This window comes from Eurytemora carolleeae, unplaced genomic scaffold (assembly GCF_000591075.1).
Source record: "Eurytemora carolleeae unplaced genomic scaffold, Eaff_2.0 scaffold270, whole genome shotgun sequence".
Taxonomy (NCBI): domain Eukaryota; kingdom Metazoa; phylum Arthropoda; class Copepoda; order Calanoida; family Temoridae; genus Eurytemora; species Eurytemora carolleeae.
The window spans coordinates 91,329-163,004 of NW_019396168.1; the positions used below are offsets into that span (position 1 = coordinate 91,329).

General features: G+C 33.8%; 6 protein-coding genes across 6 annotated transcripts in view; 2 read left to right on the top strand and 4 right to left on the bottom strand.

The window, feature by feature from the left end:
* The first annotated feature begins 27,011 nt into the window (after nt 1–27,011).
* Nucleotides 27,012–38,088, top strand: LOC111697029 (nascent polypeptide-associated complex subunit alpha, muscle-specific form). The gene is made up of 9 exons (XM_023466895.1): nt 27,012–27,015; nt 27,054–27,532; nt 28,492–28,599; nt 29,991–30,064; nt 33,347–33,421; nt 34,024–34,096; nt 34,420–34,641; nt 34,826–36,718; nt 37,476–38,088. Exons 1-9 carry the CDS (start codon nt 27,012–27,014, stop codon nt 37,548–37,550), a joined length of 3,003 nt encoding a protein of 1,000 aa, XP_023322663.1. The 3' UTR covers nt 37,551–38,088.
* Nucleotides 38,089–41,773: 3,685 nt separating this feature from the next.
* Nucleotides 41,774–49,068, top strand: LOC111697038 (uncharacterized). Its single transcript, XM_023466905.1, has 8 exons — nt 41,774–41,842; nt 42,463–42,511; nt 42,749–42,807; nt 43,813–43,866; nt 45,035–45,091; nt 45,393–45,487; nt 46,894–46,971; nt 48,972–49,068. The coding sequence occupies exons 1-8, from the start codon at nt 41,792–41,794 to the stop codon at nt 49,042–49,044; spliced, it is 516 nt and encodes a 171-aa protein (XP_023322673.1). The 5' UTR covers nt 41,774–41,791; the 3' UTR covers nt 49,045–49,068.
* Nucleotides 49,069–49,318: 250 nt separating this feature from the next.
* LOC111697037 (mono [ADP-ribose] polymerase PARP16) lies at nt 49,319–56,001 on the bottom strand. Its single transcript, XM_023466904.1, has 8 exons — nt 55,685–56,001; nt 55,166–55,246; nt 54,220–54,317; nt 53,524–53,779; nt 52,837–52,938; nt 51,318–51,477; nt 50,466–50,569; nt 49,319–50,135 (listed from the first exon to the last, which is right to left on the bottom strand). Exons 1-8 carry the CDS (start codon nt 55,840–55,842, stop codon nt 49,940–49,942), a joined length of 1,155 nt encoding a protein of 384 aa, XP_023322672.1. The 5' UTR covers nt 55,843–56,001; the 3' UTR covers nt 49,319–49,939.
* Nucleotides 56,002–56,413: 412 nt separating this feature from the next.
* Nucleotides 56,414–66,613, bottom strand: LOC111697036 (vesicle-fusing ATPase 1). The gene is made up of 13 exons (XM_023466903.1): nt 66,112–66,613; nt 65,649–65,743; nt 64,790–64,903; nt 64,624–64,690; nt 63,256–63,332; nt 62,650–62,759; nt 62,194–62,355; nt 60,801–61,075; nt 60,231–60,358; nt 59,762–59,889; nt 58,870–59,135; nt 57,963–58,150; nt 56,414–56,778 (listed from the first exon to the last, which is right to left on the bottom strand). Exons 1-13 carry the CDS (start codon nt 66,595–66,597, stop codon nt 56,643–56,645), a joined length of 2,232 nt encoding a protein of 743 aa, XP_023322671.1. The 5' UTR covers nt 66,598–66,613; the 3' UTR covers nt 56,414–56,642.
* Nucleotides 66,609–67,919, bottom strand: LOC111697039 (V-type proton ATPase subunit e 1). Its single transcript, XM_023466906.1, has 3 exons — nt 67,791–67,919; nt 67,402–67,464; nt 66,609–66,876 (listed from the first exon to the last, which is right to left on the bottom strand). The coding sequence occupies exons 1-3, from the start codon at nt 67,896–67,898 to the stop codon at nt 66,808–66,810; spliced, it is 240 nt and encodes a 79-aa protein (XP_023322674.1). The 5' UTR covers nt 67,899–67,919; the 3' UTR covers nt 66,609–66,807.
* Nucleotides 67,907–71,676, bottom strand: part of LOC111697030 (V-type proton ATPase catalytic subunit A) — a 14,351-nt gene continuing 10,581 nt past the window's right edge. Inside the window, exons 12-14 of the mRNA XM_023466896.1 lie at nt 70,913–71,067; nt 69,515–69,686; nt 67,907–68,541 (exon numbers count right to left, since the gene is read on the bottom strand). Of these exons, the coding sequence (XP_023322664.1) occupies nt 68,449–68,541; nt 69,515–69,686; nt 70,913–71,067 (420 nt within the window). The 3' untranslated portion in view covers nt 67,907–68,448. The remainder of the gene's footprint in view (nt 68,542–69,514; nt 69,687–70,912; nt 71,068–71,676) is intronic.

Genomic DNA, 71,676 nt, shown 5'->3' on the forward strand with positions numbered 1-71,676 from the left:
GTACTTAAAAATGGCAATGAAAACCTAACTTATAGTGAAAAACAAAATCAAAAATCAATTTGAGATAAAAATTCACTGTATATGGAAACAAAAAAAAATCAAAGAGATTGAAAATAAGATTAAAAAAATAAATGTTTTAACCTTGTTTTACTTTTTCCTATTTTTAAACCTGTCTTTGCATAATGATTAGCTCTGAGAGACTCATAATGGGAGTACACGGGGGCCTTTATGGAAACTATTTAATCTAGTCTGACCTATTGTATTTGAGAAATTATCGGAACCAAAAACGCACAGGATGTCACAAAGTTACACGTCGATATCAACGTTTCCGCCCATAATGGGTTTTAACTAAATTTAGAATTATGTCGCAGTCCATTAAAAACGGACTGTTATGACTGTACATTGCACAATGCACAACAGGTAGAGGATTTGTAAGGTCTGTGGCATGGATATATAATAGAATGGATATATCATAGTCAAGGTTTTATGTAATTCTATGGCTGGGGTGTTATGCAGTACGTTAGACAGTGGACCCTGGACTTATAAACTTATTTTTTGTTTTCGTGAAGTTAATTGTTGTCAAAGAAATAAAGAAAAACATTGCAAGTCTTTTCAACTTGGTAAAATTTAGCCTCCTTCTTTGTATCATAAAAGTTGTCGGAGATACTTAACCTTGGTTTTATTTAATACTTTGAATTTTAAACAAATTTCTCAATATCTTAGTTAATTCTTAAGGTACAAAAACCGCAGACCACATTTTGGAAATTTTGGAATAGGAGGCAATGTTATACTTGCAAAATTTTAGCTACGGAATATCATTTCTGCTTACTCCTTACTTTTTTAAAAGAACAAATCATTTTAAAAGAACAAATCATTTTAATAGAATAAACAGTATTGGTATAGAATAAACAATATTTTTATAGAATAAACAATATTTGTATAGAATAAACATTTTTTTTATAGAATAAGCATTATTTTTATAGAATAAACAATATTTTTATAGAATAAACAATTGCCAGAATGAAAATTTGTTAGAATCAAACTTTATGTACACCAAGCAGAGGTTTAAAAGTTTCCACTCAAATATAACAGCTGTAAAGCACACCCACAAAATTACATGTACGCTGGCCCAGAATAGTATAGATCGTTAGATAGAAGCATATCTATGAGCGGGCCGTGGTCTGTGGTTCTAATTCTCTTAACGGGTAAATACAGAAGAACCCATAAAACTGTTCAATAATCTAAGCTTAAAATAGCAAAGTTTTACACCATCAGGTTTCAAAGATATTTGAGTTTTTGGCGAAGACTCAAAATTCCTTTAAGTGTTGAATTTTTTTTTATTTTGCAATTGAGTATCGAGGTTTGAAGTTTTAATGAATATATATAGTATTTTCAGCTTTTTCAGTTCAAATAAACATTTTAGATGTTTAAATATAAAATCAAAAAGAATTTACTTACTTAAAGGACATAAATTAATGACAAGTTAATTCTTCCCACAAACTCTTGATGTTCGAATCTAATGAGTTCTGAAATCATGAATATAAGATTTTGATTAGATATAAATGTACAATATAATTAATTAATATTCTTTGTCATATATTTATTTTTAAGAATACATATATTCAATGTTTGATTATATGTATTTATACAAGATATATAAATATTTAATTAGCCATTTACGGGTCTCAGAACATGTGGAATACGAAACCTCGCAGACCGAAAGAAATCTGTTTTATTCTGTTGACCTGAGCCCGCGATTTAAAAAAAAAACTCGGAGAAATACGACTCAGGTCTAAGCTGTCGTTGGACCTTATATACGACTTGAGCTTTCGAATTCAAGCTGAATCTTATTTTCCACCGTGTTGAATTCAAAAAACCGGTTAAATATTCTATTTGGCGGATTTTCATGGTAGGAAATGACGCATTCCCAGTTTTTAAGAGAACCTAACTCACCATTGAACCTTATTCTCTACTAAAACCAACCAAGGTCGGTTTTATTTTCATTGGGCTTAACTACTTAAGTCGAGCTCAAGATCTTGCCGCTGTCAATCACGTGACCCAAGCTGTCGCCAGAGTTGGGTCTTAAAGTTGGGTTTAAGGAATTACGGTTCGATTCGAAGTTTCTAAATTGCGGGCTCGGATCACTGTGAAAACGATAACTTTTAAGTTAATCAATAATGCGTAAAACATGTATTAATATGTTAATCATTTGTACTTACTTTGATGAAGATATATATTAATTGAATATTATTTAGTATTAAGTATAGTTCTAGTCGAACACCATAAATTGCATGTATTGTAACCTTGAACAGTATAAAATAAACACTATGCTGAAAACAGTAGATGATTAATTCACATACATGTGTACAGTGCAAGTACATAGAATTTATCAATAGTACAGCAGAGAGTTTTCTGTACACAGTACACAAAATATATCTAATTAAATTGCGTACAGTGTACACTGTAGAGTGTACTGCATAGTACATGAAATATTATCATACTATATGTGCAGTAGATAATTAATTCATACACCGTAAAATAAATGAACTTTATTTTTTGTACAGTAGAAAATGGAACTTTTCAGCCATCAACACGAAAACATAATGAACACAATTAATAATAACAACAATAGTATTGAAAAAACAGCTATTTAAAATATAAAGTATTGAAAAACTAATTTATATTTATGTTATTGGTAAAATTTGACCGATTTCAATTGATCAAATGTAACTGTTTTATAAAACCTAAACACCCCTTAGGGATTCCAAACCACGTAGACATCGCTGGAACGACTTTGTGACCCCGTAGCTCCTCTAATTTTGATTTCACGCTACGCACAAGTATGAGTTATGCTAATCTATTCGGTTCCCTTACATACAGATTTTAAAGCAGTTCTTTTGTATAGCTCTTCAATCAGGGTAGTTATGATTGAAAACATATAAGAGACAATTTACCTTAGTTTGACGCGTGTGAGCCACGCAAATCTGCCCCTTTGGTAAAGTAAATTCAACTTACATGAAGCGTAAAGTCTGACCGCGTCAACCTTGTTGCAGCGGCAAGTCTGTCCAGTGTCCATAGAGCTAGGTACAGTACAAACTGGACCGGAAAGGTAACCCGGCTCGGAAATTCAAATGTACTACGGCTGCCCGAGAAGCATGGTTCAACCAGGGAGTAAGGAACATAAGGGAGATATAACTCAATTTTCTTTGACCAGTTTCGCCAATACATATTTTTCCTGTGGGGCCCTACTAAAGAAATCAAACAGCTCGATATAAAATGGAGTACCGTCTGCAAAGCATGTATAATCATATGGTAGGGCGAACCGCGTCAGTTGTATCTCCCTTCTATTCCTTACTCCCTGGTCCAACTCCTAAATTGAACAGAGTAGACGGATTTATCTTAATTAATGCTTATGAAGACTAAAAACAACAGAGCTTTAAAAACAACCAAGTTCCAATTATATAAAACAAATGTATTAAAGAGATGTTTTTGTTTTCTCTACACAGAGATTAAATGATTATTTATCCAGGATCTAATGTTTGATTAGTGCTTCAGTATTTTTTTAACACAGAGAGAGACTTCTGTTTCTTGCCAATCCGGCGACTTATAAATCGACATAAAGAACAGCAAAGAACATTGTAATATAAAGAGTATAGGCATTAGGATGTATACGCAAAACCAGACGTACGCATCAATCAAATCCAATTAGAAGTCTCAAAAACTCTGCTCTCGGCCAATAAAAGATCGAAAAAAGAAGAGTCGGCCTTTTTGATGGATAACACACTTCATCGCACGATTCAAACTTTAGTTAAGATTTTTTAAGGTCGAAATTTATAGATGAAATAAAAACTTCTTAAAAATTAGAAATATAATTATCATGTTTTTATCGAAACTTTTTAAAACAATTCGGAAACCAAGTGCAAAAACTTATAAAAACAATTTCATACAAAATGGCGCATTTCTATTAATTTCATTCATTGATGATTTCGAGGGTTTGTAGGAATTATATTTTCTATTTAGTTTTTCAAGAAATTAAAAGTTTTAGCTGGATATTTAATCTAAATAGAGCTAAAATATAATCTTACAAAATATAATAATTCAATTTTACCAGGAGACAACAAACCTAATTTTTCCCCTGGCATGTTTATGATCAGGGGCGGATACAGGATTTAAGTGAGGGGGGGGGGGCAAGATTTTTTAGGAACAAAAAAATTTCATAGTTAGGAACAAAAAATCGTATCGCAGGCGAAATTTTTTTTTGACTTAAAAGACTCAAAAAGAGTCAAAATTAATGACTAAAGACTAAAAAACTAGATTTCAACTTTTCACTCATTAAGACAAATATTTTTCCTGTTTTGCACTAGGGTTTTTTTCCCTTAAGCATGCTATTGAGAAGCTATTCTGAAAATAGGAACAAAAGATTCCAAATTCAGGGGGGGGGGTTGTGAATGTCCCCCAGCCCCCCCCCTGTATCCGCCCCTGTTTATGATCCTTATCATAAGATATGAAGGTACAAAACATTTCAATACCATAATTTCCTGCAATAATTCAATCAAAAAGAATTTACTTACTTAAAGGACATAAATTAATGACAAGTTAATTCTTCCCACAAACTCTTGATGTTCGAATCTAATGAGTTCTGAAATCATGAGCTATGTAAAATCACATAATCTAATCATGAACTATGTAAAATCACATAATCTAATCATGAACTATGTAAAATCACATAATCTAATCATGAACTATGTAAAATCTAAGTTTGAAATATAAAAGGTTTATACCAACAGGTTGCAAAGAAAAATTAGAACATTTTACTAAGTTCAGAAAACTTTTATTATTACAAATATTTTTTGTTGTTGAAAACAATTGAGTTTTTGCCCTATATCTTTAGAACCTGAAAAACTTTCTACATTTCAAACTTAGATTATTTGATCTAACATAATTCATAGTTTGAAATATCTAAAGTAGATGACATTGCGTTGCAAAGATAAAATAGAAAATCAGAGTTTGTGGCAAAGACTCACTGAAAGGAGGGCAGAGGGGGCGAAAATAATACCTCTCCCCCCCCCCCCCTGTTTGAAAATACATGTACGTACATATTATTTATTAACAGTCTAACCAATATTTGATAAAAGAATTTTCAATTTCTAATCCATTAAAACATGTTACATGAAAGAAATGCTAATATGATATATTCATATGAAGTTGAATAACTCGTTAGTAAAAAATGAAAATACTCAATATCTACTTTTTCATTAATTTCTCAGAAATATGAATATTGTATAAACGAAATGAAAAAATGGGGTTAGCAAATATTTTTTTATGTTTTTTTATGATTTTCTTTTGCAAAGATTTGCTGGATTTTATTTGAGTAAATGAATTTTGGCCTATAACTTTTCAACTTTAAATCTGCAGAAAATAATCACTAATCAATAGTTAAATCATTTTATTCGATAGATTAAAAACTCTACAAATCTCTTTTACCCAGGGATTCGATAAGGAAACTTGGGAGTTTCGTTCAACGATACTCTTTTAAATTTTGGGCTCAGGAGTTTCACGATGTGTACACTTACATACATAGAGAATAGAATATATATTAGAGGGGAATTTACTAGAAAAAAGTGTTAAACGGCCATTTTGTTGTACTGTTTTCATACTGCAGGAGTACTTCACATATTTATGCTATATATCATTTTGGGCCCTGGAATATCATTGTATAGAAAATCTAAAATTATTATTAAAAGAAACCCAAATTATGAAATAGGCTGGTTTCATAATTGACAAATGATCATTTCACATAGACTCTATGCCTTCCACTTTACAAACGATGATTTTCCGTTATAACTATAAATCAAATGATATTTTTTATTCACCTAATTCATTTTAAAGTTTATTTAACAGCTTTAAAAAAATGAAAATTGAAATGAATAGTCTATGGAACATACGGTATTAATGTACTCTACTGCATATAATTTGTGAACATTTACATGATTTGCACACTTTGAACTCCCTTTCAGGCTAAAAGGGACTGAAAAAATTCATACAGAGAGATTCTTTAAATTCCCCTATAATATATATTCTATTCTCTATGCTTACATATATACAAAACGTCATGCTGTACAGTGTACAATGTACAATTTTTATCATTGATACACAGACTGCTTATCTCCTTTCACAGAGTGTCATCTCACGGCCACTTGTTGAACATAATACCCAGTAAGGGGTTAACTATTACAACGTTTAAAGAAATACCCCAATTTTAAGCATGAAACATAACATTTTTGAATTCAGTCGTTTTTTTTGAAGATTTTGTGTTTCCTAATCAAAGGATCCTTAAATATCCCTGAATACCGATGTTTGCTGATTTGTCGTGTACAGTACTTGTACACAATAGAACATGCTGTGGAAAATATCGCATATTTTAGCTGATAATCGATCTAGCTGTAATTCTCTTATCTCTGCATTGATATTACAGGTGAATTAATTTTAATTGGTTTGAATTGATTTGAGTTAGTTTGAATTGGTTTGAATTGGGTTGAGTTAGTTTGAATGATTTATATTCGCAATTTTGAAACTGTTGATTAAAACTTCTGCAAGCTCAATATTGTTCAAGTATTATAAAAATATATTTCTCCACAACTTTATAAATTCCTCTTTTTTAGTAGCAAAAAAAGGAATGAACTGTTTAAAGTTTCCATAACTTCCTTAATTCTATTTCTGCAAACTTCTGGAAATGAGATTTCGAAAATGTTTGTTCAAAAATGTAAAAATCGAATTATCGTCGGAACTCCTTGTTCCTAAAAGAGCGTTTTATGATACTTCCTTTATATATATAGAATAGATCGAGAGATGTATTGCAGAGATCTATTTTTCTAATCCTCTAAGGCTTGCCATTATTTCCTTTAACGATAGTACTCTTCTCCGAAAAGGTTTAGGAAAATAGAGAACAAATGCACAGGGTTACCCACAAAGAATAATATTTTGATGACGATCAAAAACTCTTTTAATATCTATATAAGATAATTAAACTTTTTTAGGTTTATTGGACGTTTTCAAAAAAATGCAAAAAAATCATTTCTGACACCCCTAGGCTTAGTACGTCAATATAATTCACCAAAACCATACTGCAGTCCTTCAATTATCATACAGAGAAATTTTCATCTTTCTAAACATCCCAACGAATGATTTGACAGGTTCTTTAGTTTCCCGGTAAAATCGTTGAATTGCGGGTAAACGGATGAAATTGAAATAACTTTTAGTAATCTAGGCAGCGTCGGGTTCCCAATCTATTAGAAATATAAAGATGAACTTGGAGTATGGTGTTTTCATAATAATTACGGATTTTGCAAAGAATAAATCAAGGTTTTAGCTGTAGTTGGTCTGTAAATGTAATATAAAGCCAAAAAATGAATTCTGTATAGTTGTCTCTATTAAAGTTCTATATCCAATATGGGTAACCCTGTTCTACAGGGTGTCCCAAAAAACATGGGAATTCAGTGACGAATTCGATATTGTCTTTGTTATGAATTAGCATTGTAATACCTAATTTCAAAAGCCATTATTATTATGTCTACTAGAGTTTATTTAATGAAAAGGGTAAAAGACTGCAAAGATGTGTCTATAATGTCTCCCAAGATGAACAGTGAATTCGGACAAGTTTACTCTGTTTGTATACTGTAATTTTCTTGTTTTACTAAGTACAACCGGTTGCAGTCAAAACATAAACAAACAAAATGTAAACATAGCAGACGAAACTCTTACAGATTACAGCTTTCTCAGTAGGTATCACTATACTAAATCAAAGAATTATCTGAAAAGACGATATCGAATTCGTCACTGAATTCCCATGTTTTTGGGACACCCTGTAGTATTAGTCTATATAAAGGTTGTATATTAAGATTGCTTACTCTCGATGCGCTTCAATGTATGGGAAATTTCGTTTGCGACTTGTGATCGAGTACAAAGCGAGACTGGCGCGAGCATCCGTAAAATGTCTCCCTAAAGAGGGGGGGAGTGCAGTAGTCCTCAATTAGTAATCACCGCCACACAAACGTGTTTTGCGGCATGCGCGCTCCTCAATTGATAATCTCTATCACCTCAATTGGTAATCACCGTAAAATCTTGTTTTCTGAGATTTGAATTTAATGCATCTGGATTTCATGGCAGGCATCTGTATTGACTTAAACTAAATTTTAAATATGTTTTCAGATTGGTTTGGTCATCAAAAACTGAGAAACAAGGCATAGTTTATTTTAGCCAATCTTAGATCTGATTCGCTGATTTAATGACTGCATTTCATGAATTGGAGTCAAGAAACTAAAAGATCAAGCTGCCTGTTTGCTTAAAATTATCTCACCCGAGCAAAGTAATAACTATCTCCATTTAAAAGATATTTTCAAAAAACTTTTACAGTGTTTAGATTTTTGTATTCGCCTACTTGTGTTTAACATCTACAACAAAACTAATTACATGGATAGAGCGAACATAAAATTTTGAAAAATCAGTCTTATCCCGCCCACTAGTAAAATGAAGCATTAAGTCCACTAATAATTGGTTAAAGTTTCATCTCAAAATTGGTAACAGCAAACACAGGTTGGGCTGAATTGGACTGATCCAGGGGGGGGCTTAGTCTCATAGCCCCCCCTGTAAGTTTTTCTAATACTAGGAACATGAGTCGTACATTTCAAACTACCATAATTTATAGTTATTATTTATGTTATTCATTAAAGATGTGATATATGTCGCAAACATTCTTAAAAGGGAACTTGAAATTAAAAAATGTAATTTTATTTCAGCGCTTCATGTGGCATATTTATAGATTTATTTTCGAAACTGAGGAGCAATAAAGAAAGCTTTCACAATATTGTACACCATAGGGCCATTACCAATAACTCAATATTGTCTTATTTCTGAGAAATTTAATGTTAAGGGTTTTTTTTGTCTGATTACCAATTGAGGTGGTGGAGATTACTAATTGAGGAGCGCGTATGCTGAAAAATACGTTTGAGTGGCGGTGATTACTAATTGAGGACTTCTGCACTCCCCCCCCCCCTGCCCTAAACTGTGTATTGCTTTGAAGACGACATTTCCCGTACATTGGAGCGCATCAAAAGTAAGCAACCATACTATACAACCTTGGTCTATATATACTCTCTAGTCAATTGTGTGTTGTACTTCTTTCTCTTTTATTCTAACAAAAGGAAGAACTGCATCTTCAAACCATATCTTGACGGAAATGAAGAAATGCGGGTACAAGTGAGAAATATATTTTTCTATTTTCTCCCTCTATTTCCTATATTTCTTTGTTCTTCTATTCTGAACTTTGCTTTTTATTGGTTTATATTTTTCATATTTTTTTCTTTCATATTTTTCTTTTCCTTATAATTTTGTCAAATCTTTTTTCTCTTTACCTACATTTAATATTTACCCTTTTCCTTCCTTCTTTTGTTCTGCATTCTTTCACACTTTTTTTTTCTTTCCTTTTTTAATTCTTTTATACTTACTTATTCTCTCCTTATTCTTTCATCCTGTGTTTCCTTTCCTTTTTGTATTTCCTTTCTAATCTTTCATACTTCCTTCCCTCCATATTCTTTAATTATTCTTTCATCTCCTTTTTCTAATTTTAGCTTTTTCTCTTTTTTTTCTTTATTATTGTTCTTGGATTTGGCTTTTCCATTCTTTCCTTCTCCTTATACTTCTTTTGTTCTTATTTTCTACCTTCCTTAATAGTCCATTATGTCTTTTTTACCTTCTCCTTCCTCTCTTGCTTTAGTCTACTTTCTCCCTACCTTCCTGTTCATCTTTGGTATTCTTCCTTCTTTACATTTTCGCTGTTTCTTCTATTTCTCATTCACGTTTTTCTTCTTTTTTCCTTTTTACTTACTTTTTATCATCATAAGCCCCCCCCCCCCACTGCCCCCTATCTAATTGTAACTTTTATCCCTCTGAAAGCACAAAAAAGCAATGTAATATTATACTTGCAGATTATACATATATGTATTAATGTATTCTGTTTTATATATTGTAGAACAAGGATATATCATTATCATCCATCTGAATTCAGTCAAGAGTAGACATCAGTATGCCATTAAAAAACTATAGAACAAAACCTTGGGGCAGAATAGCAAGGGCTCAGCTGTCTGTATCATATCAGAGATTAGTATAAGTAAAAAAGTATAAAATTCTATCAGAATACTCCTCTAAACTAGATTTAAAAACAAGGGTGTTTCCACTTTAAAATCCTCATATCAAGATCTACTAAAGCATATTTGAGTTGGTATTGTCATACGAAAGGTTTTGACACTGTTTTATACATGGTTAAAACCTGGCGACCCATTAAAGTCAGTCAATAATATAATATATAGATATATATTTGTATATTTGATACCTTTGATCATTCCAAAAAATGTGAACAATCCCATTAATATCTTCATTTTGTTAAAGGAGTTAAAGTTTACAACTTTTTTTAACATAATATATCAATATAGTTCGTTTAAAAACTGTCCAACACCTTCTTATTGATGATATTCAGTATAATTGAAAAGTATAAATTCTTGAAAATAATATATTTCTCCCCTGCTCCTGTCAGAGCAATATTAAACAGCGAGAACCAGAAAACTATGGAAGAGGAAGAAGACTATTAGACTCTAACTATGATTTTATATATTCCAAGTAACATGAGACACAACAATTTTATATTGTAAAAACCCCCATTTAACTTTAAAGTGATTTAATAGGTTTATTAAAACTATTTGCTAGCTTTGTAACAACATCAAATTCACATCATTATAATTACTTTAATGTTGTCTTCCCATTCCCATTAAACATTTTGTAGCCCTAGACATTTACGTTTTATTGAACTATTGTAGTAAATGCCCTACTCCATAAGAGGATCTCAAACCCGTATCTATCCAGATACAATTCATCAGCTATCAATAAATGTCAACAAGGACACAAGCTCATGCTATCAATGTCGAAACGGACACAAACTCTTAATCTATCAAGGCAAAACCAATGAGCAAGATCTTGTAAGCTATCGATATCAATCGGAAGCTCGTACCTATCAATGCTAAACCAATGGGAACAATCTCAGCTTGTATGTTTCAACAAGGACCAGCTATCAATGTCAACAGGGACACAAACGGCGCTACGACATCTGCTCTATTTCCATTTGCTCTATGGCCATTTTCTCTAGTTCCATTTGATCTATCAAGTCATTTGCTCTATACGTTATTTGCTCTATATTCAATCTGCTCTATACCTCATTTTCTCTATGACTAAACACGTCATTTGCTCTATAACCTAAAAATACATTATGAAATAGTTTTTATTGGAATTCCTGAGCGTAACTTGACTATAAAATGCGGGAAATTTTTTTTGGAAAATTCGCAAATTGCAGTTATCATCAGTTCTTCAAAGTTCATCCTGACAGAGAGACTACTCAATAATAATAGGGGTAAAAAAACCTATATGTGGTGAAAACTATATTTATTCTAATCTAAACAAACAGGGTGTCTATCAGTACTAGAGATGTCTTGAATATAGAAGGCAGAATGTTAATGTTAATATTTAACTTGGCCTCACAATATGCACAAATACCAGACAAATAAAACTATCTCCAGGAAGTTGGCGGAATAATAAAACTGTAGGAAGAATTGTAAAGTGTAAAATTGTAAAAATATAGTTTTAATATGATAATATATTTGTAAAATATGTTTATAGAGCAAATGACGTGCTTACTCTTAGAGCAAATGTTGAATAGAGCAATTGGACCATCACAGTCATAAAAATGTTTATAGAGAAAATGACGTGTTATGTCATAGATCAATTGACATATAGAGCAGATGACAATATAGAGCAAACGTCGTGATCTATGAGCTATAGAGCAAATGGTTAATAGATCAAATGTAACTAGAGCAAATGGCCATAGAGCAAATGGAATTAGAGCAGATGTCGTAGCGCCGACACAAACTTTTAATCTATCTTTCAACAGGGACACAAACTCTTAATCTATCAATGCAAAACAAATGAGCAAGATCTTGTAAGCTATCGATATCAATAGGAAGCTTGTGACTATCAATGCCAAACCAATGGGCACAATCTCAGCTCGTATGTTTCAACAAGCACCAGCTATAACAGGGACACAAGCTTTTAATCTATCTTTCAACAGGGACACAAACTCTTAATCTATCAATGCCAAACCAATGGGCACAATCTCAGCTCGTATGTTTCAACAAGGACCAGCTATCAATATCAACAGAGACACAAACTTTAAATATATCTTTCAACAGGGACAAAAACTCTGAATCTATCAATGCCAAACCAATGAGCAAGATCTTGTAAGCTATCGATATCAATAGGAAGCTTGTGACTTTCAATGCCAAACCAATGGGCACAATCTCAGCTCGTATGATTCAACAAGGACCAGCTATCAATATCAACAGAGACACAAACTTTAAATCTATCTTTCAACAGGGACACAAGCTCTTAATCTATCAATGCCAAACCAATGGCACGATCTTGTAAGCTAACGATATCAATCGGAAGCTCATAACTATCAATGCCAAACCAATGGGAATGATCCTCAACCTGTTTATCAAAACAGGGAACGATTACTCTCTCGCAGTAAACAGTACGGAGTCTCTTTATCAACTAATGTATTTGAGGTTTATATGTCACAAGTTAAAGTTAACAGACGTAATTACAATTTCTACGTCGTTATCTATATCACATGATTAAGATAATCATGTTACGTATTTACAGCACAGTTGAAATAGGCGCAATTAAGATGTACGTCATTATAAATCACATGATTAAGCTAATCATGCTACATATTCATTTGAAGCTCAGTTCAAATGAATATGGGGTTTACGGTAGTTAAGTTTACAAACGTAGATAGTTAATAATGTACAACGTAGTTCAGGTTTACAGAATATTGTGTTAAAAGAAATTTATTACACTATAAAGTTCATATTGCTAGCTTTAGTTCAAATGAAGTAATTGGCAAAATTCTTTTTGAGCTTGCAATATTTAAATCAATGTGAAACGTATCTTTTGTATAGTAAATTATTCGCCACTAGCCTGATTTCCTTATCTCTATATCTTTTCAAGCTGATGTCGTCTATCTTTAATATTTTATCCATGAATTCCACTAACTCAGCTTAAGTTTGAAAATCAATTACTTACACCATGAGGTCGCAAAAATATAGGAATATCAAAGTACAGTTTGTTGTGAGTAATTAGTTCCTTTAAACTTTAATTTCTTTTTACCATTAGTTGGATATAAAATAGTGAAGTGCTAATATAGAGGTTGAAACTTTAAGAGAATGTAAGCGTAATCTCAAGTAACCCTATTTGCAAAATGGTTTTCCCCGATTCACAATGGTACCCTTAAAAGCTGTGTCTGATCAAGTATGATTTTAATGTCATTGTTTATAATTTTTAAACCCTATTATTTTCATCTAGGGTTTCCCTAAAAAATAGCTTGCGCATTTCAACTGCGGGAAAGCATGTAGGAGTTATCAGAATTAAACATCTTTAAACCAAGAAAAACGACAAAATCTTCCACATTATTGAGCAGATAAGGTTTCAATAGAACCGCTGTGAATTTTACATTTAGATATTTGCATGGAGGGGCACCTTAAAGTACGCTTACAGTCCCTTTAATAAAATGATATATTAGTGTGACGTATAGTTGAGAAATACTCTATTTAATAATTGAAAAGTTTGAACTGTATATTTGTCATTATGTCACCAGCACACTTGTATTACTCTACCCCAACATCAAGAATCTCACACTGGAAAATAATTTTCATTTAATGACGGCGCAGGGACGAATATTTTCCTTTAAATCCCCCCCCCCTTCAAAATTATTTTTCTCTTATTTGTGTTTTCTCATAAATAATTTTGGGGAAAATATGATTCTTGGAAGTAGAAGTTCTTGAATATATTGACCCCTGCCAGAGTCTGAATTTAAAGAATTTGAGCCGCGTCTCAAAACCACCAAAAATCGGTTTAATTTGAACGCCGGTGGAACCACCCATATTAGAGCCGCGTCAAAAATTTAAGCCGTGGCTCTAATTCTTTAAATTCGGCCGCTGGAATTATAAATTAGATGGAGGTTACAGAGCACAGTTTAAGTCTGCTTAAAGAGATTGTTCCCTTATTTGAAAATAAAACATGAGTGTCCGGGAAGAAATCATTATCAACCCCAAATCTATTCGTTGAAGACCCCCCCCCCCAGCACTCCAATGAAATGCGAGGGGTCTCTAATAAAAAGATCAGGGTCTCCGACGATAAACTTGGGTTCTCTGATGAAAAGCTTTGGGCCTCCAATGAAATGGCAGTGGGGGGTCTCCGATGAAAGAGGGTCTGCTGATTTATTCCCAGACTCAAAAAACATTTGATATTTTGGAAACTCAAGGAACATGGCTTATATTTACATTCTGAAACACTGGCTCAAATTTTTCTAATGAAAATAATGCTTAAATAGTATAGAGTTAAAACTTAAATACTAAGGTACAGAAATATTGAGGACGTCTTTGTAAATTATAGATTTACACATCGACTTAAGTCATTCTTTACTCTTTAAACATTATCAGAATTTTTTTTTTTCAATGGCATGGAGAAATATATTGATAAATATTGACATAATTTTAGTGAAAAAGTAAGGTTTAAAAAACTGAATTCTTGCCAATAACTCAAATTTTCCGATTTATATTTCGACACATTAAAGATCTACTACTGCAGGTTGCAAAGATATAGGGATTGGGAAATTTTTAGGAGGAATTTCTTCAGGCAAACCGTTGGATGTGTTTCTACCTTATCACTGGACTACTATACACAATTCAAATCATTGGAATTGGAAAATTTTTAATAGCTTTTTCTGATAACAATTTATTCTTAATTTTATTATTAACGTTTCATAGCTAATGTAATCCTATTTGTATACTCGGTTTGTAACCACCAAAACTTAAGAATGATCATTTTTAGGTAATTTTTTCAAAGTTAGTTTAAAACGAGGCAATTTCTTATCATTTCAATGAAACATAATTTGCCAGCTTCTTTATTCAAATTAAGAACTGGGAGTGAATGTATGGTAGTATCCCGTCTACGGACCAATGATGATAAATACGTCTAAGGTCGATCTATCCATTTAATATGGTAGTGTACTTTACTTTTCATAAGTAATGTACTAATCAATTCAATTGTAGCAAGAACTCAGTTGGACATTTTTGAATGCATAGAAACAAACTAACGCGGGACAGAAGTTTATAAAAAAAAAGATTTGCAACCTTAAACCTTTCATAATTTGACTGTTAGATCTGTAATCCTCCGGTAAAGGAACTGAGTTTTTGCCACAAACTTAAATATTCTTATTCCTATATCTTAGCAACCCAATGTCGTAGACCTTAGATATTTCAAACTATTAATTCTGTTAGATCAAATAATCTAAGTTTGAAATATCAAAGGTTTATACCCCCTAGTTCCAGAGATATAGAAATTAGAAAATTTGAGGTTGTGGCAAAAACTCAATTCCTTTTAATTTAAGAGGTCTTAGAAAATTTGAGTTTGAGGCAAATGTCCGGTTTTCTAGAAAAGCCCAAACAAAATGTTTCAGCAACGAACAGAGAAAAGACTATATTTTCTAGAAGGGGATGATTGATTTGGGGTACTACCCGTTTTACTGTCTACATGCTATGTGTATACTGTACAACGTGTTCAAGCTGACTAAAAACTTAAATTTGAAAGGGAAACTAAACTGAATAGAAGTCTAATATTCTAACAGAAAGATAATTATAAAACTTATTTGCTTAATTACAAAAGTTTCTGTAATGAAAAATGCGCTAGAACACAAAAAGGCAATTATTGTTTGTTTATTTGTTTTCTAGTTTAGCCTTTCAGGTCTCGTTTCTTGTACTTTACTGTAATACTTTAACAGAGAGAACTAAAATTAACTGCTTAAGGAAGAACGATCGGAGTCCAACATAATATTCTTGGATATCATAGGAGATCCATAGAAAATCTAAAATATTTTACGTTTTAGCAATTTATTTTGTAATTCTTTGGTTCTTATACATTTGTGAAACCTGTTTTTCATCTTTTCGTAAATTGTAGTTGGTATTTATCAGGAAGTATCGTATTGGAAAAGGATGAATGCAAGAAAGTATTCTTGTTAGTGAAGATTTATGCATTTTATTCTTCAATGTCCCTTTCAAACTAATATAGTATAGTAAGGAGTAGAACCTAGAGTAGAGAGTAGAACCTGGAGCAGGGGGTAGAACCAGGAGCAGAGATTAGAACGTGGAGCAAGGCGTATAACCTAGAGTAGGGACTAGAAAATAGGGAAGGGAGTAGAACCTGGAGCAGGGAGTAGAACCTGAGGAGGAAGTAGAACTGGGAGCAGGAAATAGAACCGGAAGCAGGAAGTAGAACATAGAGCAGGGAGTAGAACCTAGAGCAGAGAGTAGAACCTGAAGCAGGGAGTAGAACCTTGAGCATGGAGTAGAACCTGGATCAGGGAGTAGAACCTTGAGCATGGAGTAGAACCTGGAGCAGGGTGTAGAACCTCGAGTAGGGAGAAGAATCTAGAACGGGAATAGAATCTGGAGCAACTAGTAGAGTTTGGAACAGGAAGTAGAACCCAGAGCATGGAGTAGAACCTGGAGTAGGGAGTAGAACCTGGAACAGAGAATAGAATCTTGAGTAAGGAGTAGAACCTGGAGTAGAGAGTAGAATCCAGTGTAGAGAGTAGAACCTAGAGTAAGGAGTAGAGCCTAGAGCAGGTGTAGAACCTGGAATAGGGAGTAGAACCTGGAGCAGAGGGAGCAGGGACTAGAACCTTGAGAAAGGAGTAGAACCTGGAGTAGGGAGTAGTACCTGGAGCAGGGAATAGAACATAGAGCAGGGACTAGAACCTAGAGCAGGGAGTAGAACCTGAAGCAAGAAGTAGAACCTTGAGTAAGGAGTAGAACCTGGAGCAGGGAGTAGAACCTGGAGTAGGGAGTAGAACCTAGAACAGGAATAGAATCTGGAGTAAGGAGTAGAGTCTGGAACAGGAAGTAGAACCCGGAGCAGGGAGTAGAACCTAGAGTAGGGTGTAGAACCTGGAGTAGGGTCTAGAACCTACAGTAGAGAATAGAGCCAGTGTAGATAGTAGAACCTAGAGCAGGAAATAGATCCTGGAGTAGGGAGTAGAACCTGGAACAGAGAATAGAACCTTGAGTAAGGAGTAGAACCTGGAGTAGAGAGAAGAACCCAGTGTAGAGAGTAAAACCTAGAGTAGGGAGTATAACCTAGAGCAGGGAGTAGAACCTGGAGAGTAGAACCTGGAGCAGAGAGTAGAACCTAGAGTAGAGAGTATAACCCAGTGTAGAGAGACAACCTAGAGCAGGGAGTAGAACCTGGAACCAGGAGTATAATCTGGAGTAAGGAGTAGAACCTGGATCAGGAAGTTAAACCTGATGCAGTGAGTAGAACCAGGAGTAGGGAGTAGAACCGAAGTATGGAGTAGAACCTGGAACAGGGAGTAGAATCTGGAGCAAGGAGTAGAATCTGTATCAGGAAGTTGAACCCGGACTAGTGAGTAGGACCTGGAGAAGGAAGTTGAACCTGGAACAGGGAGTGGAACATGGAGAAAGGAGTAGAACCTGGATTAGGGAGTAGAACCTAGAGCAGGAGTAGGGAGTAGAACCTGGAACAGGGAGTAGAATCTGGAGAAAGGATGCAGAATCTGGAGAAAGGAGCAGAACCTGGAACAGGGAGTAGAACCTGGAACACTGAGAACTTGGACAAGGGAGTAGAACCTAGAGCAGGGAGTAGAACCTGGAGCAGGGAGTAGAACCTGGAACAAGGAGTGGAACCTGGAGCATGGAATAGAACCTTGAGTAAAGAGTAGAACCTGGAGTAGGGAATAGTACCTGGAGCAGGGAGTAGAACATAGAGCAGGGATTATAACCTAGAGCAGGAAGTAGAACCTGCAGGAGGGAGTAGAATCTGGAGCAGGGAGTAGAACTTGGAGCAGGGAATAGAACCTGGAGTAGGGAGTAAAACCTAGAGCATGGACTATAGAACCTTGAGCAGGGAATAGAACCTGGAGAAGGGAGTAAAATCTAGAGCATGAACTATAAGAACCTAGAGCAGGGAGTAGAATCTGGATTTTCAAGCTTTTTCCATTTTTAATTTCTCTTAGTATCAAGACGACATTGTGTTAACTATCCAAATCCACATCAATGATTTTATAAGGAAAATTTTCTTTCATCCTTAGAAAGGGAATATTTATATATTTGCAATTTGTTCTCAGCCTAGTTTAAGATGCTTGCTTTTGAATTAATTCAAAAATTCCATATTGATTTAAATTCGTCTGAGACAAAAGGATACATTTATTGTTATTTTGCTAACTTTTGTGATTGTAAATGATATACTTTTAACGAATAACAAGTTACAACGCTATACAAGTTATCCACAAGATTTCAACTTCATAGATGATTCGGCTGAGAATTAATTCATATTTTGTTTTCATACTCTAGGCTCCCTGCAGCTTAATTTTTTTATAATCATTTAATAGATCATTTAAAATTCTTATTTAACGGCCGTATTAACCTTAAAATTGTGTTATTAGATGAGTTTTAACTCGTTTAATGTCTCACGCTACGATATACATTACAGCAAATGTCGTCTTTCTAAAATTGTGATTTGTAAGTTGCTGAGTCTGTCAGGGAACAGTATTTGAAAGGAAATGTTTTATATGAATTTTTACCGCTTTTGACCAACATTAACGACACATATGATTCCCCCAACAGAGGGACAATTAAGTATAATAACGACCTGCTCTACGAAGTTTTCGTGAAAAAATTCCCGCATTGACCTCCCAGTAAAGTATCAAAATTGTAAGATTGCTCTCATCATTAAAGGCTCACACAAATAAAATACTGAAAGGGACTGTATCTAGATTTGACACTTGATTCAAAAAGCGAATCATGCTCGAATCACAAAGGTACCCTTTAAGTCTTCCTTTAAGTCTTTATAGAGTTTAAAATTGGAAAGTTATATTATCGTTTTTCTGTTTAAAGGGGAGTGTAATTTATGGTGGTTGAACTGAGATTGCAGTATTGAATACATATTTTAGGATTCATTTGAGACATACATGTAAAACGTTTTAAAGATCTATAATTACTGAGTTTGAACACAAAGTCGACGTTCAAAATCATCAATTTGGGTTGGTAAGTTTTGGGAATCATTTTTTTAAATTATTAAATAACAACGACAAAAAATATGGTAAAAATTCCATAGTAAACTAATTAAATGTTTATGAACGTTTCTCAAAAGAAATTTGTCAATAAGTCAATATTAAAATCAATTATTTCGTTCTCATCATTATATCGAATTTTTTATTATTTTATGAATTTGTTCACAGATTTTCATAAATTCTTCAAATGTCGTCTTTTTAATAAAAATTCCAGAAAATCTACATATTCGATGATAAGAGTAAATTTTTAATTTTCAACCTGTTAATCAACTAATTAGTTTAATTTAGAATTGTTGTTACATATTTTGTCGTCGTTATTTAATAATTAAAAAAAATCTCCAAACGTACCCACCCAAATTGATGATTTTGAACGTGGACTTTGCGCTCAAACTCAGTAATTATAGACCTTGAAAACGTTTTATATGTCTCAAATTAATCCTAAAAAATTCTCTACAATGCTGCAATCTTCGTTCAACCATCATACATTGCAGGTCACTCCCTTTAAATATATTTAAATTCTCTAAATTCCCTTCTTTTTCTCTGTTCCAAAAACACGCAAGTCATATTTTAGAGAAACTTCTAATTGAATTGAATTTTAAGTCAGACTTCTATGTTGTGAATCTTGGGATCAATCTCTCAGATTATAGATTATATCTATAGTCTAAAATTGATCTCCAACCTATGCAGATCTACGGGTTAATCTAATCTCTCTTCGATATCCTGTAATCACCCTGCAAGGATAACTTTAATTCAGGTCTCAACTCTCAATCATTGGTTCTAAAATATTTGTCTTGAATTTCATAATTAGCACCGTCTTTAAATACTGGAAACGTTCCCCTTTAGTTCTGAGAAGGAGACCTTGGCATAATATTTTGCTATTTCTAAACTATGAATCTCGTTAATATGATATCAGACATGGAATTCCTGACCTAGGATAAAAAACAGGAATTCGTTTAACAATTCGACAAACAAACACATCGCACACACATTCACAAACTTGTTGCATACGCTATTAAACTCCCCCCCTCTTCTACCAAAAATCTATTTACATATACAGGGTTACCAACAAAGGCGAGACTTAAGATTTTTTAATACTACGATATATAAAGTTTGAATGTCGACTTATTTTCTTAGTGATGTTGTCAAAGGGAATTGATATTAACGAATATGTAGTTGCAGGCAGATTACCGGAAATTTGAAGAAAAAACTAAATAAATTCCGTACCCTGTACCCTGTACGTACAGTTCATACAAACTTGGGAATAGTAAGACGACTAGTAGACTCAAATACTTAGGAACATGAAACATGCAGTGTACAAACAAATATGCATAATGTGGAATTTCCTGTTGGATTTTTACCACAAGGTCTTCAAGACCTTGCATTACATTTATAAAAGGGTCTGTAGCTAGACAGAAATTTAGATAACCATGAATTTAAAGAGTTACATGGCCGATTCACAACGGTAACCGTTGAAACGTTTTAATTATCATTGTGTATCTATGAAAATTATTTAAAAATTGACAAAAAATCTTTCTTTGGATTAAAAACCGCTAAATCTTCCACATTGTGTATTCAAATCATGGTTGAAAAGGTACTGTTGTGAATTGGCCAAATAAAGTCGTATAACGTCAGATCATTCCCTTTAAATACAATAAACAAATAAATATGCTTTTTTAGATCTAGATAAAATGATGATAATAGAACCAGTAAAACAGAGCTGGAAACTTTAGAATAGGATATCCTTAATCTCAATCGGATAATTAATCTGGAGATTAATATGAAGAGGAGAAAAGCAATATTTAATCTGGAGATTAAGAAAAAGAGTGGATCAAGCATTAATCCCGATATTCACCATTCAAAACTTTTATGTTGTAAATCTCAAGGTCAAGCAATAATCTCCATTAAATGCAGATCTCCGGATTAATCTAATTCCTCTTTGATATCTCATGTTAATCTCACCCTATAGGGATTACTTAAATTGAGGCTCAAGTATTAATTTTCAAATTTAAAAGTGTACACTATGGATATCGAGATTAATCAAAACAAATGCTACGTTCAGTGCACATTGTTGAATGTGTACTGGGCAGGATGCCATTTTTTTTATAGTCAAGGACTTTTTAAGTGGTAACCCCCCCCCCTCCCTCTCCCTAACCTTATTCAGATAAAAAATAAGGGGGGGGGGGTAGTATCCATCCCCCCTCCCATTTTTGAGCCCCTTCCGAAGGTCAATAGTAATGAAAGCTAAGGTCAGGAGCAACTGTGGATCAACTCTGAAGATTAAACTGATAACAAGGTTGGATTAACAATTACGATAAACTGTCAGTTAAGATGGTGTCCTCATTAACTACTCTTCAATCTACCAATTAAAGGGACTGTTGGTGGGATTTTAAATGACCTTCCATTTTAAAAAAGAGGGTCACTCCTGATTCACGAATGTACAATTTTTATCTTTTTCTTATATGGTTGTTTTTCTTGATTAAAAAGTGATAAAATCTAACATTTCCTCCATTATAACTCCAGCATAAATCTGGAGATAACTCAATTCAAAAATAATCAGTTTGCAGTTATCAATTCATCATTGACCAAGGAAAGATTTAAAGGGCCGGTGAAGGCTGTGAATCATCTGAAATTACCTCTGCAGTCCCTTTAATGCGGAAATAAATTTTAAAAATAAATTAAAAGTTTTAAACAAATTCCTGAAATAGTACAAATCTTATGATGCTAAAAGCCTATTAAAAAGTTGGAAATGCACTAATTCAAGCGTATTTAACAACATTTTTAAGAAACCCCAGACGTCTTAAAGAAACTGTCATCGTATTTTTAATTGATCCTTCATTTAAAGATTGACAAAGGTATCCTAGAAACCTTAATCTAATAATGTTGAAGATAATTTCGCTTAGCTGGCTTGACGTTTTTAATTCGGATAATTTCTCCAAGAAAGAAATCACTTTTGTAAAGAAACAACACAAAAAAACGTTTTCACAAATAAAAACATTGATATGCAAAACATACTTGATCAGACAAACAAAAGGTTACTATTGTAAATCGGACATTCCACTTTCCATTTTAAGATGACTTGAAATTATGTTTACAAAGGCCGAATTTAAAGAATTTGAGCCACGGCTTAAATTTGAGACGCGGCTCAAATATGGTTGGTTCCACTTTAAATTGTATTCAACGTTTCAAGATTTAAGCCGGCGCTCAATTGGAACCGGTTTTTGGTGGATTTGAAACGAGGCTCAAATTCATTAAATTCTGACACAATCCCCTTAATACTTTATTTATTGGTTTTATTTTCCTGTGTTTCCTGTCATATCCATTAAATAATGTTGATTTGATAAAGCTTCACTATAAGATTAAATAATAACGAAACACCCTTTCCGAAATTTTTAGAAATCACATAACAACATTGAAGATAATTTTAGCAATCATAACAACATTGGAGATAATTTTAGCAATCATAACAACATTAAAGATGATTTTTAGCAATCACTTAACAACATTGGAGATAATTTTGGCAATCATAACAACATTGAAGATATTTTTTAGCAATCACTTAACAACATTAAAGATAATTTTTAGCAATCACGTAACAACATTTGAGATAATTTTAGCAATCATAACAACATTGGAGATAATTTTATTAACACTTTTCTAAACATTAATTTTTGTCTGTAAAGATGTTTGTAAAAATAAATATTCGTTATTTGTAAACAAATGTTAGGGTTCTATAACAATGTTATAGAGATCATCTAATAATCATCAAAATTCCGTATAATCTAGATATTAAGAATGTGTAAGAACATTGTCATTTTTCTTGGTTTAAAAAGTGCTTTCCTGCAGTAGAATTGCGCAAGTCAATTTTAAAAAGAAAATAATCTGTTTTCAAAATTAAAAACATTGATATCTTATTCATACTTGATCAGACAAAGTTTTAAAGGGCACTTCTAGTGCTGTTTAGGGTAGTTGAACTACCGTTAACAGTCCCTTTAAGTCTGAAGATTGGCTAAGCATGTGTTGACATTAAAAATGGGTATTTAATGTTTAATCTTAATTACGCTAACAATAATTTCAAAATAAACTGGTTTGTTTGATTTTCGATATATTTTTTCTGCCTGAAAATACTGAAATGTTGGCTGGGTAAATGTTATAAAGTGGTTTCTGAACCTTGGAATTTACAATTAAATTCTTCACAGCTTAAATACAGGGGGTTTCTCAATAAATTCATATAGGATTTTAGATGGAATCTGAGAATTATCTTTCTAACCCCGCACTCCCTTGTACAGAAGGAGTTGGTCATTTTCATGAAACATTACTTGTACTACTTTATAGCTTCGTAGCTCCTCTATTCTATATCAGGTAGAAATCAGAAATACAAAACTTTTCTTCTTGATAGCATTTCATTAGGAGAAATTATGATTACAAACAATCATTATTTGATCGACGTCACCCCGATGTTTATTACGAGTAAGGACCTCTTTATTTGTTTATTGATCCACCCTGTAGAGTGTACAATCCAGGACAAGTATGTGTATGGTACATAAGCTGTAACATGAGACAGGATAATTTCAATAAGAGCCGATACATCTTAATAAATAAGACAATAGGCCGATAAACATTTGAACTACAGATAGATAGATAGTGTACATGGTCAATATATAGATTAATAGATAGACAGATAGCTTGTAATGCAATATATATACATATATTGGATAAAAATATTGTTTGTCGTAGGATAATATATAGATTAATAGATAGACAGATAGCTTGTAATGCAATAGATATAAATATATTGGATAAAAATATTGTTTTTCGTAGGAAAAAATATAGCTTAATAAATAGACAGATAGCTTGTAATACAATAGATATACATATATTGGATAAAAATATTGTTTTTCGTAGGATCAGATATAAATATCAGATAGAGGAAAGCTCTATCTGATATTTATATCTGATCCTACGAAAAACAATATTTTTGTTGGATAATGATATTTTGTAGTTATTTACATAGATAGATAGATTGTTTTTTCAATAGTTGAACAGATGATATTTTTAGGTTTTGATAGATATCAGATTTTTGGGGGAAAAAGTTTGTTTCCATGAGATAGTTTATAGTTGGGTAAGTATAAGAATTCATTAAGTGAAGCAGTTTGCTCATTATTAAAATCATATTTTAGCCCTTACGAATCGTTTTATTATACCACAGTTTCATGGATATCACTGTATATATGTTATTTGGATAGATAGAAATTGTTGATTTATAGTTGATAAGATAGCATTTGTTGTGCAGAATATGGATCGTAGTGATATTGATATATTATTTTTTGATGGATAGATACATGATAGCTAAATAGATAGTATTTACTCCTGTATAAAAGGTAGAAGGGTAGCTTGAAATAAGATTAGTAAATAAATACCGCATAATTGCTCCTCATTCCTTCATCTTATACTCTTACATGTTGGACCGATCGACAAACTAAAATAAATTCCAGATAATATTTAAATCTTAACTCCTTTTATAAAAGGGGTTTAGTAAAGATGAAAAAATTACGAATTTCTGATATTTTACCGAATACAATTGATTTCTGATATTTTACCGAATACAATTGATTTCTGATATTTTACCGAATACAATTGATTTCTGATATTTTACCGAATACAATTGATTTCTGATATTTTACCGAATACAATTGATTTCTGATATTTTACCGAATACAATTGATTTCTGATATTTTACCGAATACAATTGATTTCTGATATTTTACCGAATACAATTGATTTTCTCATAAAATCAAAACTCAGGAGCTATGAGATTAAAACGCTGCAGATTTGATTGCATGAAACAAGATTGTTAGAAATGCAATTGCTAGAAAAGCAGGTACCTCACATTTATTTAACCCTTTTCGTTCATTTCACGACCCCTCGATCGCAAACGACTTAATCTTGTTATGTCCTGACTTTATCAGAATAAATTCAGAGGTAAGAGGAAATGAAAAATCTGTCTTGTTCTTATTTGGGGTCGAAATTGAAGGCTGACTAACTTTGAATCTAGGACATCTGAGTCGCCTTGCCACCCCACTTCCTCCATCTTGTTACTAGTGTGGACATCTTTGCATTTATTTGAAGATATCCTGCAGTCCNAAGATATCCTAGTTATCCGGGTGTTCTACTGAGGTCGGATTAAAATATATCCTAGTTATCCGGGTGTTCTACTGAGGATGGATTTGATGATATCCTAGTTTATCCGGGTGTTCCACTGAGGACGGATTTGAAGATAACCTAGTTTATCCGTGTGTTCTACTGAGGACGGATTTAAAGATATCCTAGTTTATCCGGGTGTTCTACTGAGGACGGATTTGAAGATAACCTAGTTTATCCGGGTGTTCTACTGAGGACGGATTTGAAGATATCCTAGTTTATCCGGGTGTTCTACTTGACCCTCCCCTGTCACATTGATTCATACGCTCCGTTGGGTTGAGCAACTTCTTAACTCATTTAGGTATTAGGGGCAACAACAGATGTGGTTCATGAAATTGGGGAGGAGGGGGGGGGGCATGATCTTTTTAAACCATAAATTCTGGATGGCTTTTTTTCGGGGAAAAAATGGAAATTTTTAGGAGGACCCCTGAATATAAGTGTTAAGTGTGTACCCAGTCTGAGCGCGAGTTGAGGCGCAGGGTTCAAATCTAGGGGGTTCAGTCAGTTTAAGGGTAGCAGTGTAGTCTAAGAGATATACAAGTTTATTTTGGTGCTGTTTCGAATATTAAACAATAAATATTCGGCCATTTTTGGGAATTAAATGTGATAAAAGATATAATTTATTGACAAAATATAAAATACGATCAGTGAAAAAAAAGTAAAGAAAAAAACCTAATAAAAATAATAACACTGGAATTGTCAATACATTTAAATATATTGTTATCTCCTATTTTCGCAAGATGGGTCTTATCTTTGCAATATCTATTTCCAAGTAAGATTAAATATTTGGTCATATAGAAATCTGACATGGTTTTAATTTTAACTCCGCTTTTTAAAAAGTTATGAAACGTAACAAAAGCAAAAGATAAGGAGTTACGAGGTCAAAAAGTTCCAACTGTAATTTTGCATACATTTAAAAAAATATTTTTTCTTGGAATCTAGAGCGCTTTGCACCCTTTTTCATATGAACATTTTTGGCTTTTAACTTTGAACTTTTTGGCCGGAAACCTTCTCTAGGGTCATGTGAGTTGCCATAAAAAATGTGGCCCGATCGGTGTTGACGTTTTAAAGTTTATTGGATACAATAAGACAGACAAGCAAAGTATATATTTATAACTTTATATACTTGGTTTTGCAAGATGGATCTAATCTTTACAATTTCTTTGGGAGTTCGTTGAACAACAAATCTTAAACAATTGGAAAATGGAACACTCTTACTTTTCCTTCGAAGATTGTTGCAAGTTGGACAGTAGGGAAATGTTTAAAGAATTTATTGTTTATATAAATTATACATAAAATGATTTAAGAAAGTACAATTATTCGTCAAGAAAAAATTTAACTTAACTCTGATAATATCTTTACTATGCGAAAGTAATGTTGGGTGAAAAACCACGCCAGGCAAAAAATGACAGCATTTAAATGCTCTTGTCTTTGAGAATATTTTAGGATTAGCCACTAACCATGAGCCTTTAATGACGACATTTTTCATATATATTTATTTATATATATTTATTTTTATATAGAAAAGCAGGTACCTCACATTTATATTTGCATTTTTTCTTACAATATGGGTAAATCATAACTTAACCTTACAATTTATAAACTTAAGGTCTAAAGACCGGGGCTCTAGATTCTAAGTTGAAACTCCAAGAAGTGAAAGAGGTTAAACCATGGCGTCCAATTGATGAAGTTCGGCTCCAAGAAGTTGAAGAGCTAAAACTTCAACAAAGGACTGAACCTGGACTCCAACAAGTTTCAGAGCTTCAAGCTAAACCTGGACTCCAACAAGTTTCAGAGCTTCAATCTAAACCTCGACTCCAACAAGTTTCCAAGCTTCAATCTACACCTCGACTCCAGCAAGTTTCCAAGCTTCAAGCTAGACCTGGAGCTAAGAAAACTGGACTAGTTCTACAGAAGGTTCATCTAGAAGGACCAGAGCAGGGATATAACCTGGATCTAGTGACCAGTAAGAACGTCAAGGTTGTCAAGGAGACCCTTCAGCAAGTTGGGGAAATTCCCCTTCAAGAGGTTAAAGTTGTAAATCAAGGAAGACAGAAAGGGGATAGCCTGCTTTTACCAACTTATCATGTAAGAAACGTTTTTTTGTAACGCCCTTTTAACGCTCTTAAGGAAGCGAAAACAAATTCAAAGGAACTGATTACTCGTAACAAATTCGTATTTTCTAATCCCTATATTTTTGCAACCTTATGGTACAGACCTTTGCTATTTCTAAAGTCGACGACATCATAGTCGCAAAGATAAAAGGATTGAAATATTAGAGTTTGTAGCAATTAATCAGCTTCTTTGAAAAAATCCAAATAAGGATTGCACAATCTATTATTTAGAAGAAAAAACTCCAAAATAAAACTATCCGAAAGCATAAAGAAAGGACCAAGGTGGAAAAGCAAAGAAAACTGGACACACTCAGAACAATTTTGCATTTTTGAAATGAATTGAATCTTTGCCACAAACTCTTATATTCTTATCACTATATCTTTGCAACCCAATGTCGTAGACCTAGATATTCAAAACTGTGAATTCTGTTAAGTCAAATAATCTAATTTCGAAATATAAAAGGTTTACAGCAAGAAATCCAGATATAGGGATTAGAAAATTTGACTTTGTGGCAACGACTCAATTCCTTTGAAAAATACAACTCTAATATAGTTGTATTATGACTTATAATTTCTTCTAAAAGAAAGTTAGCATTTGCTATTTGAAATATTTAATTATACATTTTCTGCTTTAAGGATTACGTGGATTTAACGGTTCTGTCAATATTTTTGATAGCTTTTTCTTTCGATCACAATTTGACCCATTAAATATAATTGATTAGCCTTTTTCTTAAATACTTGTTGGTGATGAATACGTTATGAATGAAAAAGTATAGAATAAACAAACTGTAAGTTTAAAGAATGTTGAATTATAGACCAAAACACGTTGGATTACAAATAAAAAAGCCGAACTCTGGTTAGTCCGGGGTGGGATTGAGTTCCATTAAAAAGTCATGACATTAAAGGCATTCCCTATCAACTTCACTACTGCAGGAATCCAGACACAAGCAGACGACTTTTTCACAAAATAGAAAATCAGCTGACAAACTGCAAGCACTCAAAAATATCAATAAATCCTCTGAACTTCCTGATTATAACAAGGGAGCAACAGTTTTCATGAAAAAAAGTTTTGTTTCATTTAGGACCATTTTCTTAAAATTATATATGATTAGATGCATGCTGTTTATTAAAAAAACTTGCCTTTTTTTCTTTCTTACATTTAGGGTACTAAGCAAGTAAAAACAGTAGTTTCTGAAGTAGTGAATTCTGTTCTGGTGTATTTTTTGTCCGAGATCATAACTCATAAATAGTGTTGTGCCTTTGGGTTTTGGGTCGTTTTTTGTTTTTATTTTCTTTCTATTTCTATTAGAGTAAAAAAGAAGAAATCTATTTATAAAAGTGTATTTTAAATATTAATTTTTCTTACACTTTGTCAAATTTTTTCTATTTTTACACTACGTCAAATTTTTTTCTATATCTATTTCTATTAGTGTAAAAAAGAACAAATCTATTTATAATAGTGCATTCTAAATATTAATTTTTCTTAAACTATGTCAATTTTTTTCTGATTTTACACTATTTCAATTTTTTTTCTATATCTATTTCTTTTAGTGTAAAAAAGAACAAATCTATTTATAATAGTGTATTCTAAATATTAATTTTTCTTACACTTTGTCAAATTTCTTCTATTTATACACTACGTCAAATTTTTTTCTATATCTATTTCTATTAGTGTAAAAAAGAACAAATCTATTTATAATAGTGCATTCTAAATATTAATTTTTCTTAAACTATGTCAAATTTTTTCTGATTTTACACTATTTCAATTTGTTTTCTATATCTATTTCTATTAGTGTAAAAAAGAACAAATCTATTTATAATAGTGTCTTCTAAATATTAATTTTTCTTACACTATGTCAAATTTTTGCCCTAGCAGAAAAAAAGAAAAAACGACCCAAAAACGATGTAAAAACAAACGTGTCTTAATGTTTTTTTAGGTCAAAGATATATTGCTAAGTTTAATAAAATCGAAGTTTAACATTCCAAAACTCTTCACCAATTTGCCTTTAATATTGATTAAGGAACTCTGCATAATGATTAAATATTCCTAGTTTGGTTTATCAAATCTTAAATTGAATAGTAGGTTTAATATTGATTAAGGAACTCTGCAGAATGATGGAATATTCCTAGTTTGGTTGATCAAATCTTAAATTGAATAGTAGGTTTAACTTCTAGGCAAAGCAGGGTTCTAAAGTTGATTAAGGAACTCTGCAGAATCATGGAATATTCCTAGTTTGGTTTATCAAATCTTAAATTGAGTAGGTTTAACTTCTAGGCAAAGCAGGGTTCTAAAGCTAGAAATCTAGATTATCAGTGGCATAGAAATTAAAAAGTTTCATGTCGACGTTAACGTCTCATTTATAGGGGTTAGAATTAAATGATGAAAGCATGTTCACTTTTCATTAATTTCAAATCTGTTGCTTCCTGGATAGATGAGTGAGGTTTATCATGAGAAAAAACTGAGAACAAAGATGGTCTTACCAGGAGACAGGGTGGATAGAACAGGGTAAGTACTGGACAGGGTGGATAGAACCGGGTAAGTACTGGACAGGGTGAATAGAACAGGTAATTACTGGACAGGGTAAATAGAACAGGGCAAATACCGGACAGGGTGGGTAGAATAGGTAAGTACTGGACAAGGTGAGTAGAACAGGGCAAATACTGAACAGGGTGGATTAGAACAGGGCAAGTACTGGACAGGGTGAATAGAACAGGATAAGTTCTGGACAGGGTGAATAGAACAGGGTAAGTACTGGACAGGGTGAATAGAACAGGGTAAGTACCGAAGAGTGAATAGAACAGGGTAAGACAGAGTGGATAGAACAGGGTAAGTACTGGACAAGGTGAATGGAACAGGGTAAGTACTGGACAGGGTGAAATGAACAGAGTAAGTACTGGACAGAGTGGATAGAACAGAAGTTCTAGACATATTGGATAGAGCAGGGTAAGTTTTACCACTTGCCCAAATTTTTCTTTCTACTTTACATGACCCTAGGTATGGTTTATATGGTTGCTCAAATTTACAAAAAGTGTGTCTCACAAATTTTGAAAATCCACGAAACCCAAATTTTAAATACGCAAAATTTGGTAAAATTGCATCGAAGAGAAAATATCCTAGTCTATGTTATAAAGCTCTCTGTAAAGTTTAAGTAAATTGGTAGATTTTGGACAGAACTTGCTTTACATACTGCAGTCCCCTTGAGCCCCATTAATTTAAATTCTTCTGACATAGTAGATAAACATGGATTCAAATTGATCTGGTCCGCCATGATTTAGTGACGGAGTAGATAGACATGGAGATAAATTGATCTGGTCCGCCATGATTTAGTGACGGAGTAGAAAAAAATGGAGATAATGGATCTGTTCCGCCAGATCACATGACTCAGTGGCGAGTATTTAGAAATAGAGGAAAAATCGAACTAGTCTGCCTTGTAACATATGTCTAAGCTACAGTTAAAACATTACTTCATTTAGAAAGAAAGAATCTAAAGATTGTCTTGTGAGCCGAGTTTAAGAAAAAGAACCCACTCTCAATCAATTTAGAATAATAGCTTTTAAAAATGACCTTGTATTGCATTATCTTTATCAACATTATTTTCTCCTGGACAATGATTACAAGGACATTTTTATTATGCACATTTTGGACTCAAAGTCTGTAATCAATGCAGGTCACGTGATAAAGTGGACTGCCTCATTTTCCTCTCTTTATTTCTGCTCTGTCTCTAGTACTTCAGTGAGTTCAGTGAGTTCAGTGAGTTCAGTGAGTTCAGTGAGTTCAGTGAGTTCAGTGAGTTCAGTGAGTTCAATAAGTTCAGTGAGTTCAGTGAGTTCAGCGAGTCCAACGAGTTCAGCGAGTTAAGTGAGTTCAGTGAGTTCAGTGAGTTCAGTTAGTTCAGTGCGTTCAGTGAGTTCAGTTAGTTCAGTTAGTTCAGTGAGTTCAGTGAGTTCAGTGAGTTCAGTGAGTTTAGTGAGTTCAGTGAGTTTAGTGAGTTCAGTGAGTTCAGTGAGTTCAGTGAGTTCAGTGAGTTCAGTGAGTTCAGTGAGTTCAGATAGTTCAGAGAGTTCAGTGAGTTCAGTGAGTTCAGTAGTTCAGTGAGTTCAGTGAGTTCAGTGAGTTCAGTGAGTTCAGTGAGTTCAGTGAGTTCAGTGAGTTCAGTGAGTTCAGTGAGTTCAGTGAGTTCAGTGAGTTCAGTGAGTTCAGTGAGTTCAGTGAGTTCAGTGAGTTCAGTGAGTTCAGTGAGTTCAGTGAGTTCAGTGAGTTCAGTGAGTTCAGTGAGTTCAGTGAGTTCAGTGAGTTCAGTGAGTTCAGTGAGTTCAGTGAGTTCAGTGAGTTCAGTGAGTTCAGTGAGTTCAGTGAGTTCAGTGAGTTCAGTGAGTTCAGTGAGTTCAGTGAGTTCAGTGAGTTCAGTGAGTTCAGTGAGTTCAGTGAGTTCAGTGAGTTCAGTGAGTTCAGTGAGTTCAGTGAGTTCAGTGAGTTCAGTGAGTTCAGTGAGTTCAGTGAGTTCAGTGAGTTCAGTGAGTTCAGTGAGTTCAGTGAGTTCAGTGAGTTCAGTGAGTTCAGTGAGTTCAGTGAGTTCAGTGAGTTCAGTGAGTTCAGTGAGTTCAGTGAGTTCAGTGAGTTCAGTGAGTTCAGTGAGTTCAGTGAGTTAATTGAGTTCAGTTCGAGTTCAGTTAGTTCAGTTAGTTCAATTAATTCAGTGAGTTCAGTGATGAGTTCAGTGAGTTCAGATAGTTAAGTGAGTTCAGTTAGTTCGGTGAGTTCAATTAGTTCAGTTAGTTCTGTTAGTTCAGTTAATTCAGTTAGTTCAGTTAGTTCAGTTAGTTCAGTTAGTTCAGTTAGTTCAGTTAGTTCAGTTAGTTCAGTTAATTCAGTTAGTTCAGTTAGTTCAGTTAGTTCAGTTAGTTCAGTTAGTTCAGTTAGTTCAGTTAGTTCAGTTAGTTCAGTTTGTTCAGTTAGTTCATTGCACCAAATTCATTAGAACTCTTTACAATGGGACAACATATTATACTTAGAGTAATTGAGCTTAACAAATCCTATTTAGCTGAAATATACACTGCAGTCTTTAGAACCTTTCCGACAGTACAGTGAAAACTATATAACTCTGGAATGGAAAGACGACATTTAAGCCCAAGTTATGACGTAAAATAGTGTAAAATGAAGATGAGACATAGCAATTGTGCAGAATTATTATGAACAGACCCATTTCACTTAATAAGTGATTTGATAAGTTACTAGTTCTACTATTTGGTTTGTAACATCAAATAAACTTTTACTATTATTTAAATGTCGTCTTCCTTTTCCACAGTTCTGGTTCTTACTCAGTGTAAAAGATGAGGATTTCTATTACGAATTGAAATGTTTTTTATAAAAATTGTAATTAGACAGAAATTTCACATTTATATTTAAAAAGGACGTAAAATGTATTCGGGTTTAAAGAAAATAAATAAATGTGTTTAGGGTTAGAAGCTCTAGAGTAATAAATGTGTTTAGGGTTAGAAGCTCTAGAGTAATAATTGTGTTTAGGGTTAGAAGCTCTGGAGTAATAAATGTGTTTAGGGTTAGAAGCTCTAGAGTAATAAATGTGTTTAGGGTTAGAAGCTCTAGAGTAATAAATGTGTTTAGGGTTAGAAGCTCTAGAGTAATAAATGTGTTTAGGGTTAGAAGCTCTAGAGTAATAATTGTGTTTAGGGTTAGAAGCTCTAGAGTAAGAAATGTGTTTAGGGTTAGAAGCTCTAAAGTAATAAATGTGTTTAGGGTTAGAAGCTCTAGAGTAATTATTGTGTTTAGGGTTAGAAGCTCTAGAGTTCAAGAGAATCTTCAAGAAGTTCGACCAGTGTATGTTCCTGCAGTATCAGTTACTAGGTAGAAATAACATTATTAAAGGGACTGTAAGCGTAATTTCAACTCCTACTCATGAAAATATGACAATGCACGATTTATTTTTAACGTGAAAAGTGATTATTTCTGTTAATTATTCCATTCTTTCTTATAAGCATGAAATGCGCAAGTCAATGTTGCAGAGAAACCACAAAATAAACAGGTTTTAAAAAAATGAAGTTCCAATTCATACTTAATCAGACAAAGCTTTGAAGGCCGGATACTGTTTTAAATCGGAAATTGTCATCTTTGCACGGGAGGTCACTTGAAATTACTTTAAAACATCATTTATCAAAAAATCTTTATAATTTATTTTCTTGTTTTTTGAGTTAAAAAGTAAGTTAAATAATTTGTCTCTTTTGATGTAAAATTATGTACATAAACTTTATTTTTCTCATGACAAGTCAGAATTTGGATACTATTTGAAGTTAAAGTATTTCAAATGCTCTCAATTAATGTCTTATGTCTAAAAATGGGCTATTTAGTTCAACATGCAACACTTTTAAAACAGTAAGTCACAAAGTCACATAGATGTGATTGCAATTATGAACAATGTACAATGTACTTGCTAACATGTATTAGTTTAGTTTGTTTAATGATGCTGGGTTACCAAGGAAAAAGTCTACTGATTTTGATAAGGAGTTTCAGGATAATACTCGGGTAAGATAGTCAGTCAAACTTCAAAATTGGTTTAGGATTGAGAAACACTATTTTCAGCTCATACAGTTATCTATATTAAAGAAGTTTCCTGAAGGGGAAGGGGGTGGAACTTTTGAAGCTTTGCATGGTATGAAAACTGGGTTTTCGAGATAAAGTTTTTTTTCGAAAATTCCTACAATTATGATTTAGCGATACAATTTGGGGAAAAATGTCGGGAAAAATGCCTTTGCATTAATTAATTTAAATCTTTCATGGACTTTCCTTCAAAACTGCAGAAACTTTCATTCTATCCCGAACACGGAATCAAATAGAAATACGTTGAGGTTCTGGAGAAAGTGAACTCTGGTTCTGAAAGTTATGACAATTCTATTGAGAAGAGGAAAGCTGGAACGTACAGTGTACAGGGGGATGGTATAACAGTAGAAGAATCTGGAAGCACTGAATATGGTCAGTTTAGCTCCTCTGGATCCTCCCTAGCTGGTCAGGACACTAGTGGGAAGAATACTCAGATTATTATTACCCTCAACAATAATCCAAGTATACAGGTAATGCACTTTTTCTAGAGCGCATGATGTTTCAGTTCCAGAGGTTTAAAATCTTGTAAAAGATTTAACTTGAAACAAACAGAAGATTTATTTTATTTTTGAGATTCCAATTATTTGATTTTTGATGTTTTACAGGATTTGCGCACAATTTCTTTATAAATTTGTTACATTAAATATTTTGAAGGTCTTCCGAGAGAAGCAAACAGATAAATCTGATCCCAAACATTATCCTAAGCCTCCAACTATTCTAACAACAGTGAGACCTTCCTACACCACTACTAGACCAGGTCCTCCTTCACCTCCAGCTCCTCCTCCACTCACTTCTCCAGTTTCCGAATATACAGTAACGAATGACTATGAGGATGATGAAGATGATGATAAGATAATAGCTGCGGTGGAAGCAGAAGATTACTACTTTGATAGTTTTGATAATACCAGGCAAACAAGTAGCGGTCAACTAACCGACAGCTATGGAGTTCCTTTATCCAAAAAGACAACAAAAAGACCTGTAGATAACAGCATACAAGGATCTAGGGCGGGCAGAAGAAGATTCAACCAAGGCTCAAGAAGCAACCAAATAACTTCAGACACTCTTCAATCAAGTTTTGATAATGCGTTTGATCCAGGTTTGGTTGTTCAAGAGTTACTTCCTCCCCTGGAAACTCCTGACTCTAATTCACCTCAGAACAAATTAACTTTTACTTTGCCTAAACTGATTCCCCCTTCTTCATCTCCTTCTAAAATAAACCCTTATAACTCCCAGCCCTTGACAGTTACATTAACAACTCCTGACCCAACAGATGCATCAGAACCATTCACTTCCTTCTTCGGTTCAAACTCTATTCCATCTCCCCCTGCCCCTCCTCCTTCACCACCCCCTTCATACTACACTGCACCATCTCAGTCTACTCCTGAACCATTTCAAAGACCGATTATACCTTCACTTCAATCAGGACCTTCTCCTCCTTCACCTTTACCTTCTTACTACACTGCCCCTATTGCACCACCTATTTCTCCATCTGTTCAGTCTGGTCCAGCTCCACCCTCCCCTCCTCCTTCCTACTACACTGCCCCTATTGCACCCCCAATTTCTGCATCTGTTCAATCAGGTGCATCTCCACCCTCCCCTCCTTCTTCTTACTACTCTGCACCTAGCCAACAAATTCCACCACCAATTGCCCCATCTACCCAATTTGGCCCTCCACCACCTTCCCAACCATCCACCTATTATTCTGCACCTATATCTCCTTCCGTCCAATCAGGTCCTGCTCCCCCCTTACCTCCTCAAACATCATACTATTCGCCACAAACTCAACAAATATCTCCATCTGCTCAATCAGATCCTTCTCCACCCTCAATACCGCCATCATCATACTACTCCACACCAAATCAACCAATTGCACCTTCACCTCAATCTAGTTTTGCACCTTCGTTACAGCCAAATCCTCCTCAACAATCACATACTCCTCCTCAACAGTTTGCCCCTGTGGGTCCCCCCAAGCAGTTCTACAATAGTCCCTCTTCCGACTTATCTGCTCCAGTAGACAACTCTTACTCTGCTCCTAGAGCTCCTGTTATCCAACCAGATGAAACACCATGGCAACCTTCCAAACCTCAAGATGATAGACCATCCTACAAACCTCCTCAAGATGATAGACCATCCTACAAACCTCCTCAAGATGATACTAAGCCATCCTTTGCCCCACCTGCATCTAATGACAACTCAGTAAGCAGCGGAGATATACATTACCATATTCACGTTGGTAACACTCAGGAACTAAAGGATATTCAAGCTCAGTTTGGAGATTCAGTTGAATCCAACCCTCCAGCCCCTCCACCAAGAGTAAGACCACCTCCACCTACGCGAGCTCCAGCTCCCCCTCTAACTAGAGCACCTGCTCCTCCTCCTATAAGAACAAGAGCACCCCCGCCCCGGCCCTATAAAATCCAGTATATACCCCAAACTGTTCAAATTTTACAAAACCCCCGACCTCAATATCTATCTAAACCTGTTCGATACCTAACCAGGCCAGCTCGGGATCAGAATAGCGATGAAACATGGAAAAGCAAATTAGAGGTGAGCTTTCTGTCTTTTAATTACATTCTTTAGGCTATTTCTGTTTCTTGAGCGTAAAGGGACTGTAAGCGTAATTTTAAGTGACCCTCCATGCAAAGATGACAATGCCTTATTCAAAACGTTACCCTTTAAACCCTTATATGATCAATATGTAAATATATTGTGGTTTTTCTTTTTTTACAAGTGTTGAATTCTGATAATTCCTTTATGTTTTCCTGCGTCGAAAAATAATCAATGACTATAGGTTGTAATATCTGAATGATTTGTTTTAAATTACATTGACTTTTTTACGATCCGAGTCGTTTTGTTGCTACTTTCTGAGTTTGTAAGGACGCTAAAACGTTCTTCGGTTTAAGTAGTTTTTAACAATTTTCTCCTTATAGACGCAACAGATAGAAGTAAGATTATAAGTAGCGATCAAAAGCGCTGATTTTTCGCCGTAAGCCTACACCATCTTTCATTTTTCGAGAACTGTTGTGAATCGGGTATGGCCCTATTTGCATGCAGTTACTTAAACTAACTCTTTAAAAAAACTGACTCCATTTAAAAGTTTTTCAGAGGAGCAATGAGGTAGATATCATCGTTTTCTGTTTTTCATAATAACTTCTGTCACTTTAACAGGGAAACTGTATTTGTAAATAATGAATTGATATCTTCTTAATTTTACAGGAGTCCTTTATAAATCTGGCATGCAGGTTTCTTAATGCAGGGTCACTTTTAATTATGTCGACAATCCCTTAAAACTGTTCTATTTCAGGAGATGACCAACCTAAAATGTGTTTTCTGGTGTGCTTTTCAAACCAAGGGTTCTCAACCTTCAGACCACAAATAAACATGGATTTGGAGAACAAATCTGTTAAACGGAAAATCTATGAAAAGTCTATCTTTTGTTTAAGTTGCTCATTGTTAAATAATATTGAGGTTTCTCTGATAGAAAGTTAATAATTTTGTTAACTGTTCAAGCATGATTAGTTTAAAATACCATTACCTTATTTCTTGTATGAAGGGCAGACATAAAGGAATTCTGAAAAGGGGGCGGGGAAATAACAACTGCCCCCTCCCCCTCAGGGCCTTCCATTAAATTTTGGTGCAAAAGTTCGAATAAAAGTTGTCCTGTTTTATTTAAGTCTTTAAATCGACATTTTGAGATCCCAAGTTTGACTCTTTTCCGATATGTCCATTGTACAATGTAAGCAGTACATGGATACCTGAATTTAAAAAAAAATCATGATTTGAGGTTGTTTAAAACAGCTCTTAAAAAAAATATTGAAACATGTTCTATATGTTTATCTAAAGCTTTTGAATAAAGTATAGTATTTTTAAAATTAAAAACATTATGTCTTGTTATTCATCATTTAGTAGATACTATGTATTATTTTCTGCTGTTATTAAAGTTCTATTGTTATTTGCTTTAACACTGTTGTTAAACAAACTTTAAATAAAATACTTTTAATTATAAAGTAAAAATGTTTTCTTATTTATAAATCTAAAATATATAAAATGTTTACTTCTCTATAATTGTATAATAAAAATACCGCGTAAAGCGTCAGGGGAATTTCAATCATTATCCCTTCGAAGAGTTAAATGCAGGATTCACAACAGTGACCTTTCTAACCTTTATCCGAGTATAATAACTAACAGTGAGTAAGATATTTTCGATTTTTTCTATCTTACATTTATTATTTATAGTTATTAATTTCCAGAAAGAAAACTAGTATTATCTTTATTATTCATGTTCTCATACAGGAATCAAAGATAACGTCGAGGGCCACTATGTCATCAGTTCCTTAATATCTCATGTTTATTGGTACTCCCTGTAGGTGATACTGTGACAAGGTTTGACAGACAACACTGCGGACAGATATCCTACTATTCCAATATTAATCCAGCTCTAGGAGACATTAGACCTGCATAATCTCATATTTAAGTCTGTCCTATTCTACAGGGAATAGATGAGAACACATCATAGGTTTAACATTCTTATCAACGGTAATTATCTATCCTGTATCCTTACATCGTTTATCCAGTATCCACGTATCCTGTATCCTTACATTCTTTATCCATTATCCACGTATCCAGTATCCTTTATATTTTATCTCCGTATCTATTATACTGGTTAATTAATCCGGCTGAAGATCTAGTCCTATAACGCAGTGCAGATAAATTTTACGAAAGGTTTGGCAAGAAATATAAAAGATTAAGAATGAGAAGAAGAAGATGTAAAATTTGGATTCTATTCAACTAAACACTCCAGATCCTTCAGCAGAACTACTGCAGATAGACCAGGCAAAAAGAAGATCAGGATAATCAACTCCCCCCCACCCCCACCCCCTTCATTCTAAAATGAATAAAAGTTAACTATCGAATGGTTAAGTGATGCCAAATTTAAAATTTGGCTGATTTGCAAAAATGATACCTTATAATGCGCATAAATATAATATATATATAATATGAAATGAGGATAAAGGGAGGAGAAAGTAATAAGGGTTATAAAGTAAAGGATAGGGACAAGTTAATAGGGAGAAGGATGGTGGGTAGAGGGAAGGAGCATGGTTAGGGATAAGAGGGTGAAAGGGGTATATATAAGGCCTGGATACGGAAACCAGACAAGAGGTGTAGATGGATAAGGGACAGAAGGAGGTAGCTAGGGGGTGATAAGGGAAAGGAGGTGGCAGGGGGTTTGGATAAAGGACAGGAGAAGGACAGGGTGTTTAGATGAGGGACAAGAGGGGAGAGGGGTGTTTAGATTAGGAACGGGTTGGGGTGGAGCGGGGTTGTATGAATGAGGGACAGGAGTGTGGGCTCATACGGATGAGGGACAGAAGGGGNTCCGGATCCGGATTCGGTTCCATATAATACCGGTTTCGGGTCCGGAAAACTTTAAAAGCGGATTTTTTTCCTGTCTTACAATAAAAACAAGCTGTGAATAAATTGAGAAAAGATATTATTTGAAATTATTAAAAAAGAGACGAATACGGTCAGAAATTGCAGAGTTATTGACAATGTCGTGTATATACCTTCTATTGATGACGGATAAAGGTTGACAAATGCTAGGCGAAGCAGGATAATTCAATATTGTGTCAGTAGGTGTCACTTGTTTCAATTCTAGGTTCAAACTTCTCAAGTATACCAGAGAACTTTTCCAACAATAATAATAGGTTAGAATATTTATTTACAGGGTGGGTCTAAAATACAGTAGTAACCTTAGTTTTCAACCTGTTTCAGTGGTGCAAACAAACACCTTAATGATGTATCAACAAATTGTTTGTTCCGTTAAACAATCAAGGATTTCGGAAACCTTATTTGTAAATACTATTTACAAATTGATTTAAAATTAAGGCATTACTACTGATTTTTTATAACTTTGTGTTTATGTTAAATTTTTCAATCAATAGATGGGATAAAAACACGAGTTCTGGGTTCCAATAATCAGACCTTGCAAGCTTCAGGAGAGGTAACCAATACCAATCATCTTCTAGTACTAAAGTTACTTAATCCGCATTCTGTTCTCGTCCCCGGAAACTCATAGTATGCCCTACACAGATCTGGTTCCTTATTCCCTATCTCCAAGTTCATGTTCCTCTTCTCCGTTCTAGTTCTTCTATTCCTATTCCTGGTTCCTTTTCTCCGTTCTAGTTCTTCTATTACTAGTCCTTGTTCCTCCTCTTTGTTCTAGTTCTTCTATTCCTATTCCTGGTTCCTTTTCTACGTTCTACTTCTTCTATTCCTATTCCTGGTTCCTCTTCTCCGTTCTACTTCTTCTATTCCATATACAGGGTGTCCCACGAAACATGAGGTGTTTAGATGAGGGACAGGAGGGGGGGGGGTGTATGGATGAGGGACTGCGGATCTACGTGTTTAGTTTTCTTTACATATATATATATTCCAGTAGATGAGAGAACACAGATCAAACAACATCAAACAGAAAAACAAACTAAACACAATTAGGAATAAAAATAAAATATTTGAAATAACAACCACAATCTTTTCCAAATAGAGAATCGACATTTACCCCTTTTCTAACCTTTAACAAACTTTTAAACATGTGAACATTTTGAAACTTGAAACCTGAATATTTCACACACCTTTATTTAAACATGTGAACATTTTGAAACTTGAAACCTGAATATTTCACACACCTTTATTTAAACATGTGAACATTTGGAAACTTTAAACCTGAATATTTCACACACCTTTATTTAAACATGTGAACATTTGGAAACTTTAAACCTGAATATTTCACACACCTTTATTTAAACATGTGAACATTTGGAAACTTGAAACCTGAATATTTCACACATCTTAATTTAATTTAATTTAATTTAAGTAATCTTAAATCAAATAGGGTTCATTTAAGGTCGCAATCAAGAAGCACAGTCTAAAAAAAAAAAAAAATTGAATAGAAAAAGAATTTATCTTGGTAAAATTACAGGTAAACTGTACCGGTAGCAAAGAAGAGGGAAAAAAATAAAAAGAAAAAAAGGACAAAGGGAGAAAAAAGAATGAAAAAAGTACAAACACAAAAGGACAACAAAAAGAGGAAAAACAGGAAAAAAATACAAAGAAAAGAAAAAAGGACAACAAAAAGGAAGATAAGAAAAAAGTACGGAACAGAAAATGAGGACAACAAATAGAAGGAAAAAATTAAAAAGAAAAGAAAAAATAGGACAGCCAAGAGAGGAAGAAGAGAGAAAAAAGGACAACAAAGAAGGGAGAACAAGAAAAAATAGTGCAATAAAAAGAAAAAAAGGACAACAATGAGAGGAAGAAGAGAAAAAAAGTACAAAGAAAAGAAAAAATAACAACAAAAAAAAAGAAAGAGGAAAAATAGTGCAATGAAAAGAAAAAAGGACTACAAAGAATGGAAGAATAGGAAAAAATAGTGCAAAGAGCTAAAGAGAATATCTCAGCAACATCTTAAATGTTATTAAAAATAAATGCATTTTGATTAGTTGGTTTTTCAAACCGATCTTTTTTTAAATTATCAGAATCTGATTTTTGTTTTATTCATACTCCTTTATTGGTTAAAAGATAAAACATATTTTGAATTTAACTATTTTTGCAGAGTTAGAAATGAGCGGAACCAAGACCTGTGTGGTAATCTGTAACCATTGCAGTAACGAGGTAAAGCTGAACTTTTTCATAACAAAGAAATTTCAATTCATGAAACTGTTTTTTACCTGTCTCGTAATCGTTAAAACAGGAAGCAATTAACTAAATATTTTTAAATCTAATAATTTGATAGCATTGATATTTATGCATTCCAAAGAACCAGGCAAAAATGAAAAAAATGTCTGCATATTGTAACAAAAATAAATATTTTTAATTTAAAAAAAAAAGATTCCACTTAATTTTTTAATCTTTTCATCTATTGATTTTGGCTGCACGTTGGTTTTTCCTTTTATATTATCAAGTTTAAAGATTTAGTTGCTTAAATTTTTAAATATTTAGTTTTAATTCAGTATCCGGATCCGGATTCGGTTCCATATAATACCGGTTTCGGGTCCGGAAAACTTTAAAAGCGGATTTTTTTCCTGTCTTACAATAAAAACAAGCTGTGAATAAATTGAGAAAAGATATTATTTGAAATTATTAAAAAAGAGACGAATACGGTCAGAAATTGCAGAGTTATTGACAATGTCGTGTATATACCTTCTATTGATGACGGATAAAGGTTGACAAATGCTAGGCGAAGCAGGATAATTCAATATTGTGTCAGTAGGTGTCACTTGTTTCAATTCTAGGTTCAAACTTCTCAAGTATACCAGAGAACTTTTCCAACAATAATAATAGGTTAGAATATTTATTTACAGGGTGGGTCTAAAATACAGTAGTAACCTTAGTTTTCAACCTGTTTCAGTGGTGCAAACAAACACCTTAATGATGTATCAACAAATTGTTTGTTCCGTTAAACAATCAAGGATTTCGGAAACCTTATTTGTAAATACTATTTACAAATTGATTTAAAATTAAGGCATTACTACTGATTTTTTATAACTTTGTGTTTATGTTAAATTTTTCAATCAATAGATGGGATAAAAACACGAGTTCTGGGTTCCAATAATCAGACCTTGCAAGCTTCAGGAGAGGTAACCAATACCAATCATCTTCTAGTACTAAAGTTACTTAATCCGCATTCTGTTCTCGTCCCCGGAAACTCATAGTATGCCCTACACAGATCTGGTTCCTTATTCCCTATCTCCAAGTTCATGTTCCTCTTCTCCGTTCTAGTTCTTCTATTCCTATTCCTGGTTCCTTTTCTCCGTTCTAGTTCTTCTATTACTAGTCCTTGTTCCTCCTCTTTGTTCTAGTTCTTCTATTCCTATTCCTGGTTCCTTTTCTACGTTCTACTTCTTCTATTCCTATTCCTGGTTCCTCTTCTCCGTTCTACTTCTTCTATTCCATATACAGGGTGTCCCACGAAACATGACAATTAATGTATGATTGTGAATGTCTTCTTCCATATAATTGTTAAGTTGTGTGATACCATAAAACATATTATAAAACATTACGAGGCATTTATACTAGAGGAAAGTTGATTTCAAAACAATTAAAATATATTTTGGATTGACAGATATTTTAATTTAAAAAGGCTCCATCAACAAATATGAAATCGAAATACACTGGGTATTTACAGTACATTTATAACGTACAACAATACTCAAAATTTGAAAGCATGTTTTTTTTCACTTGCAGCATGGCAGCTAGACAAACAAGATTTCTTATCAGAGAAAAAGTTTTTATTGTAGTCCTGGTTCCTCTTCTCCGTTCTAGTTCTTATATTTCTAGTCCTGGTTCCCCTTCTCCGTTCTAGCTCTTCTATTTCTAGTCCTGGATCCTCTTCTCCGTTCTAGTTCTTCTATTTCTAGTCCTGGTTCCTCTTCTCCGTTCTAGTTCTTCTCTTCTTAGTCCTGGTTCCTCTTCTCCGTTCTAGTTCTTCTATTCCTAGTCCTGGTTCCTCTTCTCCGTTCTAGCTCTTCTATTTCTAGTCCTGGTTCCTCTTCTCTGTTCTAGTTCTTATACTCCTATTCCTGGTTCCTCTATACTTCTATCCTGGTCCAAAATTCTAATATCTTACTGAATATTCTCCGAAGGTATTGGATGACTTGAACCTAGCTCCGGGGGAGGTTGAACGAGAAAAGAGCAAGGTAATAGAGATGGGCCAATTTTTCTTTTAAGCATTCGGCTTTTAAGAGGCTTCGCAGAAGTCTAAGAAGTTATCCATAATTAAAAATTGCTTGCATGTTTGTTAATGAACGTTTGCCGTTCAGACTTGTATCTTCTGTCAGAGTTTTTAAAAAAAGCAATTTCGTAGACAAGAAAAATTTTAATTTTTATAGACTTGCAGTTTTTAAGTGAACCTCCTAAAAAAACAAATAAAAATACTGAATGTGTAAAGGCGTAATTTTAACTGATCTTTGATTTATAGAGTGGCATATCTGATTCACATCTGCACGCTCAAATTCTTTGTCTGATAAAGAATAAATTAGAAATCCATATTTATAATTTTGAAAACTGATATTTTCCTTTGTTGTTTCTCTGCAATTGTGACTTGTACATTTTTTTGCAGGAAAACAACGTAGGAATTTTCAAAGTTAAAAAATGTTCAAGGGGAAAAACTATGTTATCTTCCACATTATAGATTATATAAAGGTTTGAGGGGTACAGTTGTGAATCGGGAATATCCCTCTCTAAACGGAGAGTCGCTTGAAATTACACCGAAGACAGTCCTTTTCAAAATAAAAAAACGATTCCCAGGTCTACAAGGTAACACACACAATTCTCCCCTTGTTGACAGAACAGGATAAATACATGCAGTAATTCACAAAACATACGATGGTGCCAAATATATAAAATAAAGCTCTTTGGTTGCATATATATATATATATATATATATATATATATGTTCTCTTCATCAGGCCAAACGGCTGGACCAAATTGGCTGATATTTTTGGATGGAACTCATTGGGTAACAAAGGCTAAAATTTTTGGAAATTTTTAAAATTCCACGGGCAACATCGAACACTTCAGTTTGAATCATGATTTGTTACCAAGCGCGGGTAAACGGCGGTAGTAACTATTTGTGATAATGCAAAGCTGGGCAACACCGGGTTGTCCAGCTTGTCTAGTCAATAATATGTTCTATGTTGACTTTAATTCTTTTTTTTGACTAGGATTGCATTTCCGGCTTAAACTTTATAGGATTACAAATTACACCATTTTTCTAGAATATCTAAAATTTATTTACAATTTCAAGTAAAACATGAAATAAAACTTTGAATTCTCTTTTTCTAAATAATTTCTTTCTATTTTAAGACTCCTGAAGAAGAAGCACAGATAAAGGCTAAAAAACAGTTCGAAGAGGATGTCAGGGTAAAAAATTTTCTAATCCTTACCTTTGCAATCTAAACCTAAATTATTGATAGAACAGAATTCATAGTTTGACTTACCAAAGGTCTACATCATGATTCATGGGTTTGCAAACATAAGAGTGATTTAAAAATCAGAGTTTCTGGCAAAACAAAATTTTAATAACGTCGGACACCAGTCACCACTTTCATTTGAATCATGTCTTATCATATTATTTCTTGGTGGATTTAAAAGTTTATATTGTGGATATCGAGTTGAGTTGCAGATACCATCCAAAAGTTTTAGCCTCTGTTTCTATATTTAGGTTTACATAGCTATGGGGATAATAGTGGCAATGGCCGTTATTATAACCCTGGTTAAGATATACGTAGTTCAGAATATGGAACCTAAAGATCCAAGGTAATTATATAGAAACTTAATAAACTTTCATAATTAATTCATGTTGGTGACTGTTGGCGTGATTTAAGGTGGCTATACAAAAATAAAAAGAGTGGCATGCCTGATTGACAATAGTACCGTTTTAACCTCTATCTGAGGATCGAACAATAGGAAGATATCGTCGTTCTTCTCTGAAAACAAGTTGAATTCTGACAATTTCCTTCAATATCTCAGCAGCATATCTCAGCAACCACGTTTAAAGAGAAACTACATAAAAAAAAATTAAGTTTCGCCATAGTAATAAGGACAACTCATTCAACCTTGACTTGGGTTTCCAACGAAAAGGGTAAATCGTTTCGCCAAAATTTCGCCTTTTTTCAATTTAATCTGTTTCGCAAAAAAATGCAAAATTTTCGCGCAATAGGAAAATTTCGCGAAAAAACAAATGCAAAAATTCGGGGGGATATTATTAATTATGATATAATAAAACTTCTAATGCTGAGCTCTCAGAGCAGATATAATTCCACAAGTTGTTGCAGCTATGGTTTTCGCGGATTTTTTTTCGCAAAAAAATTACCGAGATATTCGTATCGTTTTCGCAAAAAGTTTGCAAAAAACGAAATAACATTTTCGCATTTTTTTTGCGAAAGTCTTAGTTCGCTGGAAACCCTAGCCTTGACCAGACAAATGTTTTAAAGGGTATAGTAAATCGGACATACCATTTTAAAGTGGAGGGTCAAGGTCAACTGAAAGTTGTATTTTAAAGTGGTGGGTCAAGGTCAGCTAAAAGTTTTTCGACAAGATATGAATTGCTGGTATATTCCTTGTGATGCAACTCCTTCGATCGTGTCGTAGAGAAATAAAAATAAAAAATGCGCCATGAAGTTACAGAACTTTTGTGCTGTTGATCTCGGGATCAAGCATTGATCTCCATCTTGGGTAGACCTACGGATAAAGTTAATTCCTTTTCGATAATCTGTGGTGGTTATATCCTTAAATCAAGATCCCATTTTGGGTATCAATATCAAGCGTTTTAAGAATAAACACAAAAACTCCGACCTCAGAATTTACGGAGGGGGAACATTAGATCTTAGGTCTTGTAGATATGTAAGTACCTTTAAAATGTTACTGTCACTGTAAATAGTAATAAAAAACAAAAATATGTTTTCTTTATAATTTATAATATTAATCTTTTCTTAGGAATTCCGGGGTCTTTGTCTTTATTTCCTATTATTGTTTACAATAAAACTATTTCTTAACCTGTCTTTATAATATTATATTAATAATGAAAATAAGAATTGTATCGTTGTAATACTAGTTTAATAATATTAAAATAATAATAATAATATTAATAATAATATTAATACAATAATAATAATAACAAAAATAAATGTAAAATGTTTACAAATGAAAAATTGTTTGTTCAGTCCCACCTTTAAGCCCCTGCAACAGATGATAAAATCCAACTATAGATATAACGGGAATGGATATCTTCCTTGCAATGGGTAGGTAATTAGTGGTGCAACTGGAAATTTTTTTTTTTTTTTGGGGGGGGGATAGTGAATTCTTCAATTGAGCCTTTGCCATAAACTTTTATTTTCTAATCCCTATATCTTTGCAATCCAAGACCTTAAATGTTTTCAACTATGAATTCTGTTAGATCAAATAACTTAAGTTTGAGATATCACGATCAGGTTACACAGATAGAAGTGATTAGAAATTAGAAATTTAATATTAAACTTAATCGACATGTTCAGTTAAATACACCCTACAGGGTTACCCACAAAAGATGAGACTTCAGAGACAAATGTGCGAAACAATTATACTGCCTGTTGAGTGTTGCCTTTTACTCATGATTCTCTTCTCTTTCTTTGCCAGTAAAAGAATCTATTTAAGACAGAAGACTTAATTTAACCTTGGAATCGTCATATGTTACAAGGTTTAGGTCGTCTTTACAGTCTCATCCTTTACTGGTAACCCTCTGGTATGAAAGGGTTAAAAGGCATAAAATTAGAGAAGCGTGGAGGAAAACACCTAATCTTGAATATTTAAAGTTAAGATTCGAATGAAGAGAGATCGGACTGAGATTAAATTGAGGATATCAAGACTAATGAGAGAACTGTAGAGTTGCTGTCCTTGCAGTATTAACCAGAAAACTCTAGACTAGGAAGAAGACATTAAAGCAATACTGAAGTGCATTTGATGTTAAATTGGTCTGTTTTCACTGCACAGTTGGCATGTCTCATGTTCATTGGCCTAATTAAAGATACATTGAGTCTGAAATTCAACTTCCTATTTCAGAGTTTTCTGGTTTTCATTGTAGAGTAGAATAGGATTTTTTAAAAGAACTGAGTTTTTGCCGCAAACTCCGATTTTCTAATCCCTACATGTTTGCAACACAATGTCGTATAGAGTATAGACCTTAGATATTTCAAACTATGACTGCTGCTCGACCAAATAATCTGGTTTGAAATATCAACGATTTCCCGCATCAATTGTTGCAAAGATATAGGGATTATAAAACTTGATATTGAGGCTCAAACTCGGTAGCATTTTACCAGGACCTAAATAAAATTGTACGTAAGATTTCAATCTTAAATGTTTTTAATCATAACTCTTCAGCTTCTTACTAAAGAGCTGTTAAAAAGAAATGTTTTGAATTTCTAATACGTAAACCGATAAATTTGCTTTCATCAAATTCGTAGGTAAAATCAAAACTAATGGAGGTTCGGGGCCACACAGTCGTTCCAATGCAGTAAAATCGCAAAAATTTAACCTTTTCTAGTTAATTGTGAGACTGTTGACATACAGGGTGTCCCAATAAACAAGGGAATTGAGTGACGAATTCAAGATCGTTACTAATAAGAATATGCATTGTAATACCTGATTTTATCAGCAAGAATCTGATTAGGTCGGCTAGAGTTTATTTTATGAAAACGGGAAATGGTTTCGTGTCTGTAATCTCTCGTGAAAGATAAAAAATAAAGACGGGCATGTTTCATGTGTTTGTATACTGTAGTCTTCTTGGTTTACTTAGAAGGTACAACTCGTACGACCGGATGAAGTCAGAACGTAAACCAAATTTTAAAGAAAGCAGACGAAGACGGATTCCAGCTTTCTCCGTAGGCATTACTATACAAATCAAAGATGTATCTATAAAGACGATATCGAAATATTTTCCCATGTTTTATGGGACACCCTGTACTTTCAAGTCTTCCTCTAGATGAGTGATGCATGATTAAGGACTTTCATCAACTGCAGTGTAGAAGATTTCGTTCTTCTTTATTTCAGCTTATCTCTTAAGAAGAGAAAACTATTGAAAATAATGAATTTGCCAAAACTTGGTTATCTCAATACATTTTATCAAGGCAAAGCTAGCTTCCAAGTGTACCGCTGCGAATCCAATATGGCATTTCATGATTGGAGGGTAAATAAATATATGTTTATTGTTTAAACTCTCTTTCAAAGCCGAAAACAAAATTTCTGTTCAATAATATTTGTTTAGGAATGTTCCTTGCCAACCTGCCCATCTGTCCCCTGAGAGGAACGCAGAGAGAATGGAAGGAGCAATGTCCTAATTCAGAAATAAATATTTAAACATGTATTATTCATTTTAAGACGGAGACAGTAGTAATAAATTGTGGCAAGAAGACTTCTTAATAATCAAAAACTCGATCCATATATTTAACAAACAGAATTTTTAAGCTAGAAAAAATCACAACAGAAGAGAATTATATCAAACGAAATTTGAAACGGCTTAAAATCCTTCGCAAAAATATATTTTAGAGAGGAAAAAAAGTCAAAAAAAATGTACGCCTGATCTTTTCACTGTTAGTTATCTTAAAAATAATATATCTAAATAAAATCTATATTTAACACTGGTGTACTTGATAATGTCTAGTCAATGTGAAACAACAAATGGTGGAAAATAACTAAATACACTTTGCAACAATGAATACTGTATAAATAGAATAAAAATATTTACATTAAATTATATAAAACTTTGTGCAAATTACAGAAAAAAATGTCGAGGGGCAAAATTTAATTCTCAGGCAAATCACGCCACTTTGTTTATCTGACAACTTAACGCAAATACATTTTATAATAAGAAGAAGGCGCAATATGATATCACACATATGTTGCAATTGCAAATTGTAAAATCAAATGTTGGTATTCGATTAATTTAATTGACCAGTTTAAATGCCGATTCTTTTTTGGATAAACAGTGCGTACAACAGAAGAGTCTTAAGCTTTCTGCGACACCTCCTGAGCCCAGTGTGTTCTACAGAACTACTGGAGAATTCCGAGTTTCCTGAGAAACCTCCTGAACCAAGTGTGTTCTACAGAACTACTGGTGAGTTCCACGCTGTGTGCCACATAACTACTGAAGAATTCCGAGTTTCCTGAGACAACTCCTGAACCCAGTGTGTTCTACAGGACTACTGGAGAGTTCCAACGCTGTGTTCAACAAAACTACTGGAGCATTCCAAGTTTCCTGAGAAGCCTCCTGAACCAGGGAGAGCTGGACATCCCAACCAGGAGAAGAAGACCTCCGTAGCCCAGAAGAAGGACAAGAAGTCGGTTGTTGTAAATCCAGTTGGAAAACCTGTTTCTGTACAGCACGCTTTGTACGGCTAATCCAGTCTCGTTTCCGTACACGAACAGGTATCTGAACACAATTGAATTCTTTTCAATCAAAATTAAGGTTACATTCCCAATATCTTCGACAACAATGTGCATCCTTATCATCAAACAAATACAGAAATGTTATTTAATGTTAAGTATCGAAGACCCGGATTTAAAAGAAAAAATTAAAAATCGTAAATTCTAAGAGGTTGTTCAAGGGGGTCTTCTCGAAAAATCAGGCTGAATCGCTACAAATTTTACCATTAGCGATCAAATTACTTTTTCTGGATTAAGTCTGACCCCCACATTTTCATTTTTCCCGAACATTCCCTTTAAACCCTTTACGTTAAACCCAAAAAGCTTAATAAGTTACCTGATATGAATAAGCTGGTTATCCCTGACTAGAATATAGTTTTCAGGTATATTTCCTCCCTCACTACCCTCAACCCGACCCCTCGTTGCATCAGCACAGTGAATCTAGAAACATGTCAGCTATTAGTTTTCAAAGTAAGGACAACCACTTGAAGTAGAAATTCTATTTATTTTCTGAATATTCTATGATTATATTTTCTCTCTCTATTAAATAAAAAAAATACCATCATCTTAATACTGCATCAAGTATTGAAGAAGTTTTAATACAGCAATACGAAAATGATCTAAAGGTACTACTGACTTAATATCAAAGTAACCAAAGATCCTTCAGTTACTATTCACAGCGGTACCATTAAAACCTGTGTCTAGGTACCAATATGGAAGACACCAAGTCATCTGTACGAAGAAACCGCATTTGAAAGTTCTCAATTTTTTAGATGAACAATAAATCTCCCTATTTTGCTCAGTCAAAGGTTTAGAGGGTGCCGTTGTAAATCTGCCATGCAAATCATATAAAATCATATATATATTATATATACTTGGAAATTACGCCTGAAGTCCTTGTAAAGAAATTGTAATAGTAATTTCAAATGACCCTCAATGTCCGATTTACAACATGAAACTTGAAACCTTGATCTGATATAAAATGAGGAAATCGATAGAAGTTATTTTCAGTTAAATTCTCTATTGTTTCTTATTTGCAAGACTGCAAAAGTCACTTTTAAAGAGAAACCGTAAATGAAAATGAACAGTTTAAACAAAAACATGGATATATAATTCATACTTGGATCAGACTTTAAGCTTTTAAGGGTATCTTTGTGAATCGGTCATTGCCATCTTTGAATCTACTAACCTTAACACTAGGATGGTTTTTAATCCTGGCCACAGCTAGGCAGGATAAAGATGAACCAAGCATACTACCGTCCCAACCTATCCCCCGGGATATAAAGTTCAGGCTGACCCCCAGCTCACTGGACAGGTAGATACCCTCACCAAACAACGAGGTTTTAGCTCTGAAATAACTCAGTTTAGAGAACAATAAAAATCTAAATAACGTTGTAATCTGGTTATTTGTCCGATTTGCATTAAATTTTGATTAGGGAACTCGGGAGAACCACGGAAATGTTCTTAGCTTAGTTTTGAGATTCTTAATTGAGTGGGTTTACTTTTATAAATAAAATAAAAATAGCTAAAATCGCAATTTACGACCAAGCGCGGGTAAAATATTATTCAAACGAAATCATATTTTTTGGGACACTCCCTTTACAAATTTTTGGCATAAAATGTTACAGATTTTCTTTAATCTTTCAATCTCAGATGAAAGTCATCATAAAGGGTGATGAAAAAAAAACAACCACTTTACAATTTTATCTCTCACAGGCTTAATTAAAATACGATCATAATGAAATTCATATCACATTATCTCTAGGATGCTAGGACTACATTTTAAAACAATTTTCGGATTTGGTCAACCCTGCTCTGAATAAATGCTCTCTATTTCTAGGGGATGTAACTGATCAGCCTACCCGCAAAAAAACGTTTATAAAGCTAAAGGAGGTCAAAAACCGACTTAAAAATGACAAGGTATTCAATACAACCCTATAACTCTAAAAAGCTTCGTAAGTTCCAGATTACATGTTCAGAGTGGAAAACACTGCAACAAACCATTTCCAGGAAAATGCAGAGCCAGTTCCTTCACTTCTTCTTCAACAAGTAGAACAGCTGCCGGGGACCATTAATATAAGCTGATGGGACCATATTTCACTGCAAAAAGGAATTTACCTTACTATCTTAAATTGTTTCCTAATCCTTGAGTAAATCAATACTAACATAGTCCACAAGGACTCACCTTGCTGACAAGGCGAACCTGTAAACAGCCAAAGCAGCCAGCCTCATATGCTGTCAGCAATAGTTTAAATCAAACTTTGGTTTACACCTGACAATAACCACGAAGTCAAAAAATAATTGAGAATAATTTGGTCATGGCAAAAAAGAAGGTTGCCAGGAAGAAATGTGAAAATCTCTTATCATCTGAAGTAGTGTGCGAATAGGAAATCCCAGCCGGGCAGGGTGATCAACCCCTTTCCCAAGATATTAATAGCATTTATTTAGAGCAGGGTTGACGAAATCCTAAGGTTCTAGAGACACTGTGATGTAAGTTTCATTATAATCGGATAATAATTAAGCAGCTGTCAGAGAGAAAAGTGTTAAGTATTTTTTTTCCCAGACCGGCCTTTGATTAGCATTTTTTTCGATTTAAATTTGACCAGTTACGAGACTCCAGGTCAGAACGAAAAACTCGCAAAATTTCCATATCAGAGTAGAAATGAATAACAAATAATTAACATTTTTAAAATTCTGTTAATGCTAACCTATGCTGCTGAAGTCCATTGTGTAGAATACTAAACCAGTTATCCAACCTACTCCCGTGAAATCCATAGAAACTGTTTTCTTCTGTTGTATTAGACATCCAACTAGAAAATTTTTATTTATTATTTCTTCAAATGTTCACAACTTTAAGAACCTTAATTGTGATTTTGATCCGAATCCGAACACTTCGGGGGACTGTACGCTTAATTTCAAGTGACCCCTCATGCAAAGATGGCAATGCCCGATTCACAACGCTACCCCCAAAAAAAGCTTTGTCTGATCAAAACCTATTATTTGCAATTGTGGTTTCTCTACTTCAGTGGCTTGAGCATTTCTACTGCAAGAAAACATATAGGAATTATCAGAGTTAAACACTTTTAAACCTAGAAAACGACAATATCTTTCCATATTATTGATCAGAATAAGACTACGGTTGTGAATCGGACATTGCAATCTTTGGTCACTTGAAATAACGCTTCAAGTCCCTTCAATCATAATATAAAAAAAATTGTTCAAAAGCATGATTTAATTTGATAGTATAATTGATCAACATGTTTTACAAATCTCTCATTGGTCAAAAGTAATAAAAATCTATTTTTCTATTGTGGTTTCTCTATGAAAGTGAATCGAAAGTATCATTTTTTAAATGGAGGCGAGATTTTAAAATTGCGTTTCCTTTAAATACCAACCTGTCAGTGCTGATTGTTCTAACTTCAAATGCATGTGTTGGGAGAGATATCTGAGCTCCTGGTTTAACTCCAACCCGTCTCAAGGTCTCTATTCCCTCAACTTTGGTCATGGTTCGGAGCGACAGCTGTGACTGTCCCCCGTTGAATACCCAGGAAAGGAGGTTCAGCTGTTGATCAGACAGCTGACAGCTGTTTTGCTCTAGCTGTCGTTGAAGGCGATTAAGTGGCGGAATGGCGAGAAGAGCATCATGAACACCTATTTTTTTAATTTAAATTTTCTATACTTAATATACTATACTTGCATGTTTGTTTGATTGTGTCCAATAAAAGTCAAACGGGTAGAACTTTAACAGCAATACATAAATTTTGGATTATTTAAATTTAAAAAAAAAATTCTGGCAGAAAACGTCGAAATTTATCTATTTAAAAAATGCATGAATAGTTTTGTTTATAGAACGCAGGGAAATGGTGCCTTAAAGAGCAACAGCTAAAAGTTTAAAATTATTATTATTATTATTTGAAAGGCTAGGAAAGAAAAGAATAGATAATTACAAGCCAGACTAGAAAAACAAATTATTTAAACCGACCAAACAATATCTTTATAATATTTTAATGTAGTTTTGTAAGGTTTTCTATTGATCTTCATTTTATAAAAGGTGAAAAGTGTATTTTTCCAACTTCATTTATTTGTTATACCTTTAATATCCTTAGAACCAGTGTCATCTAAAAAGGCAGGAGGGAAAGGAGAAAGGACGGAATCATGTCTGAAGGATTTAGCAGCTCCGGAGAATAAACTGAAATTATTAAAGTATGTCTTTTACAGCTGTTTGAACAACAAGATTTCCCACAACAGAGGGATCTAAAATTACTGAACTGTCCCTTGGTATAATTAAATAACATTAACCCCCCTCTGCGAAGTTTTCGTGAAAAAAATCGCGAATTTTAATCTCACAAGACGATAAATATGTTATGTAGACAAATTTAGTCTTGGGAAGTAAAATTCCCTTAACTTCCATTTTAGGCAGTTAAATGTTAGATTTTAAATTCATCATCCCAAAAGATTACATACACATTACAAAATAATAATTATTTGTATGTGGAAAAACCTCTACCACCTTTTAACCAACATAACTGATCGAACAAAGGGACGTTACGTTACATAACCTCCCTTAGGGACAATAAAGCAAAATAACGCGTATTATTTTAATCTCAAAGGAGGTCTAATATGTGTACAAAAACTTTTTCGGGAATTTTAACACTTTACTTAACCACGGGATCCCTTTACTTCCATGTGATTGTGAAGTACAGGGGCGGACACAGGGGGGTGGCGGGGGGACATTCGCCACCCCCTGACAGATTCAGGGAGGGGCGTAGCCCAACCCCTGAGATTTCGAGGCAAAAAATGTTCCCAATTTGATAAATCGTATGTGTTTTTCAATTTTAAGCTATTTGATTATTTTTTATTTAATGGAAATATAATAATTAATATTTATTGAAAAATTGAATCATCAGAAGAGAAGGACGAAAAAAATATTACCCCCTCACTTAAATCCTGTGTCCGCCCTGGTGAAGTAGTTGAAAATAATAATTAAAGCATAAATATATTATAAAGAATGTTTGCCGAGCATGAAGACGATCTCACCTTAGTTTAACATCACATGAGAGAAGATCCATGGATAAATGTTGGATCAAGCTTTCTTCAATTTTTTTCCTATCCGTCAGACTGAAAATAAAACCTTAATCAGAAAAGTGGAAAAGTTCAATATGTTTCATAATCAAAAATTCATTCATTTTCCCTTATACTAACTTATTCTCAATCATTCAGTTATTTAAAACAATTTCTGAAATACCAGAGCGAACAAATATTGTCGAAAAAGTGGAAAAAAGATGATCGACAAAACGTAAATTGTAAATAATAATATGGAAAGTTTATATATTTGAAAGCGTTGTAGATTTTAAAGAATTACTCCTACCACCCACCTTCCCCGGGGGGATGGAGGAAATTATTTTAGAAGATCTTGGGAAAAAAGTTTCCTTTCGAAACTTCGGCGAAAACCCTCTGAACAAATTACATACCTTCGAGAAAAAATGTTTGTGGGGGGGGGGGGGAGAAAATGATTTTTTAAGAAAAGATAAAACCCTGATATTTTATTTCACTCACTTTCCAGCTCCAGACGAAGATTCTCTGTGAGAGTCACTTGACTGAAGGCTGACCGCAGGCACTGAATGCCGTGACCGTAGAAGAACCTCTGGTTCCGGGGGCGTGGTTAAATTAGTCACTGCTCCGCCCCCTTCAACAAACTCGTCACGGTCACTCATTTTTGTTCATCTGAAGGCTTAATAAATCATAATTAAAAATTGTAAAAATTAACAGGAAACAAAATTCATCATAAATATATATAAATAATACACTTACTATCACATTTTATCACACTTTTTTATACTTGTATCAAAAATTTATAAATATTATGAAGATTCCTGAGCTGAAAACTTTAGATATTGAGATTAATGCATGATCCTCTCTTTTTCTTAATATCGAGACTAACCTAATCTTGTACTTGTATCCTGAAAAGTGTATAAAATTCAAACAATCAGAGTCGCATATATGCAGCCGATAAATTAAAAATTTTGCGCGCCATTTAAGATTAATATACAGAAAAGGAAGGGACTCTCTAATTTTGATAAACCGGTTTTTGATTTTTCTCTTCTTTATCCAAGAAAGAACGATTTAAGAAGAAAATCAAGTGCGATATCTCATTCTAAAGTTTTCAACTCTGGTTCATTTGAATGAAAACATTTTTCTAAAATAAAATTATAAAATTTTCTAAAATGCTGGTTTTGGGTGTAAAAACTGTAGATATATGTTCAGCAGTAAATGTTAATCTTTTAGAAAGCCCCCCCCCCCCGGTTTCAATTTTTGCAGATTTTAGGGGCAAAGTTATAGTTTTTCCTTTTTCAACATACTTTTCAACTAGAAACTAACTTTATTTTCATTTTTCGTTTGAAATAACTAATTTTCAACGAATCTAAGAAAACACACAGACTGTGGAAAAAAAGGTTTTGAAGTGGGAGGAATGATGTCAACAAAAATATACCCCTATAATAATGGTTTAATTCTGCTAATCACTGAAGTCAATAAGTCCCTCACTCTCTAGTTTACTGACAAGTTTATCAGCCCTATTCTCCTCACTGGTCTGCCGAACCATGTCCAGCATATCCAGCAGCTTCTTCACACCAATATTACATCTTCTATCCCTGCACACACAATAGTTCAGGAATTAAAGAAAAGAACAAGAACCATAATTTTCCCAAATTTGAAGTTTCAAAATTATAATTATAATTCAAATTATAATTCCATGAAATGATAGAGATATCCTTTTTTTTGTAGTTAAAAAAATGGAGAGAAAATTTAATAAAAACCTTTATATTTTCATGACAAAAAATCGACGGTATAAATTTTTTGTAAAAAACAAAAAATATGTCTTTTTAACTCTTTGAAATTGTTAAATTTTTAAGGACTTTTTGTCTTATTGGGCTTACAAAAATGAAAGGACCTTATGAGTTTAATCATTTATTGACATAAAAGATATTTTGGTCTTTGAAAATGAAGAGAAATTTTGAACTTAAAAATATGAATGAAAGGACTTTTTAAGCAAGAACAAATAAAGGACTTTTTAACAAGACATAAGGTCTTGTTCAGCTTTATACAGGTATTAAAATAACTAATTTGGGTATTCAATTAAGAAGTAACATATGGTTTATTTAGCTTTATTTAGGTATTCAAATAACTTATTTAGATGCTTAAATAAAGAAATAACATTAGGTCTTATTTAGCTTTATATAGGTATTAAAAGAACCTATTTAGGTATTCAAATAACTTATTTAGGTATTCAAATAACTTATTTAGGTATTCAAATAACTTATTTAGATGTGTAAATAAAGAAATAACATGAGGTCTTATTTAGCTTTATTTAGGTATTAAAAGAACCTATTTAGGTATTCAAATAACTTATTTAGGTATTCAAATAACTTATTTAGATGTTTAAATAAAGAAATAACACGAGGTCTTCTTTAGCTTTATTTAGGTATTCAAATAATTTATTTAGGCATTCAAATAACTTATTTAGATGTTTAAATAAAGAAATAACACGAGGTCTTATTTAGCTTTATTTAGGTATTCAAATAATTTATTTAGGTATTCAAATAAAGGTTTAACGGGTACAATTGTGAATCGGGCATTGAAATATGGGTTCACTTGAAATTACACTGACAACCCCTTTCAACTTAATGGAATTCAATATGGCTCTTTCCATTAATCTAATTATCAAATTATATTTGCAATTCAATTCAATTTTTTGCCATTAACTAAATTCTATATTGTCTGTAGCTCCTATTCCAATACTAAAAATTTAACATGAAACTTGAACTTTAGAATGTACCTGAGATGTTTCTCTATGCTTTGTAGACCCTGAGCTGATACAGCCCCGGACTCACGAACCACGTGAAGAACCTGCTCCCCTAGATGCAGATTGGGCAGGTGAAGTACATCAGTGAAGGCGGGAAGCATCTCCATTTGATCAAGGACCTCACGTCTACTACTCGTTGCTATTATCAGAAGTCGCTTACCCTGCAATTATAAGAGGATTAAAAAAATCAAGCATTTAAATAATTGAATTTCTATAATTAATCACATAGGATAAACATGATTGTATTCAATAATAATATGTAATGTATACATATAATGGTGTCAAAAAAATCAATTGATCAATATCAACGTGCGGGCACTTTTCCCCCATTCTCGTAGGCCCCCGAGTTCAAATCTAGCATTTAAAAGTTTGTGAGACATCAAAGTTAGGTACATGTAAAGGGTCAATTAGATTAGATAGTTTATAGCTCAGGAAGCAGTTCAAAGCTAAGAGGTCGCTTTAAAAACTGGTTTGTACACTAAGCATATTACTATTCAATATTCTGAAGTTTTATTTTGATTTTTTTTTTGCAGATTGCTGAACTTACCGAGATGTAATATAAAAACAAGAAAAATTTCACGAAATTCACGTAAAATCCAAATTTTCATATTTTACATTTTTTAGTTGTCTCTGAGACTTCTACTACTATATTTGGACTACGGGAACCTAGGAGAACGGGGAAAACCTGTCCACATAAAAAGTTATGTATTTTGAGACATCCTAATACATAGAACTCAAGAAAATAAATAAGCCAACAAATCTAATGCACCAATTCATCCAAACCAGTGCTTAAGATTCATTCTATTTCGATGCGTATCCATCAAATTGTCTCGAAATGTCAAATTTAATATTTCTCTAAACAGTTGAAATATAGAATTACCGCGGGTGGAAGTTTCTTGAGTAGAACTAGAAGAGCCTGAAGCGTAATATTTGAATATCTTGGTCCAATAGGACCATAGTCCAGTAACCTTTCTATATTATCTACCAGGATACAGGACATGCTCGACCTATACGCGTCCTCAAACACCTTCTTGATCCGGAGACACTTGGCGGACTCCGTGAACCCGACCATGTCCTCCGGACTGCAGATCTTGATAAACGGGAACCCAGATTCCTTGGCTAGGGTAGCGGCCAGAGCTGTCTTCCCTAAATATTTTATAAATATTAACATGATCTAATTTGGTCGTATTACTTAGTCATTTACTGAAAGGTCGGACTTGACGGGATTGACGACGTATTTCCATGTAGCCAAACAATTAATGAGTTATATTATATGACAGATTTACAGTGGTAGCTTCTAAAGGGACTAACAAGCTTTATTTCAAGTGACTCTCCATACAAAGATGAAGATGTCCGATTCACAACGGTACCCTTTAAACCATTATCTGATCAATAATGTGGAAGATTCACTTTTTTAAAGAACCCACAATTGAAAATAATCAGTTTTCAAAATTATAAACATACATATCTAATTCATACTTGTATCAGACAAAGCTTTTTAGGGTACCGTTGTGCATCGGGCATTGTCATCTTTGCATGGAGGATCTAACTTTTAACCTTTGTTCGACCATTGAGCAAAAATTTAAAGAAATATATCTAAAAGTAAATACTTTACCATTTAAGGTTATAGCAAAAGAGACAAGGAAATGGACAGAATTAATCTGGGTACCATTATGAATCGTGCATTGAATCACTTTTTAAATAAAAGGCCACTTGAAACTAGTTACGTTAAAGATCTAAATTTCAGAAAAGAAACAAATCTGAGTTTCTACCTGAGTTTGGAGCTCCTTCTATAAGAATACTAACTAGTCCAGGACCATGCTGACTAGCAGCTTGTTGAACCAGTAGCTTAGCATCATCTAGTAAACCTTGAACCTCGTCACCCCACATCATCACACCCCTAAACAAACATATGAATACGATATATAGTAAAATATTGTTTTGGGGACAGTTTACTTCTGGTTTCTAAACATTCAGAGTTATTAGTTCCAAGTTTGCTTTTATTACACTATATATAACATCTTTCACGTAAAAAAACTTGCTAAATACCTTGTATGAAAATTGAAACACAATTTCCAACTATAGTAAAATTTATTTCGAGAACACGCTCGAGATGAAACATCAAAAACCTTATAAAAATACTTTGAAGAAAACGCCTTTAAACAAAAATACCTTATCGAAGAAAAATTGCAAGAAAATTTGTCCTAACTATTATCAATAAAAAAAGTTCAAATAACTGACCTAGAGACCATTCCCTCCAGTAGCTCCTGTGCTGACCCGAAAGCTGGTTTTATATCGTTCTCTAGAGCATGCATAAAATCTGCGCGGCAAACAGATAATTTTTCCGCTGCTGCACTATCGACTTCAACCTTAATGGAAGAAGTTTCATATCTCTAATGGCCACAGTAATTCCCATCCTCTTGTTTCGACTTAAAAGTTTATATCTGCTCAAAATCCATAATCCACCATGGACCGAATTCAATAAACTATTTGCTAGGTTGCTAACTACCTACCTCCAGTTCAGATCATGAATCACTGATTCAAAGTTAAAGGTTGAGGAATATTTTAATCGGGGATTCAGGATTTGAACCAGCCGCGGCCGTAGGTAGTTCAGCGACCTCTCCGATTCCTTGAAATCAGTCCCTGGCTATTTTATTGTCAGGAGGACAGCTATTAAGAAATAAAAAAATGATGAGTCTAGAATGAGAGGTAAAAATATGCCTCAGCCCCTGATGAATTGATCAAATGAAATATCGAAGACATATTTCTTATATGTTGCACACGTCTTCTTGAGTAAAGTAGCTCGCTTACCTTAGATGATGCTCTGACCAGCCTATTAAGCGCACATGACTGCGCTGCCCTCACTAAACCTTCAATCTCAGCGCCAGAGAAGTTCTTAGTGACCTTCGATAGTTCCAGAAGATCAACATCGGCCGCTAGCTTCTCATTCTTCCGCATAGTTCCGGTGTGGATGTTAAGGATCTCCAACCGGCCGTCCTCCTTGGGTAGTCCTATCTCCACCTGGACCTCCAGACGACCGGGACGAAGGAGAGCGTCGTCAATCATATCCTTTCTGTTTGTCATTCCTAACCAAGAGAGAAACTAATCAAATTGAAATCGGACAGAAAGAAATTTATTACTCGTTTCAAACTCAATCTATCTTACAACCTCTTGGAAAAAAACCTTAATATTCCTAACAATAAACTTTTGATCCAGCAAAATTTCTAGCTTGAAATAGCAAAGATTTTAAAGATAGGGATTAAACAATTAGGAGTTTGAGTGGAGTAAGAGAAATCAATTTCTTTATAAATTTAATTGAACTAACTACTAAAACTAACAACTTGTCTAAATGCTAAGCTACTTATGCATAACAGACAAGAAGTTTAAGAACCGAAAAAATACCTTGATACATCCTGTTTGTCATGCTGTAAATTTAATATTATTATTATTTCATTTCAAGTTTTCTTAAAGAATGTTTATAAAGTTATAAGCAGTTGAATGCATTTAAAAAAAGAATTGTTTGAACACTAATTTGACGGCACAGACACAGCATTTTGAGATTTGTTGACGACCAATTTGCTAAATATTATGCAAATTTAGGAGCAGATCAATTTGCTAAATATTATGCAACTTTAGGAGCAGATCAATTTGCTAAATATTATGCAACTTTAGGAGCATATCAATTAGCAAAATACTATGCAACTTTAGGAGCAGATCAATTTGCAAAATACTATGCAACTTTAGGAACAGATAAATTTGCAAAATACTATGCAACTTTAGGAACAGATAAATTTGCAAAATACTATGCAACTTTAGGAGCATATCAATTAGCAAAATACTATGCAACTTTAGGAGCAGATCAATTTGCAAAATACTATGCAACTTTAGGAACAGATAAATTTGCAAAATACTATGCAACTTTAGGAACAGATAAATTTGCAAAATACTATGCAACTTTAGGAGCAGATCAATTTGCTAAATATTATGCAACTTTAGGAGCAAAGAAAAAAAAAACAGTATAATTAGAAAATAACAACATTTAATTATTTTGATAATAATTCATCATAACCCCCTTAAAAATCGAATATGAAATATATTATCCTTGGAATTTATTTTCGTTAAAGTCTGATCTTGAGATTTAAACTAAAATTTATTTTCCCAAGACTATAGAGTGGGTTAGATCTTTAACTCATATTATTTTTACCTATGACAAGAATATTATTAAGCTGATCCACACCGTCTATCTTGGAGAGAAGTTGATTGACTACGGTGTCGTTAACACCGGTATTCCCGGCCACAGAGCCTCGAGTTTTACAGATAGCGTCGATCTCATCAAATATTATGATGTGAAGACCAGAGTTTACTCCTAGAATACACAAATTTTTATCAATTTTTACATCATTTACAACTTAAGCTAATATCAACATTCTCAACCACTTAAAACTACCGTAAACAATTAGAACCAATATCATTTAAATTTCAGTGAATTTAAAACACCCATTGCCGAAACAAAATAGGGGCAACATCAGATTTTTAAAGAGGGGAGTGGGAGGGGGATCTGTATTAAGAGAGTTTTTGCCCCGATAATAATAGTGGGTTTCAGCTTTTCAGGGGGGGGGGTGTAGGAACCACCTAGTTTCACTTCCGGTGAATTCCCTACCTAGTTTCCGTTCATCTTCCTCAGCTTCCTGGAATAGTTTTCTGATATTTGCCTCGGATTCTCCCACATACTTATCCAGGATCTCAGGTCCGTTCACGATCTTTGGTTCTCTAAATACAACTTGAGGAAAAAACTTTTTTTTTAAATCATTGACTGTAGGTTGATTGTTAATAATAATAATAATATGTATATATATATATAAATATATATATATATATACTTAGCTAATGTGTCTGTTTGTATCCGATATACGGCTAAACCGATTGGGTCTACAATTTTTGAGGCAACTCACATGACGTCAGGAAAAAGGTCAAAAAAACAATTTTTTTTTTATATTTGGTAAATTTTGAAAATCCACAAAAAAACTTAATTAAAAATTAAACCCGCGAACTTTTTTGTTATTTCATTTTGTACAAAGAGAAAATGCCTACATGTAGAACCACAAATTAAATTTGAAATAAGAGATGCCGAGTATGTTCAATAACGCACTCAGTCGGTTTTCCCCGAGTTAGGGGATTCTAAAGAGTTTGGGTATTTGGGGATACACCCCCGATTTTAATTTCTTCTTTTTTTCTCTAGAATTAATATTTTAGTCAATTTAATTACCTCGCGTTCAGCATTTTTCCAATCTGTCTTGCCATCAGTGTTTTACCAGTTCCAGGTGGACCGTGGAGTAATATTCCCTAAATATTTTAGATACAAATTCTATACGAAATCAATTTAAACTATCAAGTAGAGTATTTCAATCACATCCTTAATTAGACTTTAGGCTGTGGAATACTTTGATCTAATGCTTTCATAAAAAATTCAAAATTTGATAACGTTATGTTACAACGTACTGAAAGCACTAGTTCGAACCACTTGGGGTATGGAAAAAGAAATCCACTACCAACATATTAATCAATTGGACAATTAATTCTAAATTACTGCTGTCCCATATGGGGTCCAAATCTATGTGATTAAAAATGGTCAAACAGCCCAAAACTCCGCCCTTAGAACGGCCTTAGAACGGCCCTAGGTTGTGTAGTATGACTAACTCCAACCATCTTCATGCAGAAAGTAAAACCCATCCATTCAAAGAACATTGTCAAATGCTATCAAAGCAGTTTCTTCTAGCCACACAACAAGACTCCCATCCAAACAACATTAATCACATAAATTACAACCTTGCTCGTCTCATGAAAAATATATTAACATTACAACATGATAACTACATCAGACCTTTAATACGGCCAGGAAACCCTCAACACTACAAATTTCTACTAAAACCCATTCATACTAAATCTGTCTCCGCATACATCCAATCACAGGACAATAACCCGGTACTGGATGAACCCCCACCACCCAGACAAATCAGAATCAAACCTACTCAGAAGAACTAGATCTCTACTATCGCAGCTTAGGCATGGCTACAGCTCCATCCTTAACAGCTATTTATCTAGAATCCGTGAGGATGTTACTGACGATTGCCCGGATTGCCAGATGCATCCACACACCACAAGACACCTATTTAACTGCCCTTCAAACCCAACACCCCTCAATGCACAAGATCTTTGACACAATCCCACAAATGTGGCGAAATTTTTGAAGTTAGATCATGAATAAGATGGCCATGGATGAGAGCCGGCCCGGGCTTAAACAACAACAACGAACACATCAATGAATTCATGAACCAAAAATGTAAGTTCATAATGAATTCGGATTTAATCAAAATAAAAAACCTTACCAAACCTTTTCAAAACCTGATAAACGCAAAAAAGAGAGCTTTGAAAGGGATGGGTTTATAAATTTTTATAAAAATGACATATTTGGAAGCCAGAAAGGGATACCAATTTCTAGTGTAAAGGGGAAAATTAGTTTAAGAAACATTGTAGGCCGGGATGTTTTTAAACCTTTTCATACAAATAGACATTGGACAATAAATTGGGGCAAGCATGGGTGGGATATTTTTTATCATAAGAGGGCTAAACCTACCTTTACATGTTTGCATCCAAGATCCTCCATTATTTCAGGAGGAAAAACCCGGGAAGCAAAGGCACGCCTAAAAATCCATAAAATTACAAGCGAATCGTTAAATTATAAAAAAAACTAAAATCCGCAAAATTTGATGCCTTTAAAATTTCATTATCTTTATCTTAACCTAAAAATGGCGTTAAACTCTGTTCCAAGTCCTCCAATGCCCATCTTGGTGAAGTCCCAGTCCGGGTTGATTATTGATTGTCTCTCAATCTTTCCCTTACTCTTCCCAGTCAACCTTAATAAGTAAGAAGAATTAAATAATTTCAAAGGACCACAAAAAACATTTCAAACACACAAAAACCAAGTTATATAATTATTCCTTATCAGACAAAGTTTTCGATATTTCTAACGCACCAAATCTGTAGTCATAAATAATTTACATTGTAACCGAAATTTCAGAAAAGATATGTGGATTTCTCATCTCTGAAACCGACGGACTCATTATAATATTCAACATTTCTTTTAAAAAAAAAAATTTCAAAATTTTTTTTCCATTTTTTTTTCACGGGCAACGACGGGCCCTTCAGCTAGTATTTCATAAGTCGTTAAATGAATAATCACTTAACAGTCTTTAATTGATTCCCATATTTGCAAGTTCTTCTTACCCACTATTTTGGTATTTCAATATGTATTGTCCAATGTGCAAAAAACGAAAAACAAATATTTGTCGTATTTTTCCATAGACCTAAGGAAAGTTTACAAAAAGCATGAACAAAAATAATAATGCATGAGCCTGACACTGAACAGGGTAACCCACAAAGAACGACACTTCTAAAACGACTGTAGAAAATTTTTTTTTTACATTTTTTTCATTCCGTGCAGCTACAAACTACCGTCTTTCTTCGCTAACTCGTATAAAAAAAATTTGTCAGAAGTACACGTCAAAATTTTAAATTCAGTATATTCAACGAATTTTAGGATTAAATCTCATTCTTAATAGGTAACCCTGTAGATTTACTTTAATTTCTACTTCTATATACCTCATCAAACTTCCTTCCATTTTTTCAAATATTACAGCTGAATTTGGAAGCAAAATTCCTTTCACAGCTTCCTGAGACTTTACTGCTGTCCCAGACTAAATTTAAACAATATATTGCATGAAACTCCTTCATTAACACAAGAAGTAGTAAACTAACAAAGATAGTATAAAAGTAATGAGAAATTCCTAAAGAATAAATTATTATACAAAACTGCGCAAAGTATTTGAGAAAATATGCCAGGTTCAATAATTTTTACCGTAAATAATTATCAACAAAGAATATTATATTCCTAAAAATAAATTTTATAGATCTGAGAAACTACTACATATATATTTTTATAATAAATCATTCAAAGGAACCGAAGAACGCGGCAATGGTTGACATTTTTAGAATAAAAATGGGTCTCTTATTGTACTGCGGAGAAATAAAAATCAAATATTCACAAAAGTACGCAATTTAATACCTTAATATTAGATATATCTGTACACTGAATACTCTTGACAACAGCCACCAACAACTTCTTGTCACTAAACCCGAACACCATCTGCTGGCCCTGGGTGAGCGCCAGGTTACCAAACTGGTTCAAGAATTCCCCCGCCATCTCATCGCTGTTATACTCGTCGTTCGCGTTGTTCTTCTTAGTGAAGTAGTCGATCTCGACGGTTAGCTGGGAGATGTAGGCCGTGTTCTTGTCGAACCAGTATGGGGACACCAGGATATCCTGGTTAATAGACAGCTGGGCCCATTTCCTCTGGGGCATTGAAAACCCAAGTTCTCCATTAGGTATTGAGGGATCGGATATTAGACTGAATATGAAACTTTCTCCGGACCCAACCCTTACTTCAACGTGGGGAACATCCTTAGGATTAAAATCCGAAGGATTCGCAACCGCTCGATTACATTTACTATGTAGCTCCGGACACTTGGAAACCTTCATCGTTCTCGACATATTATCTGCAACTACAACTAGACATATGAAAACAAAAAAGAGTATATTTATAAATAACACAAAGAACTAAATAAGAACGGTGAAGGACCGAGCACTGCACTGCTGCTTGATGGTAAATTTTGGCAGAACTCAGTCCTTGCCCGTTACAAGGTTCAATCATACATGTTTACAAGGTTACTGAAGAATATTTTTATGGAATTATGGATTTATTTACTCCCACTCTTGCTTCATGGCGAACAGTGCCTTGTTCTCTAAAATGGGCCCGATGAGAGGGTTCATCTAAAAACAGAAAATATGAAAATCTTAAGATATCTTTTAAATAGAATTTTTAATAATTTCAGTGACTAGACCATATCTCTCGAGATTGATAATGCATAGATAATATTGCAAGGTTCCATAAAACAAATTAAAAATGCACTAATTTCATGTCAGATTAACTTTTATGGAACCGAACAAAAGAAGTTTCGAAAAAAAATTGCCAATTTTAATGTGATTGAAAATATTTTGATTAAAAAAATATTCAATCCGTTATGTATTTTACATAAGAACACAAAGTGAGGATTCGCAAGAACATGGGATTGGGAACACAATAAGAGAAATCCGAGCAAATATTGGATTTATTTAACTGTAAGCGACGAATGTTTTCACAATCTTCTCGTTACTTAAACTCAAACATCAAATAAAAACCATACAATTCCATTCAATTAAATTTGCGGGTTGAGCCTACATCCTTTTATTCTTTCGCTAACACTCACTTTAAGGACGTATATTAGCGACGTATATAGCTTTCTTTACTTTGATTACCTGGGACATATAGCAACATAACCAGAAGAGCCAGCAACATATGCCGGTCAGAAGCAGGGATACCTTAACATTATATAATTCAAAGGAGCTTCAAACATAATTTACAAAGACCTTTTATTCAGAGGGGCATGTACCCTTCATCACTTTGAGGAATAACCCAGTTCGAAATCTTCCTCACGGCTTTTTTTCTACTCAGATAGTTCTTTAAAAAGTTCACTGAACCACGAGTTCCTTCGACCAATTTAGCCTACAGAACATCTCTTGCTGCACTGGATGTTTTGTAAGCAAAAATGGTCTTGGGAACCCTTGCAGGAAAAGTAAAATATCCTTAACTTCCCTGTAAAGTAGTTGTAACAAAATTAAAATTGATTATATATTTTTCTAATTACCTGAATAACGCTTTTGTGCGGAGACGCGGGGATAAGGAAGGGTAGAATGCCTCCAACTACCCCCCACACTATTGTGAAGAAGAGTACAGGGATGAGGCTTGCCCCCATTTTCTAACCTGAAATCAGCAAACAGTCCCTTTAAACATTCATTCAACATGGAGACTAGTAAAACTAGACTGGACTCAAGAATCAGATCTCATAAAATTTACAATTTGGTTGAAAATATAAATAAATCACTACTTTAAATAAATCACAAGCAAGCTATTGGTTGTTGCATAACAAATGCATGTAAAGAATCACAATTTTAAAATGTAGAATAAATAAGATAAAAAATTTCATGATAAATATCAAATCTATGCCCAACAAAATATTTAAAATTTCAGATCAAAAATCACCAGACTTAATAGTTTACATATCCACTTAAGGGTATATAAGTACTCATTATACATTGAGCCGAAAAAAAAAGATTTTAAAAATTTCTCTTATTAAAAACCGAAAATAATTAATATTTATTCCACATGTAACAAGAAGTATATGAAGACCAGAGCTGGTCGATCATAATTAAATAATTTATGGATTCCTCCGGATTTCCATTAATCTGCTTCGCGGATTTCAGAAGCTCATCCTTCAGGACTTTGAACTTAGGACCAGATGCTGCTTAATCCTCGAGGTTTCTAAAAGCAGTTTGCATGTTCTCGTAGAGCTCCTCGTAGTCGGCCTTGATCTTTGCCTCTCCGTCCTTCACTGGGTCCTACAAGTAGGCAATTGTCAATAAGATCACTTGTTTAATGATCAAAAAGTACAGCAGTTTTCAAAAGGAACCAAAACTAAAGGGTTTGCATCTTGATCTTCTAACAGGAGTATATAGTTTTAGGGGTGGGGGAATTTCAAAGATCTGGAAGGAAACTTCAAAGATCTGGAAGGAAATTTCAAAGATCTGAAGGGAAATTTCAAATATCTGGAAGGAAATTTCAAAGATCTGAAGAGAAATTTCAAAGATCTGGAAGGAAATTTCAAAGATCTGAAGGGATATTTCAAATATCTGGAGGGAAATATTAAAGATCTGAAGGGTAATTTCAAATATTTGGAAGGAAATTTCAAAGATCTGGAGGGAAATTTCAATTGATCTGGAGGGAAATTTCAAATATCTGGAGAGGGGAAAATGAAAATTTTACATTCACATGACAAAACCTTTCGCTTTTTTATGCAGAATGTAATCATAAATTGAAAAAAGAAGCATAAGAAAGATAATATAGATTGTAGCCAAGCCACGTCATCCAGACAGTGCTGTGAACTACCGATTTTACGAACATTTAATCAATTAGACAATGCATAGGTTTTCAGGTGTAGTTTTTCAATAAGTTAGTTTAAAGAGAAGATTTGCGATTGAATTAAAGTTTTGACATAAATACAGAAAATAAATACTCAAATGAATAAAAGATAAAAGTAACGAAAAACAAAAAGTTTTATTTGAACTTCTGGAAATAAGAACGATGCCTGTAATGAAGTAAACAATTTGTTCAAATATTCAATAGTTCATAGGATCAGTAGTTCAAATAGTTGTCCAAATTTACAACCACTAATCGTTTAAAATGTCGTCGTCTTATTTCTGTCACTCACTTAGCCTGGTCTTGGCAAAGCCTGGACTACGTGAACCCGGAAACAATAAAACTATTAGAGACAATACAAAGCTTTAAAATATAGGTCTGCAGATGTTTCCTTACCTTGAATTTCATACTGGCAAGCTGATACATGATGTCTGACATTGCCTCCCTGATGACGGACCAGGTGATCTTGTTGTCGGACTGTGCCGTCGTCTCCACCCCGTGCCTGGCAAGGTCGTAGAACGCAATCATGTTTCTCAGCATGCCAACAGTTTTATAGAAGGGACAGTACCTAAACAAAGCAAAAAACATTAAAACTGTTCTTAGAAGAAAAAACAAGGTCAAAGAATAAAAGTTCCGCTTTCTTTTTTCTGGAAAACTCTTCTCATTTTTACTCAAAAAATATTTTCTGGAAATAGATAATTTTCACGCATTAAATGACAGGACTTGACTTAACTTAACAATGTGTAAACCCCTTTCTAGTAAAGCGCAACTCAATGGACTTAAAAATTTGTCTGTCATTTCATCGAATCAACTCACAAAATTCTTCGAAACTTAACAGCTTTATTACTTTCGAGTCTTAATTTTTTTATCTTGACACAGCTGTTAAAATTATAAAAATTTCAGTCATGTGCTTTTTAATTAATAGTTTGACATGGGAGCAGCAGAACCCTGGACCTAGGCCTTGGGGTTTTTGTAATCAAATATTTATTCCGCATAGATGCTTAATCAACGGTTTAGGGGGAACTCGGGGAACCGTTTGGAAAATTTCTTCAATGGAGGATTAATCAAAAGAACGTTAAATTTCTATTATTAATTAAAAAGTTTAAATTGTTATTTTTGGGATTGTAAAGAACACGGTAAATCGGGGGTCTGGAAAGTATTTAAAACCTTTTTTCACCCGTTAAAGAAGATTTTTCTTTTTAGCTATTTTAGAATTTTTGTTGAACTTGATAATTAAAATATAGTTTATTAAGTCGTTTGCTCTATTTTTTATAATTAGAGATCAAAATATGACTGTAAATATGGATGCACTTCCTTGTAGTTGTTTAATAGTAGTGTAAGAAGTATAAAAAATATACAATTCTTATTCCATAAGTTGTGAGCTCATCGAAAATTTTTTAAACGTGTAAACAATAAATATGTAACTTTCATTCCCTTTTTTAGAATTGGGGAAAATATTTGGAGGGGTTTAAATATTTCATCCTCAAACACTTACATTTTTTTGTTATAACGTATAGATAAATAATTACTTGATGAACCCCTATAGGGGAGGGGGGATACATGTTTACTAGTTTGATGAACCCCTTGTACATGTTTACTAGTTTGATGAACCCCTACAGGGGAGCGGGTTGTACATGTTTACTAGTTTGATGAACCCCTACAGGGGAGCGGGTTATACATGTTTACTAGTTTGATGAACCCCTCCAGGGGAGCGGGTTGTACATGTTTACTAGTTTGATGAACCCCTACAGGGGAGCGGGTTGTACATGTCTAATAGCTTGATAAACCCCCTACCTATCATATGAGGAGTAACCATTCTGTTGGAGGAAATCATCCTTCAAAAGTTTAGCAACCTCTAGGGTGATCTTGTCGGACTCGGCCAGGGAGGCTTTTCCGACCAGTTGGACGATCTCAGAGAGATCCTCCTCCTCCTGCAGGATCTCCTTCACCTAGACGGACAAGGAGATCGTTATTGATGGATTGCAAACGGCACCAGGAAAAACTCCGGATTTACAAAAAATTTTCGCACAAATGATTTTCCCGCTTTATTTTTCACTGAATGTCCATTAAATAACCCCAAATTCCATTAAATATCCCAGAACGTCCATTAAATATCCCCAAATGTCCATTAGATATCCCCGAATGTCCATTTAATGTCCCCGAATGTCCATTAAATAACCCAGAACGTCCATTAAATATCCCCAAATGTCCATTTAATATCCACGAATGTTCATTTAATATCCCCGAATTTCCATTTAATATCCCCGTATGTCTATAAAATATCCCCGAATTTTACATTAAAGGGAGTGTTCGCGAAAAATAAAAGGGGGTATAGGCTTAATGCGATAAAAAAGCGCTTTTGATCGCTACTAATCTTACTTCTATCTGTTGCGTCTATAAGGAGAAACTTGTTAAAGACGTCTCATACCGAATAACTTAGCGCCCATACAAATTCAGAAAATTGCAACATACAACTTAGACCGTAAAAAATCCATTTAATTTCAAACAAATCATTCAGATAGTACAACCTATAGTCATCGATTATCTTTCGCCAAATT

Bases quoted from the DNA above. Each gene is read 5' to 3' on its own strand.
- LOC111697038 (XM_023466905.1), top strand. From the start codon at position 41,792: ATGAGCGGAACCAAGACCTGTGTGGTAATCTGTAACCATTGCAGTAAC. The intron at 41,843-42,462 runs GTAAAGCTGAAC...TTTCAATTCTAG, and splicing joins GTAACCATTGCAGTAACGAG to GTTCAAACTTCTCAAGTATA. The intron at 45,488-46,893 runs GTAATTATATAG...TTGTTTGTTCAG, and splicing joins ATGGAACCTAAAGATCCAAG to TCCCACCTTTAAGCCCCTGC.
- LOC111697029 (XM_023466895.1), top strand. The intron at 27,533-28,491 runs GTAAGAAACGTT...TCACTACTGCAG, and splicing joins TGCTTTTACCAACTTATCAT to GAATCCAGACACAAGCAGAC. The intron at 34,642-34,825 runs GTAATGCACTTT...AATATTTTGAAG, and splicing joins ACAATAATCCAAGTATACAG to GTCTTCCGAGAGAAGCAAAC.
- LOC111697039 (XM_023466906.1), bottom strand. From the start codon at position 67,898: ATGGGGGCAAGCCTCATCCCTGTACTCTTCTTCACAATAGTGTGGGGG. The intron at 67,465-67,790 runs GTAATTAGAAAA...TATAATGTTAAG, and splicing joins CGCACAAAAGCGTTATTCAG to GTATCCCTGCTTCTGACCGG. The intron at 66,877-67,401 runs GTAATCAAAGTA...TTCTGTTTTTAG, and splicing joins TATGTTGCTATATGTCCCAG to ATGAACCCTCTCATCGGGCC.
- LOC111697036 (XM_023466903.1), bottom strand. From the start codon at position 66,597: ATGTCGAGAACGATGAAGGTTTCCAAGTGTCCGGAGCTACATAGTAAA. The intron at 64,904-65,648 runs GTATATAGAAGT...TTACTTATTAAG, and splicing joins ATGGAAGGAAGTTTGATGAG to GTTGACTGGGAAGAGTAAGG. The intron at 63,333-64,623 runs GTAGGTTTAGCC...TAAAATATTTAG, and splicing joins TTGGATGCAAACATGTAAAG to GGAATATTACTCCACGGTCC.
- LOC111697037 (XM_023466904.1), bottom strand. From the start codon at position 55,842: ATGAGTGACCGTGACGAGTTTGTTGAAGGGGGCGGAGCAGTGACTAAT. The intron at 55,247-55,684 runs GTGAGTGAAATA...TTTTATTTTCAG, and splicing joins TCTTCGTCTGGAGCTGGAAA to TCTGACGGATAGGAAAAAAA. The intron at 54,318-55,165 runs GTGAGATCGTCT...TAATAATTTCAG, and splicing joins TCATGTGATGTTAAACTAAG to TTTATTCTCCGGAGCTGCTA.